Source organism: Haliotis rufescens, unplaced genomic scaffold (assembly GCF_023055435.1).
Source record: "Haliotis rufescens isolate VD_foot unplaced genomic scaffold, xgHalRufe1.0.p SCAF_5, whole genome shotgun sequence".
Taxonomy (NCBI): Eukaryota; Metazoa; Mollusca; class Gastropoda; order Lepetellida; family Haliotidae; genus Haliotis; species Haliotis rufescens.
In genome coordinates, this window is record NW_025964223.1 from 46,415,934 (window position 1) to 46,488,022 (window position 72,089).

The 72,089-nt window shown below is 40.5% G+C and overlaps 1 protein-coding gene across 1 annotated transcript; it reads right to left on the reverse strand.

Annotated features, from left to right (window-relative positions):
* Nucleotides 1–18,780: 18,780 nt before the first annotated feature.
* Nucleotides 18,781–37,412, reverse strand: LOC124137191 (insulin-like growth factor I-A). Its single transcript, XM_046503391.2, has 4 exons — nt 37,302–37,412; nt 22,883–23,039; nt 21,914–22,062; nt 18,781–20,471 (listed from the first exon to the last, which is right to left on the reverse strand). The coding sequence occupies exons 1-4, from the start codon at nt 37,407–37,409 to the stop codon at nt 20,280–20,282; spliced, it is 606 nt and encodes a 201-aa protein (XP_046359347.2). The 5' UTR covers nt 37,410–37,412; the 3' UTR covers nt 18,781–20,279.
* Nucleotides 37,413–72,089: the final 34,677 nt, after the last annotated feature.

Here is a 72,089-nt window from a genome sequence, read left to right on the forward strand (position 1 = left end):
CTCTATGAAAAGTCCATTGTACGACCGTATCATAAGACTGTGTTTAAAAATAACTATGACATAGTAATGATACCTGGAGTTCGCGAAAAAGTGAGTGCATCCTGCCCCACCATAGGCACCTGTCACAAACACATGCATACCTAAAGCAAGTACACCTATCAAACATGGGAACATATAGTACAAGTCGAATAAGGGAATATCACTGGACATACTTTTGGTTACAGATGCATCAAATTCGGAAATGTCCACATATCCACCACAAAACTTTCTGACAGCTTTACTAAGGACTAGAATGTTGCAACCCTGATCAACAACTTTTGAGCAACACACACAGTTTTTTTAAACCGACGTAGAGAGATTATTGTTGACTGTAACACAACCATTATGAATTGTAGACACTGTGTGCTCGAGCTGCTGCAATACTTGACATGAAGGGAAAGTTGAAGTCATCCCTATTGTCATACAGTCTTGTGGATAGTTTTTTGTCACTCTGAATCTTTATGCATGGATCTAAGTATGAAACCGATGAGGCGGTCTTACAGGATTCTATATATTTTAGTTGGTAGATCAGCGGAGGGCTTTATGACCATTATTAAACAATATCAGATCATCTCATATACCTGAAGCTTTTTCTTGGCCAAATAACCTTGTTTGATTTTGCCAAGATCCTACTGATGTCCATGATGATACAGATCATTAAGAAGATCACAAAGTCAAGCATTTCACATAATGTTTCCTCAGTAAACTTCAGACGACCTCTACTTTCATTTTGACAAATATTCCTAAATGTTGAATCGAAGGTTGAGATGTAACTACATCTATGGTCACCACGTTTATGAAGTTTTTTCTTGCGATTGTCACTTGGCATAGTGGCGTACAAAGCTGAAAAATCACATTCTTTCTCAGAATTGAACTTGGTTCTTTTCTGAATTGCAAAAGTTCGACTTTTAGAGAATCCACTAGTGTCCATCTCATTAAAATCATATCGTTTACTCTTTGCATCAAGAACCCATAGAATGGGACCACCCAGTCTAAATGAAGGATATGCCGGTTCTTGAGCAAAACAGATGTCATATACAACTCATATAAGGTTGCCTTTTACGCCCATTAGAATTTCTTTCGTGGGTTATTTGAGTCTGGGTATTCACCGACGTTGATGTTGCATATTTCTAAACCAAATTGGCTTCATTTCGTTACCTCATCGATTCGGAATATTCGTTGTGTACAAATGAAAACTCACACAGAATACACATGTTCCTTCGATTGAATTCCCTTGTCGGTGTAGATGCCATATCGCTCAAAAACAACAGCGTGAATAACGTATCCCAACACTACATGGCTAAGAGACGTATGGTAATGGAGTAAAATATCTTACTTTAAGTATATTGATTTGTAAAGAATACTTTCTGTGTAAATAATATAAGTCAATCCTCGAATGTAGAATGCCCTGACCCTGCATCTCACTTTGTACGGGTGTTTATTGAGCTATATATATATATATATATATATATATATATATACATGTGTGTGTGAGTGCGTGTGCGTGTGCGTGTGTATGTGCGTGTGCGCGCGCGCGTGTGTGTGTGTGCATGTGTGCGTGCGTGCGTGCGTGCGTGCGAGCGTGCGTGTGTGTAACTGAAGCGCACGTACACTTTTGTAACTATTCTTCTGGCCGGGAGGCACGGATCTCTTTTCCAAGCAGACGTATCTTACTCCGCCGAAATCGTACCATGGGTCAAATGGCTAAAAGTACTGCAAAAGCTTGTCTAAATGTCTAATGTACTTTAATTGGAATTAACCGCAGCGATTCCGATAACGTTAGCAATGTAAGTACGTGACACTGTGTGGGCTACGGATAATATGGGTTGGGAGATGGTCATGGCAACAGGTAATGCGGGTACAGAAAAGTGTGTGTGTGTGTGTGTGTGTGTGTGTGTGTGTGTGTGTGTGTGTGTGTGTGTGTGTGTGTGTGTGTGTGTGTGTGTGTGTGTGTGTGTGTGTGTGTGTGTGTGTGTGTGTGTGTGTGTGTGTGTGTGTGTGTGTGTGCGTGCGTGCGTCTGCGTGTGCTTGTGTGTGTCGGGAGGGGTGAGCGAGACTTGCTCTTTAGATTTTAAATAATTTATTCATTCGACGTTTGGAAACAAAATACATATTTAATCACTGTTATACCAAGGGATGAGATTAGCAAAACACAACAATTAATGTCCTGAAAAACATTTGGGATTAAAATTTGCAACATGTTTATTGACATTGTTTGAGTTTATTCATAATGCTATCTGTATCTCTAATAACAGTTCCTCGCTATGGCAATAAATATTTTACGGACGTATTGTACAGAAACGAGTGCAGCTATCTACAGCACAACATCGGTCGAAGCGTCTTGAAAAGATCTAATATCTTGACAACGTTTACTATACGATATCTCAAATTATTAACTTTCAGTGACATCATCCTATTGTTCTTAAGGTTTCTTAAAATAGTGGAAAGCCCACGAAGAAAGCTCACAGTGTCAATGCCCAAGGCATTTTCTCAGATAATGCCCCTGAGTTTCTAACTTAACCGAAGAGTGATACATCACCAAAGATAAACAAACATCGTTTTAATATGCATTATAATATTGACCTTTGAAAAGTTTCCTCACGATCCGTTTACATGAAATTTCTAAGACGTGAATCCAACATGCAAGCTCGCATATCATGTATCAGGATTGTAACCCACTGTTTTCCCACTGCAAAACCTGGGCAGGTGATGAAAAGGTGTTCAATCTTACATGTCAGTTGTCTTTCTCTCGCCCGCTGTCACCCAATTCGTTTTACACCGTGACTTGTGTATTGTTTCATTTAAATGTATTCCAGTAGGGTGTGTTTCTCATTCATGCTGGTATGTCTTGCATTTAGACATAAGTAAGTTAAACATTTTTTTCGGTTAAGGTAGAATATGTAGAACCGCAAGCGAAGGAACCTCTTTTCCTGAGCTTACGATGTTACCTGTTCAACCCAAACCGAGGGCGAGTGTTTTAGCTATAAATTAAGGAATTTCAAAATGAGTGTGATTTGAGTTTAAGGCCGATGTGAACAGTTTTGCAGTTATATCACGGCATGGTCATGTCGTAGGCATTTACCACGTTGGTGAAAGACGTGACCACGGGTGCTGAGCTTACAAACCAAAACTGACAAGAGGATAAAGTCATCGATATCCCCCGCTATGCTAAATACTATGTCGTGAATAAATATATTTAACTTGTTGCCATGGAAACTAGAACCATGTTTCTTCAAAACACTCCCATACCTTTAAAAGGCACCAATTCACCACTAGATCAAGTTAGTTGAAGAAATATTGTACGGTGTTCAAGATCTGCTGCGGAAACGAGCACTACCGCAATTTTTAGTCTGTCAAAGTTGTTGCCATGGAAATTCGAACAATATTTTCGTGAAAACTCCGAAACAATCAGAAGGCACCAGTTGACCACCAGACCTATCTATGTGAAACGTTTGGGGAAGAAATATTGTTAGCATGTTTTTCAAGATCTGCTCTGGAATCGACATCTGGTACGGTGTCCATTTTAATACTCCACGCAAAACCTGTAGAGGGGATAATAATCAGGAGAAATCTAGGATTGGAATCAGAGATCATATGATTCTGCACGGCTACAAAACGCAACTCTGCACAGGGATTTGCATAACCTCAGACGATTGACCCACGCGTCATGTAGAAGTGCCTTTTCTATAATTGCTTGATTATTGAGTATTATCATATGATTCTACACGGCTACAAAACGCAGCTCTGCACAGGGATTTGCATAACCTCAGACGATTGACCCACGCGTCATTTAGAAGTGCCTTTTCTATAATTGCTTAATTATTGAGCATTATCATATTATTCTACTCGCGTACGGCTCCAAAACGCAACTCTGCATAGCGAATTGCAACATCCAAGAGGATTGAACCACGCGTTATTTAGAATACCTTTTTCTACTGCATACGTATTGGGTATTGAACTGTAGTAGTACTCGTTGACAAAGTGTAGCATGCTTGTCATATGGTACGTACAGGTTTAATGAGTTGGTTATCTTGACGCTGACTGCATTTTGCCGTATTTCAAAATTCCCTTCTGCTACTTCTGGGGTGAGAGATTTGACACATTATGTGTAGTGGTGGTGGTATATTGCCAAAACAAACAAAAATGATATCGGTAAACGCGACAATGTTTTAAACGGATATGGGTGCCATTCACTGAGGCGATAATGTATTATGACGGCACTTTGACATTTGTTTGATTAGTGTGTGCGTGAGTTGTGTGTATCGCCGCTTTGAACAGTATATCCGGTATACATCATAGATTTTATGTGGGAGGAAATCCCGACGTGGTATAGAATGTGAACAGCTACTGATTTAGTGAAAGCCGCTGATATGTATACTGATATGTATGTTGCTGATCACATTTTGAATCGTAATTAGTACGAATCCGGCTTTCAAACTTTGGCACCCCTAGCTTTTAGTGACGTGATTCTGTACGGTGAATTGCGCCTAGGAGTGAGTGAGTGAGTGAGTGAGTTGGGCTTATCGCCGCTTTTAACAGTATTCCAGTGATATCACGGCGTGTTAGCCTTATGTGGGAAGAAAGCGCGAAGTGATGCAGGTCTCGGACGTTTACAAGTTCAGTGGAACCCACGAGCACGGGTATGGTGCTGAAAAACCTAGAAACATAATCGGGGCGAACCGGGATTCGAACCCACAATCATAGGTTTCTGGCATGCCCAAGGGACGCAACTCTGCACAGCCCGTGCCCCTTGCGCCTTGGAAGGCTGGGCCACTTCAACCTTGTGTTAAAAAATCATAGCGTCCTTTAGACGTAGAAGAACAATATGAAGGTTCGAATCCCACATACGCCCTGATTATGTTTCCAGGTTAATCACCACCCTTGCCTCGGGGTTTCACCATAGTTTATTAAATTACTTCGGACCTATTTCCATATTAAGCTGTTCAAAGCGTGGTTTTAATTATTAGAATTTTAACTGCCCCATTCAACCGAGCTTACCACATTTCTGGCAAACAGCGTTGACTAGATTTAACCTGAGTGAACCAGTGTTAACCAAGGATACCTTAAGGCAGTACCCAAAAGAGAATGCATAAAATGTACCATTTTTATTTCATGCAAGTAAAACGACCGGAAGGTTCCAAGTAACGGGTAGAACATCAAACAGAGATGCCGAATCACAATCAAAGTTGCATTATTGATCCTGAAGTATCTATAATCAATAATCGAAAGATAAAAGGCATATCGCAATATTCCAGCTATATGATGGCGGTCGGTTAATAATCGAGTCTGGACCATGTAATCTAGTGATTGATATCATGAGCAATGATCCACGCAATTGGGATACAATGACATGCATGAACCAAGTCAGCGAGCCTGACCACCCGAGCCAATTAGTCGCCTTACCCTGGACCCAAAACACCGGACCTTTCTCTCTGCACTTTAAACTCGCACCCTAGGCAACAAAATATTATGATTATGATATATGACTTCAATGCAAAGAAAAGTGTATTCTCAGCAGTTTCATGATTGACGTACCAGTGTCCTTACATGTTTCCAAGCTTCGTATTACATTGTTAACCTGCCTGCGGGTATCATTGAGTTTTCCGCTGATTATGAAACATATTTATCGGCTTTCATAACGTCAGTTTCGTGAGATCACAAAAATCCTATCTATTTCAACTGTTCACGTAACAGTCATATAGTTGATTTGTGATGGTTTTTACTGTTTCAGCAGACACAATATTTCCATATATATTTTCTGGGGTAAGTTTTGTTTAACTTAATATACGTTATTAAACTTTAGATGTCATTAAACAGTGAATCAGGTGACACGTTGACTGCAAAACATGAACAGTTTGCTGTTAGGATTATCCGCTGAAACAGGGATCCCATGAGTCGTAAAAGGCAAAATGGCGGGTAAATTATATGCATCTGTTAGGCCAAAGAACCTGCATATACTTTTAAATTGCCATGGAATGAGATCTTGAATGAATGGATCACTGAAAATTAGTGATGACACCAAGTGTTCGCAAAAAGGGTAAACATGTCCTGCCTACCGGTAGCATCCACCACTCACATAAGCTCCTGTTTGTCGCTGGACGCCACACGGCAGTTCATCGGGATGTAAACAACCCAGAAACCACAAATGTGGCCGCAATTACCAGGACGGCCTGTACCCTTCCCATGATACCCGTTTTGGTACATCGCTGTAACCACAGCATTACTCTTGTCCCACATCTAATGGTGCACTTGTCGATTTCATGTATATTGTAAAACATACATATGTATATCTTCTTAATATCACATCTGTGCAGAGTAAAATATATACATAAATACTATTGGGAAAGGCCATCTGAATAAAAACTAGTTAGCCTGCTACAAACAAGTTGTAAAACACAACTGTTTTACATTTCTAAATATATTAAATCTTGCTTATAGTAAATATGAAATCGTGTCCTACCTCCATTGTCAATATATATATTTTTGTTGTATCTGTTAGATGAGGGGCTGAAGCCCAAGTCTTTTTCATGAATAAAATATCTGTTCTGTTCTGGTGATAAGCTACTCCACTCTTAAAAGTTGGGCAACTATGTTTAAGGCTTGGGGAACAAGCGTTGGTGATGACCCTAGGTAAGGATGTTACTCAGCTTCCATAAATGAAGATTCAATGAAGGAGTTAGAAAAACTTATACTGTTAGACAGACGTGTTATCATTGCTGAACATATGGAAGACACAGGTCCTAGCCATGGATACATTGACACTATTATTCATGAATGTTCACAGATGAACAAGATATCTGCCAAAGTTTCTAAATTCTGATCCTCAGCAAAAAAGAACTGACATTGCAAGTGAAAATTTAGAGCTTATCGAGGAGGATCTCGTCAAATTAAAAATTAGATTAGTAACAGGTGATGAAACATGGCTCTACCACTATGATCCCGAGTCAAAACGTTAATGGCAGCATTCACTTCTCCGGCACCAATGACATTCAAGTATGCGGATGTGGGATGTGATCCTTGTTGATTATTTAGAAAGTTAACAGACGATTACCGGTCCCTACAATGCTGATTTGCTTCATCGCCTGAGAGATCATATTAAAGAAAAGCAGCGAGGAATGCAGACTGCTGGTGTTCTTCCCCTTCATGGCAATGCCTCTTCTCACACCTCTCGACTTGCAAATTGAAAGGCTGCTGTGCGACTATGTGGGTTCGAAGAGGTTCCTCACCCTCCATACTCGCCAGACCTGGCACCAAGTGATTTCCACCTGTTTCGTAAACTAAAAGAACACCTTCCTGGAAAGTGCTGTGACGACAACGATGACCTCAAGTCTGCTATGGATGGGTTTTTCAGGGTGGCTTCAGAAAACTTCTTCCTGATTTGAATTGAAACACTTTCCTGTCGATATGAGAAGTGTATGCAAAAGCAGGAGATTATGTTGAAATATAAAATTAAAAACACTTTCACAATTGTTGGTTTTCTTTGTTAGGCTTAGAACCTTTTGACCAACCCTCTTAAACACACCTGACAGTATCTTGAACCCACATTTTAATTTATGTACATTTGGGTGATTTAAAATATTGTCGTACAACATGTGTCTCCCGCGTAACATGATAGAATGATGTGAAATTAGCTAGTAAATGTTTGTTTTTTTATGATCCATAAGACTCCAGACAAAATATTTACAATTTTGCTTTACATTATGTTATCAATAACGATGTTCACATTAAAATAATTAGTTAACACAGAAGAAATATAAATTTCCTGCTTCAGGGCTCTTTAAGTCCTATGCACCCAGTGAGTATAACAACAAACGATCGATAAAATATATACACGCATAGGGCCCTATGAAATGGAACAGCATTATGCCGCGCACTGTAAAGATCACTCACGACGGAGCTTGGGACACCTGCATTACGATCTTCTACACAGAGCAGCACGCTGGGGAAACTCGTGCAGATTGAATGCAAAATGATTCTGGATATTTTGCCAATATTTTTCACAAAGAACGTTTGGAAGGTTTGAGAAAGTAGGGATGCGTCTTAAGTGAAAGAACATTCGAGTACATTAATGCGGGTCTCAGCGATTTCCATTCACGAACCGACAGTTATTAACAAAAGTCAGTTTGACTCTGAAAATGTAAGGAATATAATTCGATGTTAATGTAAGAGAACGTTGTCCTGAAATATCGAATTGTAGAAATGGATACATTTAATTTGAAATACAACTCCACCTAATAACCTTCAAGGTGTATTATACATCACGAAATATCAAGTTTCGTAAAATTTGAATGAGAGGTGTTTCAGTTTCATTATTTGCTAACATTGGCTTCACGTGTACGCAAAATTGCGTGATATCATCATTGTAAACAGTCATCATCATCATCATCGCCATCATCATCATTATCATCTTGTACAATTGCCAGTAAATCTTTTGAATGATAGGCCGAAACCAGTAGTCAGTGACGTACGTTTTCTGTTTGTTGTTTAACACCGCACTCACCATTATTGCAGCTATATGTCTGAACCTGGCATTCCAGGGACTGACATGCCTGACCATCCGATCCCGTTAGTCGCCTTTTACGACAAGCATAGTCCCCTCTTTCAGCATTGCTGAAGACCAATGTAGTCCAAAGTCCAAGGGTAAAGATATATGTATATCTGGTCACGTTATGTGTGTTTTGTTTGTTTGTTGTTTAATGCGACACTCAGCCATTTCAATCTGGATGATGGTGGTCTCTAGATAATAGTATTGGACCAACAATCCAGTGAGTAACGTCATGAGCATCGATCAACGCAATTAGGATACGATGACATGCATCAACCAAGTTTAGCCTGACCACCCGACCCCGTTAGTTTCCTCTTGCAAGTGAAGATGGTTGGGGACCAATATTCATACCCGGAACCGGGGGCACGGGTGGCCCAGTCGTCTAAGGCGCCGCGATTCGCTGTGCAGAGTTGTGTCCCTTGGGCACTCCAGAAACCTATGATTGTTGGTTCGAATCCCGGTTAGCCCCGATTATGTTTCTAGGTTTGTCAGCACCATACCCGTGCTCGTGGGTTTCACCGAAGTGGTAAACGTCTGAGACCTGCATCACTTCAGGCTTTCCTCCAACATTAAGCTGACACGCCGCGATATAACTGGAATATTGTTAAAAGCGGCGTTAAACCCAACTCACTCACTCACTCCTACCCGGAACCTCCACGGGGGACTTTATCCGTGATTGAGTGAGATATGAAAATATGGACTAAAGTGATAATCGTCCAGAGTGGCGTTAAACCAACAGCGTGTACATATCATACTCTTCGTCTTCCCCCGAAAATAAATACAAAATTAATATAAAAGAACATAATACACGCTTCAACATTCGGCTATAAATGATCATGGGTGGGTAAGTTAACGTACGATAGGTAGTTCAACAGAGCATAGTGTGTAGGCACACATGGATTGTAAATTATACACTCCAGATTTTGCTGATAAATATATACTCTTCAAAAAAAGAAACTTGACATAGATGTTAAACCCCTTTTTGCCAAATATCTAAAATAATTACATTAAATGAGAACCAAATAAGTCAAACAGAAAGATGATGTGTCTATAATTCGCGAAAACACATGCAAAGCACATAAACGTAGCGTTTGGGGATAAATTTACATCTTCATCCAAACGCAACCGCCTGTAAAAAAACGTGCAGCACAGGATCCTGCATTTCGGCATGCAGGCCCCCCTGCTGAATGGGTATAAAAATCCACATTAACGGCTGTGCATACAGTCCTTATAACGGCAGACGTCGGGGTGAACGTTACGCCCCCAACTGTGTGCAGCAGGTTGTCCCATTTGGCGGCGGGAGTGTCATGGTATGGGCCGGACTTCATCACGGTGGTAGGACGCCTCTCGTGCATGTGGCAGGTGCATTGACAGGTGTGCGTTACAGAGACTTGATCCTACAGCCTTACGTTTTTCCTCACGTTAACGCTCATGGCGGACAGTTCCAGCAGGACAACGCTCCACCTCATATTGCACGTGTTTGTCAGGACTTCTTACAGCACAACAACATCCAGACATTACCTTGGCCAGCCCGGTCACCAGATTTGTCCCTGATTGAGCATCTGTGGGACGAGTTGGATCGACGCGTTCGCAGAAGGAATCCACCGCCCCAAACACTTCCGGCGCTTCTTGATGCACTTCAGCATGAATGGCAGCACATCCAACAGCGTGTTATTGACAACTTGATTGCATCTATGGGTCGTCAGTGTCAAGCGGTGATTGATGCACGTGGTGGGCACAACCGATACTGACATTTTCTGCACCCCTGTGACATTAACTGTATCGTGTACGTGTGTCTGTCTAGGTGACACGATTAATGTTTTGAACATTGTGTACATTGATCTTCAAACAGTGTTTCAATTATGGTTTCTGTGTCCTATTTTGAAACAATCGCATAATATTACATTTTGAAAGTCAATGTCAAGTTTCTTTTTTTGAAGAGTATAGTTGCCTCTTAGAATGCTTGGTATTTGAGTTGCCAACTCCTTTATCGCTCAGTCAAGACTCTCCACGTCATCTACAACGCACTTTGAACATGTGTAGAATTACCAACCTAGGAAAGAATCATATTTTCAATAAAGGTGGAACGATTGCAGCAAGAGTCTGAATAACTGGCTCTAATAACGCAAAAGTCTATGACCATCGGCAACTAGAATTTCTATCCTGTGGCGTTAGAGGTGGGCACGTGTAGGCGTACATGTAACTAGAACACTCATGCTGAAATCCACCTCCCAATGCCCTACAGCTACGATACAGTTGTTTCTTTCATTGACAAAAATATCTGATTTTTTTTCACTTCTTTCGTTTTGTTCAATGATAAATATAGTCAAGGGTTTAACATCGGAATTGGAAGAAAAGTGTCTGGAGACATTTATACCTTTGGTGATTTATAAGGGCTTCAAAGCAATGCCTTCGAACACACAGCGACTAAACGTTACTTCATTTTAGCCTTTTGGCATCATTGTACCATCGGGTCTTCTTGGCCCCGTTCCATTAAGCGATTTTAGCGTTAAGTCCATCATAACTCCCATACTTTAACACTGACTAACGACAGCCATACTGCTCAGATTGCTTTGTGGAACTGGTCCCTGGACGTTAGTTGGATACACAGCAGCAACGTACAACGGACGCGGGATTGAACGAATAATATGACTGTTTAAGTTTCTTTTGCTAGTTTGTTTATTTGTCTGTCTGTTTGTTCAGCGCCGCTTTCGGCAATAGTCGAGCTGTATAACGGCTACCTGAAAATTGTTCTGGACCCCGATTTAACCAGTGATTGATATTATGAGGTACGTCTCACGTCGAAGGGGTAATAACCGTCTGCAATCTTGGGCTGAACGTACAGGAGCTCTGAATGATGCACAAATGGGTTCCGGAAACGTAGATCAACTATGGATCATATTCACTCAGACTGTTCTTTCACTGAAACTAGAAAACTGATTAAACAATACTTCTTTTCTGCTTTTATTGACTTTCATAAAGAGTATGTGAAAGTTATGTAAGTGTGCATATACCTCGATCCTACCGCTCTGCCTTCTCCAAATTTAGATCAGCTACTGCTCCTCCAAAGTTGGAAACAGGCAGATAAACGAATAGGATTGTGAATGAAAGAGTGTGTTTTCAGTGTAATGAATGTATTGCTGGATTGCCCCGTGAACGATGATTTGCGTGAAAGTTTATACGAAAAGGTCAGTTTTAGCTATCCCAACTTCCCAGAGTTAAGTAATACTGATAGACTTATCTTATTTTATAAAGATTATGTAGTTTTACAGCCCAAACCTGCTTTTTATTATCCAACAAAGAAAACATATTGCATATGGTCAGTGATCGGTGCTATATTTTGTATACTCCTTCTGCACTTAATATATTTATGTTGTATATACTGTGATATATTATAAGTCTCTCGTAACCCTTAACGGGTGGCTCAGTTGTATGTACTGTTATATGTATCTTTGTAAATATTTTTGTTTTTCTGTCTGTCTGTTAATCTGCCTGTCGAATCTGACCACACGATCCTTTAAAAAACCTCGTACGACAAGCACGGGTTGCTGGGGACCACTTCTAACCTTGACTCCCCATGTGTGCAGATAAAAAGGACTAATTGTTTGTTTAAGAAAGTCAAAATATTTAACTCTTTTGAAAGCTCATATATTGCCCGAATAATGATCGCCCGAATGGTATGAATTAACTCTTCACCTTTTGCATTAAACTTTGGTTGAACTTGATATCAAGGTTAGACATTGACACACGAACTGCTCTCGGAGACATCTCCGCAGATGTCTCAGACGACGATGTACGGCTTCGTATACGGCTTCACGTATGCTACAGTGCATGTTCTCCTCCTGAACTCGCTAAGAACGGGTATCGATCTTGTATCCAATCTAATCGCTACAGACGAAAGTGTTTGCGATTAAATGTATTGAAAACATATTTCCATTGAAATGCAGTAACACTAAACATAATGATCGGACAATTATATTAAATAGTTGAAAACAAATTTCATTAGGAATATGACACTTGAAGCATAATAAATGATATGCAAGGTATATGTAGATGACATTTGAAAACCACATGTGTCCTCAACTAATATATGGTATTGTGGAAACAATACCCGTACATTATATTTGACAGTGTAACATCTAATGTTTCTTTTTAAACGTGACGTGCAGACGGTTCTAATGCACAATATGCGCATAGTAAAACATGTTTTTTTATATGGATATGGAATTTTGCAAGCATTTTTTTACATACACAGTAGGACTAAATCGGCAATCCGATCTCCCGAACGATAAGAAGCGGTTTGGTAGCACTGTGGGTAAAGTGTTCGTCACGACCGAAGACCCGGGTTCGATTCCCTAATTGTGTACAATGTGTGACGCTAATTCATGGCAATCATCCCCGTGGTATTTCTGGAACGCTGGTACAATCGGCAAAGAAACGTTCATAAGACTTATTTACGAGTCTGTACGAAAGAAAGGACGACATGCCCATGTTTCACTATACCTGGGGGGCGGTCGGGTAGCCTAGTTGTTAAAGCGTTCGCTCGTCACGCCAAAGACCCGACTTCGATTCCCGACACGGGTACAATGTGTGAAGCCCATTTCTGATGTCCCCCGCCGTGATATTTCTGGAATATTGCTAAAGGCAGCGTAAAACCATACTCACTCACTCACACACTCACACACTCACTCACTCACTCACTCACTCACTCACTCATCGACTCACTCACTCACTCACTCACTCACTCACCGACCCACTCACTCACTCACTCACTCACTCACCGACCCACTCACTCACTCACTCACTCACTCATCGACCCACTCACTCACTCACTCACTCACCGACCCACTCACTCACTCACTCACTCACTCACTCACTTTCTCACTCACTCACTCACTCACTCACTCACTCACTCACTCACTCACTCACTCACCGACCCACTCACTCACTCACTCACTCACTCACTCACTCACTCACTCACTCATCGACCCACTCACTCACTCACTCACTCACCGACCCACTCACTCACTCACTCACTCACTCACTCACTTTCTCACTCACTCACTCACTCACTCACTTTCTCACTCACTCACTCACTCACTCACTCACTCACTCACTCACCGACCCACTCACTCACTCACCGACCCACTCACTCACTCACTCACTCACTCTACCTGGACTGCCAGCATGTCACGATCACATCACTCAACGGGTAGAGGTTTATAGCTATAACTCGAAAGAGGCGACCGGGTGGTCAAAGTTCGCTGACTTTGTTGGTGTACGTCATCGTATCCAATTTGAGTAGATCAGTCTCAGGATTATCTGATCTAGACTATTTTATGTACAGACCGTCGTCATATTGCGTTAAGCAAACACAACATGGTTGGAACGTGATATTTGATGACAAAAGGCGACATTTCCGAGATAAACTGAGCATGTTTACGAATCAGAGACCGAAACAGCTGTGTGACGTCACAATGATGCCTCCCGTCAATTCATACGTTATCGTTGAGCGTGTCGAGGATAACGTTACTGCGGAAATTTTCAATTATTTGACCGATAAATTAAGCATGTCTCCCGAGCCATACTCGAGCAAGAAGGCAACCACTTTGTTTCTACCTGTGTGACGTCAGTGCACCTGTAATTCTAAGTAGCGTTCACAATCTAATTGTGGACCATTGTAGTTGAGCGAGGCGGGGATTTAATGTCACTTTGAACAGTGTTTGAATAATATCATAGTGTGTCAGAATTGACAGAACCCACGACTTCCTGATCACCAGTTCTATGTTTAACTCCCATGTACACAACGGGACACGTATACCAATGTTGCAGTGACGTTTCAAGTCAATTTATATGATGACTTTTCAATAAATATATTTTGAACCAGGAAATAATTTAACTTCAACGTCATCAAAATGGTGTAATACTTTGACACGTATTGTGCCATGCCATATCTTTTGACACAAGCTGTGATATCCCTGAATATTACTAATAACGGCGTAAAACCATACGCACGAACTCACCCAGTCATCAGAACCACCGCTTGATGTATGGAAATGACAAATGAACCTTTCCCTCGTGTACCTGTTCAGATATTTGTTTAACGCAGGTGAACTCCTCGATTGTCCTTTATATTGGTGTATGGGATGTGTTTGCGAGAGGCAGTGTTTCCAATATTTATTGCAGTGTTAACGTGTTATTCGAGATAAAGGTGGCGTTATATTTGCAGGTTCAAATTGTTGCAGTGTTATTGGATGAAGGAGAATCAGCTATTGAAGATCAGACACTCGCTGTGTAGCATTTCGTCCTTTCGTCAGTAATTACTTGTAGTTGAATCCAAGTATTCCAGGGGGCACGGGGGGCCCAGTCGTCTAAGGCGCCGAAGTGATGTCCGCAAATGTCGACTACGCCAAGGTATAGTGTGTGAAGTTTTTCCGCGTATGTCGACAACGCCAAGGTATAATGGGGGAAGTGATGTTCGCATATGTCGACCGCAGCAAGGCTTAATGTGTGAGATGATTTCCGCATGTGTCGACCACACCGTAATATATTACGTGAAGTCCGCATATGTCGACCACACCCAGGTGTAATGTGGGAAGTGATGTCCGCATATGACGACCACACCAAGATGTAATGTGAGAAGTGATGTCCGCATATGTCGACCATACCCAGGTGTAATGTGGGAAGTGATGTTCGCATATGTCGACCACACCCAGGTGTAATGTGAGAAGTGATGTCAGCATATGTCGTCCACACCAAGGTATAATATGGGAAGTTATGTCCGCATGTCTCGTCCACACCCATGTGTAATGTGAGAAGTGATGTCAGCATATGTCGTCCACACCCAGGTGTAATGTGTGAAGTGATGTCAGCATATGTCGACCACACCCAGTTGTATTTTGTGAAGTGATGTCCGCATATGTCGTCAACACCCAGGTGTAATGTGAGAAGTGATGTCAGCATATGTCGTCCACACCCATGTGTAATGTGAGAAGTGATGTCCGCATGTGTCGACCATACCCAGGTGTAACATGAGAAGTGATGTCATCATATGTCGTCCACACCCAGGTGTAATGTGTGAAGTGATGTCAGCATTTGTCGACCACACCCAGTTATATTTTGTGAAGTGATGTCCGCATATGTCGTCCACACCCAGGTGTAATGTGAGAAGTGATGTCAGCATATGTCGTCCACACCCATGTGTAATGTGAGAAGTGATGTCAGCATGTGTCGACCACACCAAGGTATAAGGTGGGAAGTGATGTCCGCATGTGTCGACCACACCAAGGTATAAGGTGGGAAGTGATGTCCGCATGTGTCGTCCACACCAAGGCATAATGAGTGAATTCATGTCCGCATATGTCGACAACACCAGGGTATAATGTGTGCATTGATGTCCGCATATGTTGACCACAACAAGACTGCATGTGTGAAGTGATGTCCGCATATGTCGTCCACACCAAGGTATAATGGGGGAAGTGATGTCCGCATGTGTCGTCCACACCAAGGCATAATGAGTGAATTCATGTCCGCATATGTCGACCACACCAAGGTATAATGTGTGCATTGATGTCCGCATATGTTGACCACAACAAGACTGCATGTGTGAAGTGATGTCCGCATATGTCGTCCACACCAAGGTATAATGTGTGCATTGATGTCCGCATGTGTCGTCCACACCAAGGCATAATGAGTGAATTCATGTCCGCATATGTCGACCACACCAAGGTATAATGTGTGCATTGATGTCCGCATATGTTGACCACAACAAGACTGCATGTGTGAAGTGATGTCCGCATATGTCGTCCACACCAAGGTATAATGTGGGAAGTGATGTCCGCATGTGTCGTCCACACCAAGGCATAATGAGTGAATTCATGTCCGCATATGTCGACCACACCAAGGTATAATGTGTGCATTGATGTCCGCATGTGTTGACCACAACAAGACTGCATGTGTGAAGTGTTGTCCGCATATGTCGTCCACACCAAGGTATAATGTGTGCATTGATGTCCGCATATGTCGACCACAACAAGGTTGCATGTGTGAAGTGATGTACTCCACACCGAGGCTTAATGTGTGAAGTGATGTCCGCATATGTCATACACACCAAGGTATAATGTGTGAAGTGATGTCAGCATTTGTCGAACATGCATGGACAGATTTATTATTATTATGCGATATATTCTACTATTCGAGTCCAAAGTATCGTTCGTTGTTTTATGTAACGTTGAACCAGCAGGGGGATTGTTAAGTGGCCATATCTTCAGGATTCCAATATCACGCGACGTTTGAACCACGGACATTCTCCAAATCTGACAAGGATGTCATCTGTGGAATGAACGGGTACCCCTACTGCATACGCACTCGTGGCGAAATGGTTGGACCCGGATTGCAAATGAAGCCTCAGTTGTATGTTACACCATAAATAAATTTACCTATCTATATAAGAAAGTCAGACATTTTGTGAGCTACTAGTGACAAGGAAACTAATTCCAAGCCCCAATCAGTAGTTAAATGTTATTGTTGTCCATGCGAATAGCGAATTGATCTCCAAAGTCCTTTGGATTCCATCCCATCCGGAATGGGCCATTTTAGCTTTGGACATAGTCAAAACCAGTTTATCGATCACAAGGTGACGTCATGCATGACTTTCACCGTTTCTCAAAATGCATTAACTTCTATTTTATACAAAAGAAACTCGATGTGGTATAAGCAAGCTCCCAAACACTGCTCCGCGATCCACCTCTCACCAAGACAACTTATATTAGTGTTCCTAATGTCCAGTCATGACACTCACACAAAGCATTTTTACAACATTTATTAGACTAGAATATAACTCGAGATGAAACATTTTAAGAAAATAAAGTACGATTCTACGATTCTCCTGTTCCGTTATGATCACATGTGACAATCGTTTCCTAGTATATATGTCCTAGCAAAAAGAATGCACATCACAAGATATTCAATATAGCAGCGTCAACCAATTTCTGCTACCAACTATACACGTCAGTGAACAGTGTCAGCTCTTTGAGTAGAAGAAAAGGTTCTAGCACGCCAAACAGGAGTAAGAAGCGTTCTGTATGGAATGTCAAACATGAGCGAGAAACATATTGCGTATTGTACATTTACATTAAGCATGAGAAAGAGACATCCTGATTGACACGTCCGGCATGGGTAAGTTATTATCCGAATACGTAGCATGAGAAAGAATGATCTTTTCTTGCACATGAAACATAAGTATGATATATATTTTATTATGACTCTAATACAAGTATATTATATTCTTAAAGGGCAAGTTCACACGGAAATGAACCTATTTTTCTTGAACTTTTTCCACATTAAAAGTGTAAACCTAGAAGTGTCATAGACAAAAATATAAAAATATCACAATTAATTAACATATTTTTCGCATTAAAACGATTTATATTTTTCACATTTACCAAGTGTTCTATTTCCACAACAAAAACACCATGGCTAATGCCCCTTGCAATATGACGTCATTGGTGCCAATTGATAAACATTATGACGTCATCATGCTTTGTTAGAGCCGCTTCACGTGGTGTAGGTACATGTGTGTGATTCTAGCGTCTCAGATGCCAGCCAGCAGAGTGTTATGCAGAGTCACCACTGCGCCGGAATGTGTCGTAGGCCATGTTGTACCGCAAACTGGTACTTGATATCTTTTGCGTTGAGAATAGACAGGGACCCAGTTGAATTGGCACCAATTACGTCATAATCTAAGGGGGATAACTCAGGCCTGTTTAGCTCGAAAAACGAAGGCCTCATAACGGCATATCATTTTCACACTATTGTGAGCTTCCTACTTTCACTGTGAAAAAAATGAGTGTATATTTTCAAACACAGATACTAATTCATTCTAAAATTTCGTTTTGTTTAGAAAAAGATAGAAAGTGTTTTTTGCGTGTACAATCTAACATGAAATCGACAGCTGTGGATATGAAACACGCACGGCAATATCTTCTTGATATTTTGCAAAGACCATCCCTTGCCCGGAGGCTGATTGTGTTTCTAAAGTATTAAATTAAATATTAAATATATAATAATTGCATTATTCATGATACTACATGACGCACAGCAGAGGGATCTCGGATCACAGGAATCACGTTTCCATTATCGATTAAAACGAAAACAAACTAACCACATGCAAAAAAGTTGCTTGCAAAACCAACACAAAAATTAAAATCAGATTTATTCTATATCGGTGCAACAACAACACTTTGCCATCAGTACATGTTAACCCATATATTGTCTTTACAGTTAATCATGTCGCACATCAGGTCGTTCCTCGTGTTCTAGAAACTATTGACGTAAATTAAAAGATTAAATGTAGCACAAAGTTTGTTTAATAAATATTTAAAGCGAATTTAACATTCTGCATTCGCATCATGACCGACACGAGTTTAATGCAGGGTTCTGATTCGTATTGTATTGAATCGTGAAATTCCTTTAAAATGAGAATTATTGCAACACTTAGAGAAATAAAGGAATTTACTTTCATTTCATCTACTTTGTGTGCATGTGTACGAAACGTTTAGCGACACATTCACAAAGCCATGCTTGAAATCAAAGCGAAAACGTCTTGATTTCGTTCATCATCACTTTTGCTCAACCATCTCAATCAACGTCAAGAAAAGTGTAACTCAGTTGGTAGCAATAACTATTTTACAAATTGACCATAATTATTCCTATTCGTAGATTTAGAAGTATTTTATTATGATTAACTTTTATGAGCGACGTATACGTATTGAGATAAAATAATGGACGTGTGTCAAATATACAGCTATTGTTTCAGTACAGCTTGTATAGATCTCGCAGGCCATAATAATTTCAGTATGATTAGATTAAGTGGATATAGCCAGGTCAAGCAATTGATTTTTCTGCAGTAATGGATGAAACTCTATTCCTAAGATATGGTAAGGTTTTTTTGGTCAGGTAAACTACAAATGATTTAAAACGGAATTCCGAATGTATAATCATGCATTGCACCAGCACGCGAAGAACATAATCTGACACATTCGTCACCACTCGGCCTGAAGTGTGAGACGAGTGGTCGCAAAGTCACTATGACATCCCGGCGGAAGATCGGGGTAAAGCATGGCGAAAGCATATCACTGCAGGGTACGCTTTAAAAGCATATTACCTATATGCACAATACAAAAGCGGGAATTTGGAAACCTGATGCGGTAATCGAAAGAGAACAACATGGTATCATTGCATTGAAAAGGAAAATGTTTATACGTTAACAATGTGTATGTAATGATATACGAAGCAATATCAATCTATCTTGGATTTGCAACATGCTAACATTGATTCTCATGACAGCATACATTGCATGTAAGCTTTCCATGATGTATTGTGCCGTATAAACAACATATTACCAGCATATTATAGCCCGATCGGTCACACTGATCACGTAAGGTTCCCCATAATGTCTTACATGCATCTCGTCAATACTTACATCATGAACATGACTAATATTCAGTGATCATTCTGAATGGACGACAGTTGGTCATCGTTAATAATATATGTAGTCATCGTGACGATCATGTAAAGTTTGTCTTTCTTAAGTCACATCCATCCCTTTATAAGTGTCGCGCCGTGAAAGAGAATGGTATCATGTTCCTGCGTAAGAAACAGGTATGCTCCAGCATCCACGACGCCTCAGAGGAGTCTATATTAAAGGGCTTCTGGTTGGCCTCGGGCCCACGTGTAGGTAGAAAAACGAGTTGAATTTTCTAGGATTAGAGGCGAGCTCAGAGGAAAGCGTTGATGGGGTCCCAGGTGTTGGCGGGGAGGGGGGTAGTGTGGTAGTGACCTGGTCAGCAGGCTGGGTCACATGTGCAAATTGTTGACGTAAACGTGTCTGAAAAAGAAGAAGGATGATATAATGCTGGTTGTTAAGACACCATTATCTAAAAAATACTGCAATGTATGATATATCTTGCATAATTACATTCATGGTCATATTACATGGATCAACAATTGCATAAGCATGTAACCACGGTGAGCGAGCCTGGATGGGTATGCAAGAAACCTATGATTATGGGTTTGAATCCCAGTTCAATCCGATCATGTTTCTAGGAATGTCATCACCATAACCGTTCTCGTGAGTGAGTGAGTATGGTGTTACGCCGTTTTAGCAATATTCCAGCAATATCACGGCGGGGGACACCAGAAATAGGCTTCAAACATTGTACCAGGGTCTTCGGCGAACGCTTTAACCACAAGGCTACCCCACCGCATCCGTTCTCGTGGGTTTGACAAAAGTGGTAAACTTCTGATGCCGTTATCGCTTCGAGCTTTCCTCCACTTTAAGCTGACACGTGTTTCAATGAAGATAGAATGATAGTGACATTCGTCACGTTCAACTTCATTCTCTTGTTGGTAACGTCTTTTTCAAGGATAGAGTATATATCTTAAAGTTTGTACTTTCGTCAGCAATGCTGAGCGCAGAATGGACAATGACTTTGGTTATATGTTACGTTTGTTGGTAGCCAATTGAGAAGAATATAGTCATGCCATATTTACATGGGACTGCTAATGCTGATGTGTTTTCAACTTCATTTGTCAATATTCTACACGATTTGATGATTGATACTCATTTGGGCTTGAAGTGAGTGAGTTTGGTTTAACGCCGCTTTTAACAGTATTCCAGTTATATCGCGGCGTGTCAGCTTAATGTGGGAGGAAAGCCCGAAGTGATGCAGGTCTCAGACGTTTACCACCCCGGTGCAACCCACCAGCACGGGTATGGTGCTGACAAACCTAGAAACATAATCGAGGCGAACCGGGATTCGAACCCACAATCATAGGCTTCTGGCGTGCCCAAGGGACGCAACTCTGCACAGCGAATCGCGGCGCCTTAGACGACTGGGCCACCCGTGCCCCCCATTTGGGCTTGTAGTGAGTATAGTTTTAGGCGCTTTTAGCACTGTTCGTGCAACATCACAGCGGGAACACCAGAATTGGGCTTCACAAATTGTGGGGAATCGAACCCGGGCATTCGGCGTGACGAGCGAGCGTTTTAACCACTAAACAACCCCACCGTCCCTTTGGATTGAAGGGTGAACCAGTTTGGTATAACGCCGCTTTGAGCAGTATTTAAACTTGATCACATGGTGCCCATTGATGTGGGAGGAAAATCCGAAGTGATGCAGGGCTCTTTTACTTCTTTGGTCAAAAACATCAACCTGACAACCCGGAATTCTTAATCTGGGACTTAACCCCACGTATGAATAGACGACTAGGGCACCCTTTGGCCCTTTTCACTTGAGTAAGACAAATGTATGTTAAAGGACAACATACCAGTCTGCTACTACTGGCCGGCTGAGCGCAATATCTCTCTAGCATCTCGACACTGCACACGTTGACACAGCACTCCTCCACAACTCCGCGTTGAGTGACAGACCTTCTACCTCTAATGCCGCCGTCACGTTTCGTCAGGAGCGGCACACCTGAAGAGAAAAGACACGGAACCTTGAAACATGTAGGTAGATTGTTTTATGTGGATTTAAGGAACATTTCAGCTAGTACTGATACTATTCTGTTCAAATTTCAAATCAGTCGAAGTACAATCTACGGCGTAACGTTGGAACGTCCTTACCATATGGTACAATATTGTCTCAAAATTGAATAGTATATCCTAATAGTATAATAACACCCCATTTGTACACATCATTAGAAGGGTATAGCCATGTGGATAAAAAGGATAAGACGAACGAATATGGGTCCGTTGGTGATGGTAAAACTAGATGTTTGGTTGTTGTTTAACGCCGCAAAAATAAAGCCAAATGACGGCGGTCTGTAAATAATCGAGTCTGGACCAGACAATCCAGTGATTGACACCATGAGCATCGTTCCATACAATTGGTATACGATGACATGCATCAACAAAGTCAGCGAGCCTGACTACCCGATCCCGTTAGTCGCCTCTCACGACAAACATAGTCCCGTTTTACGGCAAGCATCGGTTGCTGAAGACCTATCTACCCCGTTATAATTAGATGAAATATAACATATTCAACCTATGAATCATAAGATACCGGTGAGGCTAATCGGGGCTTTTGTTGTATTCAAGGTTATTGCATTTATATAGCAACGTTCAGGCATATGTGTGTGTGGCTGCTTGTACTTGTACGGACTAATGCCGGATTAATAGTGTTTGCCCACAGAAATAACATGCCGATCCAATACACAGTGCGATTTACGGAACACAATTTCCCCAAAACCCTTGCCTCTATGGGTCATGTATGAGAACGGTACAATGTAAACTACCTGATCTTTTGCTGACGTCCCAATGGAAGCCCCGGCCCATACAAACAAGGTCAAGAGCGTCGGCCAGTTGTTTGCCACAGAGTCTTCCTGTAGCCTGGGCGCTGACGCTGGTGGCGGTCAGAATCGCCAGCATCACAGACAGTAATCTCAACCACATCTGAAAAATAACGTAATCAGCATTAGAAACAAAATAATATAAGCATTGTCAAAGGTTCTGAGAATGCACACTTGGCAATGTTTGTCCATAAGAAATGGTAAGTTTAACGTCTAGACAAACACTATTGTAGGACCTTCAGGGCTGGGAATTTAACGTCAGTGAGGACGGGATTTAGAAGGGCATTTCGTATACTGTAAACTACGTTTACAACCAACACGCTTATCACGAACTGACGGATACAACAAACTGGTCTTTTTGGTCCAGGCCATTTGCTGTATGTACGTTGCATATATGCTTATAACGAACAACGAACTAAAATGAGCGGTACCTTTGAGTTCGTTATAACCGTAGTCACAAATAACAATAGATACAGAATTAAACCCTGTTCCACAGTTGGAACAATGTAGGTGCACACCAATCTTCCGATCAGTTGTTGTTTTAGTTAACATGTCAAGAAAGTTACAGTATTATTATATCAAACGATCGTCCCACGTAAAAAAAGAATAGGGGCTTCAGCAACCCATTCTTGCCGTAAAAGTTGATTATGCTTGTCGTAAGAGGCGACTAATCGAGTGGTCAGGCTCGCTGACTTAGTTGATGCAAATGCGTAGATCGATGATCATGATATCAGTCACTGGATTATCTGGTCCAGATTCGATTATTTACAGACCGATTGAAAATTGATGAGTGCAGCATTAAAAAAAAATCATATTCATTGAAATAATTTGGTCGCTTTTTTTCGTTGGTTTCCTCACACATTTCCATAACTCGCTGAGACAGCTCTCAGCTGTGTTTGGTTACTGAAGCAATAATCTGACTAATTTTTCATTTGCAACGTTTGAAATCAGAAACACATTTATGCAACAATATGTACTATGGACATGCGCCTTAAAACAGAATTAAAACAGAATCTGAGGAGCAAAAGAAATTACATTTCGCAGTTGATTTTATAATATGTTTGATTTTCAATTGACAATATCTCAAGTTAGCGCTATTATATCCAAAAACTGAACTGTACTAGCGCTTTGTCATCACTCAAAGAATACTTCTACATGGTTTTATTTTTTATATACTTTGATTTCAAACCAAAACTTTTTTCAAGATCGTATAATACACAACTGCTGATAGATATCTCAGACATTGGTATCATTGAAAATCATCAATTTGCTTTTTTTCGGCTCGCATTTACATTTCAAACATGGTAGGGGTCATATCGATGAAAATTCATTTCTTGCCCCAGTTTTCGTTGAACCAGTGACCGTTTACACAAATTTATCCAGCGACACATTACTTTTTACAAACTCTTTCGTGGATGAATAAAAATACAAGGCATTCTTTCTTTTGCCCCTCATTTTATCAAATCATAGGCAACCATTCAGACTTAAACCGTTTCACGAAATTGACGTGGGAGTACAGTATAGTATACAGTATACAGTATTATTCTAACGTACGGAACCTACCTTCAGTGTTCCTGGAGTCGGGGAAAGCATTCAATTTGTCATTCTCACAGAGCGATTATCTTTATATTTCATTTAACACCTGCATATGTCAAGCTAGAAGTTCGTGAACCCTAGTATGATTATATTCCCCTTAAGATGGTATCCAATTACTTAATGTCGGAAATAGTGACAAAATTGACAAGCGCTGTGGTAAACGAAGGTCAGTGTCACCTGTGTCTCACTGTCAGCTGATGGCTAAGAAACATCAAGGCTCTATGTGTTCTGTAAATGTGCAGAGAGGATCAACTTTAGTTACTACTTCTAGGGGCTAGGTTCCGTCATACGACATATTTCGAGTTTATCATGTATCGTGCATCGCGTATGGGAGAGAACATGATTCGTGCATATACGATAATAAACATATACAAGTGCCATGGGTAACAGTGAAACCATTGCGTAGAGTAACGATTTACATACCTCATACAGATCCAAGCAGGTCATTTACCTTGTGAACGTTAACAAAATCTGCCCCAATATGACATATCTTTTTGGTCACTGATCACCATAGCAACTAGACGTATTCTCACTTGCGTGTGGTAAATCAACGTACGCTGTATGCTTACAAGGACGCAGGTGTCAATAGGTGTTTTAGATGCTTATACGTTTCTGTGCTAATCAACGTCACCTGTGCGAGTACAAAGTCAAAATACAGCAGGAGGTTCTTCTTTTTTTTTCAAAAACAGTGTGTGCTAGTTAGTGGTGGTACTATTGCTAGAATTCCAAGTAAACTAAACTGCATTAATATTTATCTGAAAATAACACCCACCCAGATCATTATTACTTAAGAACGAAGGATAGGTGTATTGAGATGCATCAGTACAAATGGGTGTATCAGGGTGAAGATTATATCAGAATATACAGGTGCATCAGTATAGAGAGGTGTATCAGTGTAGAGCGGCTTATAAAGACAGAGAGGTGTATCAGTATAGAAAGGTTCTATCAGTAGAGACTGGTATATCAGTAGAGCCAGGTGTATCTTTATAGAGAGATGTATCCGTATAGAGAGATGTATCTGTATAGAGAGGTACATCCGTATAGAGAGGTGTATCTGTATAGAGAGGTATATCCGTATAGAGAGGTGTATCTGTATAGAGAGGTTATCAGTATACAAAGATGTATCAGTATTGAGAGGTGCATCTGTATAGAGAGGTGTATCTGTATAGAGAGGTGTATCAGTATAGAGATGTATCACTATAGAGAGGTGTATCTGTATAGAGGGTGTATCACTATGGAGAGGTGTATCTGTATAGGGAGGTGTATCTGCATAGAGAGGTGTATCTTTATAGAGATGTATATCAGTATAGGCAGCTGAAGCAGTATAGAAAGAGGTGTGTCAGTATCGAGAGGTGTATCTGTATAGAGAGGTATATCAGTATAGACAGCTGAAGCAGTATAGAAAGAGGTGTGTCAGTATCGAGAGGTGTATAACTATAGAGAGGTGTTTCTGTATAGAGGGTGTATCACTATGGAGAGGTGTATCTCTATAGGGAGGTGTATCTGCATTGAGAGGTGTATCTGTATAGAGAGGTATATCAGTATAGACAGCTGAAGCAGTATAGAAAGAGGTGTGTCAGTATCGAGAGGTGTATCACTATAGAGAGGTGTATCTATATAGAGGGTGTATCACTATGGAGAGGTGTATCTGTATAGGGAGGTGTATCTGCATAGAGAGGTGTATCTTTATAGAGATTATATCAGTACAGGCAGCTGAAGCAGTATAGAAAGAGGTGTGTCAGTATCGAGAGGTGTGTCTGTATAGAGAGGTATATCAGTATAGACAGCTGAAGCAGTGTAGAAAGAGGTGTGTCAGTATCGAGAGGTGTGTATGTATAGAGAGGTATATCAGTATAGACAGCTGAAGCAGTACAGAGAGAGGTGTGTCGGTGTCGAGAGGTTTCAGGCATGGAGAGGTGAATCAGTAAATAATGATGTATCAGTATAAAAGAGGGATGTATCACTGTGGAAAGATGCTAATATAGAGAGGGATGTTCCGGTATAGAGAGAAGTGCATGCACCTCAGTTGAGTTAGATTGATATCAGTTAATAGAGAGAGGTGTATCTGTGTAAAATGAATGTTCTAACAACCAAATGATTGACTTTTTAGGCGAAGAATGTAATGAATAAGTCCCAGGTTATTTCATTAGGTCTAAACTTGTTCATGCCCGACAAATAGGCACCATGAACACATGCACATAGGACCGAGACGAACTATTTCAGGAAATCAATTTATAATATTTTCAAGAACTGTATCAACGTGATACATGATGGACGGCTTCGTAGATGGGGTTGATGTGCAAACTGGCAATGCTTGTCAGACATGAGGATTAAACACGCCTATGGAGTAGACATACTCTTATCACTGACGTAGCACAAAAAACAAACACCATCTATATAAACTGCCGGGCAAAACGTATGTTTTCACTTAAATATTGGCTCAAAAAGTTCAGCCGTTATCAAGACGTCTTGACTGAAAACAGTTAACGATACACTGCAAACTTAAGGTCCAAAATACATCACTATCGAATAACCATTTCTTGTTTGTTTCATTCTTAAACACCATCGGGGCGGTCGGGTAGCCTTGTGGTTAAAGCGTTCGCCCGTCACGCCGAAGACCCGGGTTCGAATCTAGACATGGGTACAATGTGTCAAGCCCATTTCTGGTGTCCCCCGCTTTGATATTGCTGGGATATTGCTAAAATAGGCGTAAAACCAAATTCACTCACTCACTCACTTAACCATCATCAAACATGGGTGTATATTTTCTTTTACCAGGCAGTTTACAATAATGCGACAAATTCAAGAGCTTATACTTCAAAATCACTGTAAGGTGGCTAGGTTACAAGAGAATGTCAAAATTCTGAATCATCAAATTAACACGAGTCTGAATACAATTTGCACGACTACGGTCTATATGTCATTTGGAATTGCAATTACAAGTCGTGTCTGAATGCGTTGGTCACAGCAGGTGAAAGACAGATCTCGCTGACGGTATGCTATTCTCTACCGCCCAGGACCATACCACCTGCGTCAATCTCACTGAACAAATAATAAGTGACGCATCAAGGTGAAAATATAATTTGAATAAAAGAATATTTTTTCTTTAAAAATGCTTGCATCTGTAGACATAGGATCGCGCATATTTTACAAGTCTTAGGATTTATTGTACGTTTTAAAACCTATATATTTGCATCACTAAAACTATGTCAACTACATCCATATCTCAAGTCAACGATTAAGAAGATCACACAAGTTTGCAAGCGTTGCTTTCATTTCCTATTGGAGTGTCTACTGAATGGTGTTCTTCGGCAACCCATGCATGTCGTATTAGGCAACTCTCGGGATCGGGTGGTCATCGTATCCCAATTTTGTAGATCGATGCTCAAGATTTCAATCACTGGATTGTCTGGTCCAGACTCGACTAGTTACAGACCGCCATCATATAGCTGGCATATTGCTAAGTACAGTAGAACACGGATGTAGCGAACAAACGGATACAACGAACTGTTAATACAGTTTCGGAAAACAAAATTATGACTAAAGGGATAAAAGTAATCCTCAAACAGTGAAGTGTAAAATAAAAGCTTCTAATTACGCAGATTCATTTATGCCAGCAACAACGCAACTTTGGAATATGTTACCAGAAAACCTAACGGGGGCAGAAACCGTTGCTCAAATTAAGAACTTGCTTCACGTAAAGGGAGATAATGGTATAAATGGATTTAAATTATGGAAGCAGATTATGCCAAATCATTCATAGTCGCCTCAGGTTGGTTGGCTTGTTGTTTAACGCCGCGCTCCGCAATATTCCAGCTATATGACGGCGGTCTGTAAATAATCGAGTCTGGACCAGACAATCCAGTGATTGATATCATGAGCATCGATCCACGCAATTGGGATCGATGACATGCATCAACCAAGTCAGCGAGCCTGACCACCCGATCCCGTTAGTGGCCTTTTACGACAAGCATAGTCACCTTTTACGGCAAGCATGGGTTGCTGAAGACCTTTTCTACCCCGGAATCTTCACGGGTCCAGTCGCCTCAGACTTGGCTGCAGCGATCTTAACGCAGATCAGTATAATAGATATATCTTTGATACAAAAACTTGTTCTTGTGGATATCATACCGAAGGTACACTTTTTTGTGTGTGTACAAATAAATATGCTTTTCGAAATGAAATGTATTTTTACCAACATGGTTATTCTTTACAAACAGTGCTATGCGGAAATTCGTATTTGAGTAAGGAAGAGCAAATTCTAATATTAGATTCTATTCAACACTTTATATTAAAAACTGGAAGATTTTCAATTAAATGATTGTTTAAAATAAACTGCAAATAGATGTATTATATATACACACATCTAGCTTGGCATGTACAATTTATTTGTTACATCTAACCTTCATTTATGTATTTATTGTAATATGTCCTATGTGTAATGGAGCAGTATTAACATACGCGCTTTGCTTGTTTATCGTCCATTTTTACACGTTTGTGAAAATAAATATGTTTAAACCAACTGTTAAACAATCCCGGTTTATCTCCCATGTAATATCATATAAAATTTACGTATATAACGAACTCTCTACAGCGAACTAACGGGTACAGCGAATTGATATCTGATCACCGACAAGCGCATCTACCACTAACTAGTGACGTGTATAGCAAACTGAGAAATCTCACTCAGTGTCAAGTGTCACTAACAATTGGCTGTACGCAATCAGCGGCGAATCAACACAATCGCGGCGAATCAACACAATCAGCGGTGACGGATCAAACTTGTTAAACTTAAATGAATGTTATGAAATGTTATCAATTGCATGCTATGAAGTGATCACTGCTTATATAAGTCAATGCTGCAATTAGGTATTGTGTTTTGTTGTATCCAAGAAAACGTATATAACGAACAAGGGATGTAACGAACTGATTATTCTGGTCCATTGTAGTTCGTTATATCCATGTTCTACTGTACGTCGTTAAACAACAAAGTTAGTATTAAGCAAATCTGATAAACTATCAGTTATCCTAGAAACTCCACGGCCTTTGAAAATGGTTCGAGTTAACCAAACGTCCGTATATATATATATATATATATATATATATATATATATATATATATATATACAAAAATGAGGTAAATGTTCACTCGGTGTACATGTAATATATAATAAAATAATAAAGTACACGTTAGTCCATCATCTTCTTTATATCATCAAACTTTATATCATCAAACTTGTTAAACTGAAATGAATGTTATAACATGTTGATGATGAACTAACGTGGACTTTATTATTTTATTGTATATATATATATAAGACAAAGCCTAGTTTTGACGCTTACATGAAGTTCAAATGTACACTTATCGCCACCATAAGCCGGTAACCGGTTGCTGTACATGTGCCGTCCTGGACATATTGTTCGTTTCGTGTTTAACGCCCCGAACTCAACAATATTTCAGCTTCATGACGACGGCCTGCAAATAATCGAGTATGGACCAGACAGCCCAAAAAATCATATGTACACTGATCCACACCGTCGGGGTATGATGACACGCCAACAACCAGGCTACCGAATCTGACCGCCCAATACATTAAATATCCTTTTACGACAGCAGTGGTTGCTGGGGGCCTATTCGAGGTCGGAATCCGCACGGTTTTCACAACCTTGATTGTAACATTAGAAAATTAACCCTCGATCACAGAACTGACTGTGTAGCACATCGTTCAGGTTAATATTACTGGTGACCCGGTGAAGATTCCGGGGTAGAATAGGTCTTCAGCAACCCATGCTTGCCGTAAAAGGTGACTATGCTTGTCGTAAAAGGCGACAAACGGGATCGGGTGGTCAGGCTCGCTGACTTGGTTGATGCATGTCATCGATCCCAATTACGTTGATCGATGCTCATGGTGTCAATCACTGGATTGTCTGGTCCAGACTCGATTATTTACAGACCGCCGTCATATAGCTGGAATATTGCTGAGTGCGGCGTTAAACAACAAACCAACCAACCAACCTAATATTACTGATACCTCAATCCGCCTAAGTATCAGATCACTGTAAAACATACGCCTCCATTCGCCCCCACATCTACACCACGCCTGGACAAATTAATTCATTATTTGTTGAAGTGAAACGACGTTTGATTATTTCTTTCGAGAAATGACAACCAGTAAATGAAATGTGTTTTGTTTCAAAAACGGAATTAATCAACCGAGCATCTGATATGTTCCCACTCCTACGCAACAAATAAACATATTTGTGCTGCTTCGTAAGTACACGAATGACATCTGCAATAGCACAGTGGACCACCGAGACGTGAAAGGTCGAGGCAGTGAAGACACAACGAATAACGCTACATCTGGCTGTGTAATTTTAGCAGAAGCAGCGACAGCAATTGGGAGGCAACATGACAGAAATATATAGGAACTTCGTGGACTCATGTCAGTTTATGAATGAAGGCATGACACACATGCTTGTTTCCTGTTTCAGATAACTTCATATTTAATCTTTGCAACCACCACGGGTCAAGTAAACAACCAATGCTTACATGTACGTCTCTAATTTGAATGTGTGGATTTCGTGGGAGTGTCTGCACATTTAAAATGAATGAATAGATAGTGTTTTACGCCGCATCATCAACGTTACAGCTATTCACGCGGAGAATCAGTTGATACAAATTCCAGCACGTGCATATAAAGAATAATGATAAAAGGATGAATTCACACTTAGAAATATACGACCCGTGAAGATCCGGGGTAGAATAAGTCTTCAGCAACCCATGCTTGCCGTAAAAGGCGACTATGCTTGTCGTAAGAGGCGACTAACGGGATCGGGTGGTCAGGCTCGCTGACTTGGTTGATGCATGTCATCGTATCCCAATTGCGTGGATCGATGCTCATGATGTCATTCAAGCGTAATGGATTGACGTGTTACATCATGAACTATTTGACATGCTCGTATCATCCTCTAATTATGACCTGGACATGAAAGACTTTCACCGAAAAACAGCATTTACTGCAATCCACTGCATTGAGTAAAAGGCTTTAGACTTCGACCTCATGTCAAAGCAAGCCAAGCCATGTAAAGTCCAGTGGGTAACGCCAGCCGATCAGTGAGTGAGTTAGGGAGTTTGGTTTAACGCCGCTTTTGACAGTATTCCAGTTATATCACGGCGTGTCAGCTTAATGTGGGAGGAAAGCCCGACGTGATGCAGGTCTCAGACATTTACCACTTCGGTTAAACCCACGAGCACGGGTATGGTGCTGACAAACCTAGAAACATAATCGGGGCGAACCGGGATTCGAACCCACAATCATAGGTTTCTGGCGTGCCCAAGAGACGTAACTATGCACAGCGAATCGCGGCGCCTTAGACGACTGGGCCACCCATGCTCCCGCCAATCGATCAAGATGCTATTGCAGTATTGTTTGTTTTGTTTGTGTGTTGTCAATATTAACATATTCCAGCTATATGACGGCCGTAAATAATCGAGTCAAACCAGAGAAAGTTCCCAACAGCAGACAAGCATATATTAAAGGGGAGCTATATATGGTGTATTCCCCACGGGAATGTTGCAATATTTTGTATGTTTAAAATTAATATCACTTTTGTTAGTAAATAGTGTATATATCATACACTCCGCCATCAGTATGATCCTAAATATTTTGTCCATCTTACAGTCGTCAAATGTAATATGCCAATGACGTCATTTAATGTTATTGTTTGACATTTTGCAGTATTTTATCATGCTATGCATACCAGGAAATTGATTGTTGGATGTCTTCGGTGGACTAGTCATGGCCTGTTCGCATACATATGTACAACAAAGAACAATGTAACACAAATGTTTGCTATGTCAATAAAAGCGACAAAACCCTTTCAGTGACCATAAGAAATCTTTGATAAAAGCAGTCCATTGACTCCGACTATATCATAAGCATGTGTTTATGACTCAATATCACACCAACACGCATTATACAGTCTCCCCTAATTACACAATCGGGAGCCATCTAATGGAATTATTTCTGAATATATATTTGACAAATTGAATGAGCGCTCTTCGCAGACGGAAGGTTTGAAACGAACACTCCATCAATTTTGCAAAGTCCCCGACAGCCTTTCTTCTATTGACGAAGGAGTAGGACAAAGCACACAGACTAACTGCATGGACTGTCATCTGTCCTCTACTAATTAGCGAAGCGTTGACAAATGTGACATCAATACAATGAGCTCTTGCACTGTCAGCAGGAGAAGTGGAAGCATGGACTTTTGAGGACGAGAACCTTCAATATAGAACGCTCATACAGGTATGCCGGTGCGTCATAAACTCCACAGTTTCCGGCAGGTAAAACCTCAATAAGGACCCTAATAATACACAAAGGAATGCTGACATTGAGATGGTCAATACATGTAACATAACAAGACTATAAACGCGCCTATAATATGCATGGTTATGAAGTATGGTGAATGCATATCTTACTGTTAAACAAGTATATATAGGTGGCTACTGAGGACATTGTAACTGTATTGATAGTATTCTACAATTAAGGACTATACTGAACACGATTTCAAGATCAGGAAATATCTTCATATGGAAATAAAAAATTATGTGCTCGGCCTTCACTTGCATAATATCCCCAAAATATATAATGATAGAAGCGAATTAGGGTACAATGAAACATTTAGGGAAATAAGCTTTACTGTCAGTACATTTGAAAAAGAGCGCATACAAATTCAAAACATGTCCGAATCAAATGCAAAGATGTGTTTGTGTGCATTTTTTCCAATGCGTATTTGGTAGACAAGGCTGGAAACCCATGATAGCATATTTTACCGTGTCGAAAACTGAGTGTTCCCTTATATATTTCCATCAGTATGGCCCGAACCATTTTAGCTCGGTATATATTAGGATACTACAAGCACTATAGTGTACTGATGAACCATCCACCAAAGCAGATTCCGTGACTTTATTGGAAACATTCATAGGTTGAGTGAGGTGAGGTGAGGTGAAATTGGGTTTAACGTCGCGTCCAAGATTATTGCACTTATATAGCGACGTGCATGCACGCGCGTATGTGTGTGCCTGCTTGTACTAGTCCGGACTGATGCTGATTTATAGTGCTAGCCCACTGAGATACCATGCCGCAGTTTAAGATGAATATCCCCACTCAGACACAGTATACTGACTTCGAGCCGACCAGTCCTTGTTTTAGCCCCTTAATGCCGAGCGCCAGACAGGGTAACAACAAGTGCCATCTTTTAACGTGTTTTAGTATGACGCGGCCAATAGGTTGAGTAGATTGTTATGGAAATACTATATGGTAGTATAAAAAGAGGTATGTACACATGTGTTAACATATTAAACCCAAATATTTACTTATTAATTAGAGTGTGTGAGTATGGGTTTTACGCCGCTTTTAGCAATATTCCAGCAATATAACGGCGGGGGACACCAAAATGGGCTTCACACATTGTACCCATGTGAATCGAACCCGGGTCTTCGGCGTGACGAGCGAACGCTTTAACCACTAAGCTACCACGCCCCCATTAATCAGAGGTGACCACACGACGATATTCATTATGCTACACAGATATCTATTAAAGCAATAGCCTGGTGGGGAATCGATTTCATCGACATGGTATTCGTATCGATGTATTGCCTTTGGTCATTGAAACACTGCACTACAGTAATAGATCATTACGTTCCCATAGACAAGCATCAGCCCAACTAATGTATTTTATACGAATAAAGTAGAAATATGTCTGAACGAAGGCACCGGCAAATTACTTATATTTCTCCTTTTGTCTTGCCTATACTATATATTCTTATAAAAATGGGCTCATGTATTAATGTGAATTTATCGCGAACTCAAACGACGTAATAATTATGACGATGTAGACTTTATTGTTTTACAAACTGACACTGACATATTCTTAATATAAGCCAAACCACTTTTCAAGTCAGGATTAATGACGTTTTAATGCGTACTGAGATAACAAAATATTAGAGACGCCTGAAAGTTCTAAACTTCTCTACGCCTTTATTGAGAATCAGCATAACCAGATATTTCAACATCACTTTTCAAAGTGCAAAATTCAAATAACAGACCATGAAATATATAATTCATTATATTAAAACACTATCACTCTTTAGAAAGCAGCCCATTTCTGGTGCCCCCGCCGTGTTATTGCTGGAATATTGCTAAAAGCGGTATAAGACAATACTCACTTTCGAAAGCGGTCGGCCTTCACCTCAATTACACATTTAAGTATTTTAATGAGGCCCAACATTTAATCTTGTTTGGTTTAGGGATCCGACGACGTTTAAAACCGAACATTCAGAAACAAATCAAATAAAAATGTCAAGGGTTTTTAATTTATACCACCGACGGTAAAGATCGTTCTGACAATAATAATGTCTTTGTCAGATTTTAGATTTATACTCATAAGGAACCAAACCAGGCCAAGATTGTAATTCACTTTAATCACCTAGAAATCCAAATCAAACTGTAAGATGATTAAAACAAACCATGCATAATGCATTTTATTTTATTGTTCGACCTTCCAAATGTTTCACTACGTAAATCCGAAAGCTAAAATACAACGTCTTTCCTAAAAAGAGCACAATTTTAATAATTAGAACGCGCTCTCGACAAATCTAAACCTGGTGATTTTGCATCCAGTGAGCTTCTCGTTCAATGACGTATATGTAGGCTGGAACTTTTAACAGAAAGATATATATCATTAGTAAATGAAAATCGCTCCTATTTTCGCTTCATGAACGTCTCCCGTACCTGATAGAGAGCCTGGGGTCTGTCGGCTATTGAATTACAACTCCGTGTTTACGTGCAAGGAAGAAGGGTTCCACAGAACGGAAGATATGATGTATTTCCAAGATATAAAAAGCTTAAATCTCTTAGTTATATTTTTTAGTCAAGGCCAAATGACGCCTCCAGACTCTTGCTTCCATTTGCACAAGCTTCATCCCTGTTCAAACAACGAGAAACATGTATTTGTTTAGGTTTGCTTTGTACATTTTGTTTTGAAACATGAGTCTACATTACTTCAGCTTTGTCAGTACTCAGATGACGATAGGAAATGGATCGAAAAGGGACTACCGTCACCTTTGGTCATATCACAGCAGAGGTTCCGTGAAGGAAAGAAAAATATATAACTTGGACTCCAGACTCGATCAATTGTTCGAGACGATGTTATTTTGTTGTGCTCCTAACATCCTTATCGTAACTATGGCCCAAAAGACGGATACTTGTGATCCATGACTTTGGGTGAAAGAGGTTGTATTAACACGGATCTCGCTACTCCGGCATAATGAGTACACTCTGAACTCTATAATTCTAATCACCTGAGCTAAACGGTAGTATGTAAGTTACTGATTACTGCCCGTCCACGGTGTGTTTGTTTGTTTGTTGTTTAACGCCGCACTCAGCAGTATTCCTGCTATATGACGGCGGTCTGTAAATAATCGTGTCTGGACAGACTATCCAGTGACTGACATCATGAGCATCTATCCAAGCAATGTGGATATGATGGCATGCATTAACCAAGTCAGCGATTCCGTTAATCACCTCTTACGACAAGTATGGGTTGCTGAAGACAAATTCTACCCCGGATCTTCACGGGTCCCATGGTGTGAATAGTCGTACAACTACAGACGTGTGTTCCGATGAAATAGTGAGTTGTATGACAATTGAAGACAAGTAAATTCGACAAATCTATCTCGCATCACTCTTCTAACTCACTGAGTCACTCACTCACTCGCATCGGACAATAGAAACTACAGTTTCCACGGCCATACGCATCACAAGAATAACTACTTCTGAAACAACATGTATATCAACGGGGGATACCTTAGCGAGCGAGTGAGTGAGTGAGTTTGGTTTCGCCTTGGCCGCTTTCAACAATACAATTTAATTATATAACGGTGTATCAGCCAAGAGTGGGTCAAAAAGTAAGCGATGCAAGTCCTAGCTATTCACCACTTTTAAGAAACCAACCAACCACATTTGTTTTTAGCTGGCAGACAAAGGATTATAAGATGGGAACATCTGGGAAAGAAACCACCATCGTCGGATTCTGGTACGATTGATTATATAAGGGATGCTATTTGCTACATCATTTTCCGACTCCCGTGTAACCCTTCTCAAATTCACCCGACAATAAGAAAGGGGCGGTTGCATTGTCGCCAAGTCTAAGGCACCAAGACACGAGCGTACTACTATTGTCACAGACGCTAATTAGACAGCATTACATCATACCTTTTCATTATAAACCATCACCATGGAAACTAATGTAGCTCGCGCTAGCCGTTGCCCGCAGCTAAAGAAATACACCAGTAAAGGGTATATCATAGCGTGAGGCTTGGAAAACGTTCTGAAGAGAAGGCAAGATATTGTACAAATGGCACCGCCACCACTTCATACATAATATGGTATCATCACAACAAAAACCTTTTGTTGTGTGTCTTACGTAAATTTCTTCACTTACGTAAAATAAAACTTTAAAAACAATTGGTTGCTTCTTTACCCTTTTCATCCCACAAACCATCAAAGTCACTATTTCCCCAACAACTATTTCGATTTGAAGACAATTTCATAAACAGAAACGTTTTTAATGGAATTTGTGACAGCCCAGTCGCAGGTGAAGTCTAAAGATTTCTAAAACCAAAGTAAAAACCGTATGGCTCTTGTAATGTTTTAACTACGGACAATCAACAAGGCAAAGAAACACTTGGTGCCAAGTTTCTTACCGGTGGTAGATCCGCCCTGTTCTTCTTGTGGTGCCGGTATGATGTATGCATGCTGTTTCCGCTCTCTACTACCTCGGTCACCGGGCCTGTGGTGCTACCTACCACCATCGCCCTGCTCCCTCATTTATGAAGGTAGTCTTCATTCACACCCACGTCTTGCAGATCACACTACACGGCCACAGGGCGCGTTTCGATTAAAAGCCAACACATTGGCTTGTTTGGTGTCATGTATACATGTATAGGTAAAAACTGGGCTTCGAGAGAAATTGTCAGATATAATATTACGAGATCGTCTTTTTGATAATTGGAGACTTATTAACGGCACATGAGCACATTCGTAGGTTCGTGATCATCACGAACCATCCCTCTCATGTTCGTAAAAGAAGAACGCCATCCCTGCAAATATGAAGACAGGATAGTGCATTATGAAAATGAGTCGGCAATTGCGACGTAGACGGGAATTAGAATGTCTTGGAATGTTCTAAGCACCGGAATCCGATACCGACAGAAATTGATTGAGTTAATATGATGAAGTTAGGCAATTCAAAGACCGATTCTAATACTAATCAAGTGTATGTGATTGGCATATTAGGGTTATAACCTTTTCAATAAATCCTTCAGATAAGCTTTATGCTATTGTGTGCAGTTTATCGACACTTAACCCCTTCGTTTGAGTTGAATAAAGCTTTTAACTGTACACTGTAAAACTCAAGTTATCTGTCTAGATTCAACAGGTCATCAATACTTGCCCCTGTGTCTTCTGCTCTCCGAAAATATTCCTTACTGTCAACTTGTAACTGCGATTGTGTGAGTGGTTGAATGATTGATAAGTCGAAAAGCTGTATGACAGCGATAGTCGGAGTGATTAAATGATTCAATCTGTTTGAAAACTTCATGACAGCGGGTGTATGAGCGAATGCGGGATGATGGGGCAATACCCGATGTGTATGCAATTTGAAAAGGTAGAAAACATGTTGACACTAGTGATAAACACTTTTAGGGGATCTCTCAATACCCATTGGATATGCAACTAAATGTCATTTCTGTTCCCTCATCTAACGGCTGCACATCTATATGTTGAACTGAGAATCGCAAAAGAAATGCGAGCGATATAACAGATACACTCATCTTATCTTATTCATCCACACGGATGTACTATTCCCCGAAAGATGATCTGAGAAACGAAGGATGGATGAACAGTGCTGAGCCAAACGATGATGGACTCTCCTTGATTGTTCATCATTTTCCCAAAGAAATGCCAGGTCTGTGGCAGATACACATCTTTTTTGTTTATCTACACGGATGTACTATTACCCGAAAGATTTATCTGAGAAACAAGGGATGGATGAACAGTGCTGAGCCAAACGATGGTGGACTCTCATTGATTGTTCATCATTTTCCCAAAGAAATGCCAGCTCTGTGGCAGATACACATCTTTTTTATTTATCTACACGGATGTACTATTCCCCGAAAGATGATCTGAGAAACGAGGGGTGGATGAACAGCGCTGAGCCAAACGATGATGGACTCTCCTTGATTGTTCATCATTTTCCCAAAGAAATGCCAGCTCTGTGGCAGATACACATCTTTTTTATTTATCTACACGGATGTACTATTCCCCGAAAGATTTATCTGAGAAACGAGGGGTGGATGAACAGTGCTGAGCCAAGCTATGATGGACTCTCCTTGATTGTTCATCATTTTCCCAAAGAAATGCCAGCTCTGTGGCAGATACACATCTTTTTTATTTATCTACACGGATGTACTATTCCCCGAAAGATTTATCTGAGAAACGAGGGGTGGATGAACAGTGCTGAGCCAAGCTATGATGGACTCTCCTTGATTGTTCATCATTTTCCCAAAGGAAATGTCAGCTATATGGCAGATACACATCTTTTTTATTTATCTACACGGATGTACTATTCCCCGAAGGATTTATCTGAGACACGAGGGGTGGATGAACAGTGCTGAGCTAAGCTTTGATGGACTCTCCTTGATTGTTCATCATTTTCCCAAAGGAAATGCCAGCTATATGGCAGATACACATCTTATAAAAATTATTATTTTATTTATCTACACGGATGTACTATTCCCCGAAAGATTTATCTGAGAAACGAGAGATGGATAAGCAGTGCTGAGCCACATTATGATGGACTGCGTTGATTGTTCATCATTTCTCAACATAACTTCATCCGCAGAAGTGGATGAAGTTATGTTGAGAAATGATGAACAGGTGTAAAGCAGAAATGACGTCATCGTCATTTGAATAATGTTGCCAGACAGTTCTTACTCCACGTTTGGGAAGAGGTGGAAATCTGACGGTGCTTGCTGATGGAACAGACAATGCCTTTTTCGAAGGAGGAGACGTTAAATGTTACCTCTCCTTTGACTGATGTTTAGTCTGTCTCTCTGATAGAGGTGAACCAAAAAATTGATCCATGGTCACAAATCGCTGAACAAATTCAGTCGGGTCTGTTCCAATCTCATTAAAATCAGATCTTCGTTCTCGCTATCGCTAAACAAAGATCTGAGGACATCCCATTACGGGTCACGTCAGAAAGACCTTTCATCCGACCAATCAAAGCGTCGCTTACCAGATCATGAAAGTGACAGTCGGAATCTGTTTTCTGAGCATGCAACCCCGAAAACGTTAATACGGGGTATTCCGAACTACAGTTACGGCCTGTACGACTGATTCCGTCAAAATTATCGTCTGTTTCTCGCTTCCGTGGGATAAACATTTGAACGGAGGAAGCGTTGCACAGTACGTGGGAAGCACTGCCATACAATCGCAACCATATATTAGACATTCATGAATGTTCGTTTGTTCAGTTTTCAATATTTTAATCGAGAACTGTGTCAACATATTTTTCAAGCGTAGTCTGAAATAGAAGTCACCAAGTTGAAACGACTGCCGTAAAGCTCGAGAAGGCTGCTTTCTAATTGGCTGATGTCGACTTCTTGTTAGTCGTTTCAGTGGTCGGTCAAAGTTAGCGAAAGGTCGTTCTGACGTGACCCGTAATTGGATGTCTTCAGATCTTTGTTTAGCGGCAGCGAGAACTTAGATCCGATTTAAATGTGATTGGGAGAGATGTCTAATATCTCAGTCGTCTGAGGCGCCACAATGGCTGTGCAGAATGTAGTCCCTTGGACACGCAAAAAAGATCTATGATTGTGGGTTCGAAACCCGGTTCGCCCTGACTATCGTTCTAGTGTTGTCAGCACCATACCCATGCTCGTGTGTTTCACCACAATAAGGACCTGCATCACTTCGGGCTTCCCTCCCACATTACGATGACACGCCGTCATATAACTGGAATACTGTTCAAAGCGGCGTTGAACCCAAATCACTCACTCACTCCTCTCTGAATGAAGGGCGGTTTGGGTAGCCCACTGGTTAAAGTGTTCACGTTATTGTCGACTTCATATCCGCCTCAGGATGACGTATGAAGACACTAGATGACCGCACAGCAGTCATTTTCATCAACATACATTAGGATCACCTCGTAGTCACTTTGATGTATATGGTTCAAATGCAGCCTGTAAACATGGGTGGTATTGTACTTAATACATGCAAACTGTTAAGGGTGCCCGATGCATTTTTCGTAATTAGGCTCACAACTGCCACCACTCGTATATTTACATGTAGGCACTACTGCCCCGATGATACATCAAATATCTACCTACATGTACATGCAGCCACTGCACTCCCAATACACTGAAAAATGCCAGCTCCTAGCTAGATCTCTGTTCTATATCTTCGTAACATATAATTTCTTGAGCTGTGTCGCCTGTGGTCAATAAGCACACTGCAAAAGGACACACTCAGAATAAATGAGAATATGATATTCAAAACAACGTCAAGGCCGACACAGTGCATATGACTGTCAATATCTCTAACGTTATCTACTCATTCAAAAAAGTATGGGAACACCCACATGTTTAACTATTTTACATTCACGTAGGTATATGTCTTGAAATAAGCACACGGGGGCGGGGTGGGCAAGCGGTCAAAAGCGCCAGACTAGCAAGCGCCAGGTGCTGAGATCGCATCCCTCTTGTGACCGGGTTGTTATTCAGCCTTGGGACCAACAATGTTTACAGGGTCAATACAGTGTTGTCACCACCCCTAGTGTACAGTACACACACCCTGTGCACTCAAAAGAACCCACTCGTCCGATGGTAGATGACCAGACGGTGGAAACACGAATACGTACAGACACCCGAAACACAAGTGTCAAAACTTCTGGTGTCACCCTGGGCAAGTGACTTTGTTCAAATGTGCCTTTGTCAGTCAGCAGGGAATAAATGAGGGGGATATGTGAGGTGGATGTAAAATCCTTCTAGCGCCGAAAGGCAGCTTGGGTTGTAAACTCCCTTGGCGTTGAGAATGATAACTGGCATGCGAACGGATCCACGGGTCGGGAAACAATTAAACCGCATTTGAGCAGATGCTGATACCTGGATACCTGCGGTATATAAATGTATAATACAATAATAAAATAATTGAATACTGTATGTAACCAATGCCTTATATTACAATCCGATACGAGTTTTGACTGCCAATATTTTTGGTTGTGTTTGTGAGACTGGTCCGAAGATCAGTTGTTGGTTGAAATTTGACAAAATGTCAAAGTCTGGTGTCAGGATAAGGAGGACACCAATTCTCATGCTTGCCATGATGTCTGTGGATGTGCTGCACACGAGGGCATGAAGGTTGACACTGCTGAATCTTGTCATGCATTGATTTAACCACCATGGCACCAAGACGACCATTGTCCAATTGGGACAGAGGAAGGTCCGTCGCATGTCTGCAAGATATGATAGCCATCAGAGGAGTTGCCAGATTTTGGTTATTCAGGCAGACCAAGCTCAACCAGCAGAGGGGAGGACCATTAATATGTTTTCCTGACAGCTTTAGGCCAAATATGTACAACAGCAGGAGCATTGCGACTTCAACTGAGAGCAGTCACGCATACGAATGTGAGTGCAGGAACTGCCTCACGGGTGCTGGTATCAAATCCAGGCGTCCAGTTTTAACACCACCTCTACTGATACGTCACAGAGCTGCACGTCTTGCATGGTGTCAAGATCATCTCTCCTGGAAGGGGCAACGGTGGTCGCAAATTTGTTCACAGGCGAGTCTCTTTCTGCCTACAGTTCAGTGATGATCGTGTGAGAGTGTTTCGCCACAGAGAAGAAAGGTTTCAAGATGCCACAACCAGGGACCGATATCAATGTGGCTGAGTGAAGGTAAGGGGAGTCTTCAGTGCGGATCACAGATCCCACTATATCATGTCAATGAAAACCTAACTGGTATTCGCTATAGGGACGAGATTCTTCGGCCACTTGTTCTCCCTGCTTTGACTGCCATTACACCTGGTGCCACTTTCCAGGATGATCATGCTCGGCCTCAGAGGGCATCTGTGGTTACTGACTTCATCAACCGAAATGGCATCACCAGAATGCAGTGGCCTGCCTATTCCCCAGGGCCCACTTGCACAAAGCGATCTTAGCGCTAAGATGATCGTAACTACCATACTTTAACATAGGCTTACAATAGTTGTAGCGCTAAGATCGCTTTGTGCAAGTGGGCCCTGATCTGACACCGACCGAACACCTGTCTTGCCAAATATGAACGATTTGCAATTAATATGTTTAATCTGTAATTGTAATCATTTAAAAGGAATAACACTCTCCAGTTGCTAGATGGAAACCGCAGAGATTTTACAAGTCAATCTAAAAGCAGGAAAAGACTTTACAAAATAATAATGTTGCTTTATTACGACCTTGCCATTGGGTAAACAGGTAACACAACAAACCTATTTCGAAATTTAACACTTGGATTGAATTTCATTGGTTTATAGGCAAATTTTTACCTTTCTGGAACGAATTTTCATTCGTTTCCTTCAACTTCATATGATTAAACAATGTGCGAATATGGTTGTGATACCAACTGACGTATCAAACTCGCACATTTCCTTAAAAGTTATGTTTAAAAAATGTCACCATGACGACTGATTTACGGCTTGGAAACCACCATGTGATAAAGACCAAAATAACCTTCCTTGCCCAAATATAACTGGCGGATGCAACTTTTAGAGCAGTACATGCTTACCTTTTGTTGATAACACCTGGTGTCATCACTGATTTTCAGTGGTCTATTTATACAATGGCCATTTACGCTAAATAGAATATTGATTCGGTGCAATCTGAGTCAGGCCCGACTCATCAGTTGGGTCGTAACATCTTACCAAGGGCCGCGACAGTAAAATGAAGTACTTAAGACCATATGAACGTCACAAATATCTGTTTCATCGATGTCACAGAAATATATATCCCCCAAAAGAGAATTAAAGGCAATAGTATTGAGACATAAACTTGCGACAGGCTTTGTTTTGCCAAATGTCTCTATATTCTGTGTTGGGCGGTCCGGTAGCCTAGTGGTTAAAGCGTTCGTTCGTCACGCCGAAGACCCAGGTTTGATTCCCGACATGGGTACAATGTGTGAAGCCCATTTCTGGTGTCCCCCCGCCGTGATATTGCTGGAATATTGCTAAAATCGGCGTAAAACCATACTCACTCACTCTATATTCTGTTTCCCAGGAACGTTATTGTATACATTCCGCTTTGTCTCCACTTATCACTGAAATCGTCATGACATCTTCCGAAGAATCTGGCCTCTCCACAGCTGCAACTCCTCTGAAGGTATCAGAAAGTAGATGGCACATTCATCACCACAGCCCACCAGAATGAACCCACAGAGCTCAACAAACATCTCAACGCCCAGCACCTATTGGAGTCAAATAAGTGTATGCCAAGTCTAATCTTGTTAACCTTTTGTGATGTATTGTCAGTCACGGTCAACATGATGTACATGTCAATCTTTATCCTGGTGTATTCGAAAGTCGGACGTCTCCTTTGATTCACAAAATCAACTGTAAACATCGAGTAAAACGAAAAACATTTATATTTTTAAAAGTCGTGGTCTTGTATCGTCTCGAAATAAAGAAGTCGTATCATTTTCAAAGATAGCGAGGTTAAGACGGTAAACAAATATACATTCTGTGTGTGTGTTGTGTGTACCTGTACGCTAAATGTAAATAAGATCACTTTTGACTAAGCAGTTAGGGCACAATGTTCCTCTGTTTACAGGTGTGTCGCCCCGTGAAGATCATGGTTAGGGTAGGTCTTCAGTAGCCCATGCTTGTCTTAAGAAGCGACTAACGGGATCGGGTGGTCAGGCTTGCTGACTTGGTTGAAAGTGATATTGTCAAAGTGTGATTCCGTCCCCTGAAGGTTACACACAATAGTCGTGGTTGTTTTGAAAAAAAGCTTTCGTCAAGGTCTACACCATACCAAAGATATGAACTTCTGCCTGTTGATGTGACTTCAAATTTATTTCAAGGCATTGCAATCCTTTCAAATTCAATACAGTTGATTCATTGGTTTATAACATTTTTTAGGGCATGTGAGGCCAAGTCATCTTAGGTGCCGCAATTCCTTCCGCCAGCAACCTGTGTCAGAGGGTCAGACAAAGATATTGTCCCTAATAATGTTACTAATAATAGTCAGCAACATTATCGCGCTAATGGTTAACGTTTAATTAATAATAAAAGCGACAGACCGTTTCCATATTCATAAGAAATCTCGACTGTACGAGTCCGAACATATCATGAGCATGTGTGTATGGATCACTGTCGCTGAATCACTATGAATATCTGCATCACTTTAGGCTTTCCTCTCGCAATATATACTGAACCAAATTAAAAACTTCACAATCCTAAAATTTTAACAATTTGACCAGTTATCATTGTGGGCCCTTATTGTGTATTTAAACAGTAATGGCCACGTATTGTCTTCAGATAACACCCGTTTTTGTGCAGGTGAATCGATCAAAATCATGTGCGTAGCACAAAAGTGGCAAAAGTTGGTTTTCACGTGCAACTGGTCACGTGGCCATAATACCGCACGTGTTTTCAGCCATACTTAAGCAGTCATTAACAAAAAAAGGAAAAACACAAGAAAACAAAAGTCTTTACGGCCATTTGTCATGCCACGCCTTTCAAATGTGCAACTTGAACGTGCCATCGGCATGTTGCAGACGGGAACGTCCGTAGCTGAAGTCGCAAGGAAGATGGGTTGTAGTCGACGGACTGTTTATGATTTACAGACGCGTCTACAGCAAACGGGTACCACCGCTGATCGCCCTCGGCCAGGTCGACCACGTGTGACGTGACATGCAGAGGATCGTCAGATTGTCCTACGTCACCTCCGTAACCGATTTTTGACGGCTACACCAACCAGAAATGAACTGTTTAGGGGTAGACTGAGTGCGCAAACCCGTCTGAGAACTGCTCACCTTCAAGCACGACGGCCATACTGCGGGCCGATTCTGACTCAATTACACAGACGTCAACGTCAATTGTGGGCACAGCGACACTTACGATTGACTCAGAGGAATTGGAATCAAGTCGTCTTCAGTGATGAATCCCGATTTAATCTTCGATTTGCTGATGGTAGGGCGAGGGTGTGGAGGCGCCGTCATGAACGTTACGTCCAGTGTTGTGTATAGGAAGTTGACAGATTTCGAGGCGGGGTGTGGGGTGCTTTCTGTGGCAATGCACGTTCCAGGCTTCTTGTCATCCGTGGCAACCTCAACGCTGCTGCTTACTGCGACCAGGTACTGGCACCAGAACTTCTACCTTTTTTGGCAGCACATGGACCCGGTTTGATCTTCGAACACAACAATGCCAGACCCCACACAGCGATTTTGACAAAGAATTTCCTTCAGAATGCGGGAGTCAACGTCATGGACTGGCCGTCAAGGTCTCCCGACCTCAATCCAATCGAACACGTCTGGGATGCTCTTGGCAGAAGTCTGCGCACTCTCCAGAACCAACCACAGAATTTGCAAGATCTTGGCACCATTTTGTAGCAACAATGGCGTCGTCTTCCCAATCATGTGTTCACAAGCATCACAAGGCCCATGCGGAGGCGTTGTGTTGCAGTTGTCAACGCACATGGTGGCCATACACGCTACTGAACTTGTGTGGCATCAGATTCTCGTGCTTTGGACTTATGATTTAAACTGTTGATGTTATTACCGAATACCGTAGGTGCTTGGAACAAATTATGGTTACCACCGTTAATTAAAATCCTTCTTTGGACATTAATGATTAAAAATTACCTTCTCTGATACATTTGGTCCGTTGTATATCATATATGGGATTACTTTTAAAAATGTGAAGTTTTTAATTTGACTCAGTATATAAGATTTATAGCCCTAGCAGAATTAATATTGGAAAGTGGCATATTTTAAGATTCTTCTTAGCAACATTTTGGAAAATAGATATGTTCTGCTTGGAATGTCATTCAATTCAGCTTGTGGGGATGGCAAGTATTTCTGAGTAATTGAAGAGACATAAGTCTGGATACTCTCTCGAGTAGGTTCTACACCCACTGCCACTCTACAAGAGCTTGAAACGACGCACATTGTTCACTCTTGATTTGCTTGACGGAAGACAGTGAGCAATTATATATATTTTGTCATGTCAATGCACCAACAAAAGATTCTTTTAACCACGATCTTGGAACACATAATACGTACAATCCACATATAGGTATAGATATAATCTGAGGTTACTTATTCAAAATATTTCCAAACTTTGTATCCTTTATATACTTTAGTTTACCTGGAAGTAAAATAATAATATGTACATGCATTTAGCTGGATCAAGAGCAATATTTGGTTCCAAATTCGGAATTTTCCAGCCTACTCACCATGACTATTAAATCCCTTCTTATTTAATGTATGTGTTTCCTTTTCTGATATCATCCCTAAAACTATCTTTTAAAATAAGCTGATCGTCTATAAGGCGACTCTATTGCCACACATCAAAAAGGTTTTGCTTGAACCAGTTCAAATGATTTGACGAATAATTCTTTTATCTTGAAATTAATTCCATATACGCCAATTTAGAGTTGCGTTTTCAGAAATAACGTTCAAGAAGTATTATATAAAGATCAGATATAGATTTGAATTTCTTAGCTTTTTTCAGTATCTCGAATTGAATGACGAGTGCGGGTAATAGTGTATTGCAAAATGTTTTGAATTGGCTGTTGGGTTTATTTGACATATTTGAGACTGAGGTATATATGCATGCATTCGTAATTGGAGTTTCTGACGAATGGTCGCTTCCGTTACTTCGCCTAATATGTTTTGAATATAATGAAGAAGACGTGACTTTTCCAACGCAATACGCTTGTTAGTTTTTCAGTAAGGTTTATGAATCAATACAAATTACTGCACATCTGTTACAATGACACTACACATTAGAATGGTAGAACAATATTCAATGGATGTATAGAATGTGAGAGCTCCACTTATATAGTGCTTCCAGCACTTTCAACACAGTGTTAGACCAGTCCAGTGTCACTGGAACGTCACAGAATATTCCACATGTTTCTATAACGCTAGACATAAATCCATGCTATTCTTGAAGTTTACAGATAATGTAGAGATCATAAAAGTATAATAACTTCCTCACTACTGCTTACATTAAATAGTACAACATTCCTGACAACTATTCATCGTCCAAATACAATACATTACACCGTCATATAACACTGTAGAAAAATGTAATATATTAATCAATCAGTTTATTCAGTACGTAAAAGGCCACAGGCCTACAGTACAATGCGTATTTACATGTAGGTGACGTGGTTGTTAACTAACAATTCTGTTTCTATGTGTCACAGTGTGATAAACATATGTTGACAGGTTACATAACATAGTATCATCAGATGAAGTTAAAAGATCTACAAACTTATAGACATTCTGGTGTACAGAGTAGAAAGATGGCAAATATTTATCACGTAAATGTTTGTAAGCTTGACATGCCAGGAGAAAGTGAAACTCATCTTCAATTGATCTTGTGTTACACAATGTGCATATTCTGTCTCTTCTATCAGTGTGCTCATATCTACCAGTCTCTATATACAGGTTGTGAGAGGAACATCTAAGTCGTGCTAGTGAAATTCTAATTTTTTAAAACTCAAGTTTACAGAGGTACGCCTCAATTCCAATATTACTTTTCATGATTCTATAATATAAAAATTTATTTGATTTGGACATTAATTCTAACCATTTCTGCAAATACATATCTTTTAGTCTCTGGATGAAGGACATTAAAAACAGCGGTTCTGATTCTACACACTGATTATACCACACACAATTAAAACCCGTAATAAATAATAATTCTTTAACGTTTGTTACCCAATTTTGTTTTCCAGTACTGTCTTAGAGTGTTAACATATCATAGCACTTCCTAGGGTTTCTATCATTAGTCATGTTTATCAAGCGAAGTCAGTATTTAATAACTTTTAAGTAGGATTGAATATACAGCGGATATCGTCCCGTTTCTCAATATACCATTATGCTGGACGTACTATTTTTTACTCCTAAATATATCTTGCAAACAAACAAATGTACTTTTTCAATTTGATCATGAATTTTTTATACTCCAGATTTCGGCACCATTGTGTAGTATTGGAATTATCTTTGTATCAGAATTTTTAAAATATGATCTAACTGAGATGTCTCTTAGAAATGGAGACTGTCTAAATATACCAGTCCAAACCTTTTTAGCTTGTATAGCAGCTTGATTGACGTGAAAATGCCATGAAAGTTGATTTGTGAAATAAACACCAAGATAATAATAGGAAGATGTGGTTTCCAAAATTTCTCCATTTTGAAACCATTTTTCAGTTGATGCTAGTTTCCCCCCATTTTTAAAGACAATAACTTTTGTTTTTTCCCTATTTACAACTAAGTTTGATTCTTTACAGAATGTTTCAAGTTCATTAATTTGCCTTTAAACCAATCACTGTCCTGGAGAAATGTATGACATCATCTGCGAACAGCAACAGAAATAATTCCGTAAGATCTGGATGTAACTAGTCCCCATGGACCCTAGCATGGTGATCTCTCTTAAGTGGCTGGCGATCAATAGCTTATTTTTATCTTGTATTGTTTCGTATGATGTTATATTTTTATTGCTATCTACTAGTTTTAAATAAAATCTGTGATAAATCTAGTTATTTTACTGTCAATCGTTGACAGGTTTTTTATTCAGTCTAAATATAGGTATTATAAATGTACTTCACGATATGGCTGAAATACTGCCGATGAGACGTTAACTATTAACTCACTCACTCTGGATGTAACTGTATACCGTGGGAGCAATTTCTTGTATTTGAGTAGCTAATTCATTGATGAAAAACAAAATAGAGACGGACTCATTATACAGCCTTGACTAACACCTAAATCAATAGTTTAACTGTCTGACAGTTCGTTATTATTTCTAATGCAGGCTTTGACATTGGTGTATATACTTCTCAAAAGATTACTCATTTTCAAGTTAATTCCGTGCGATTCTAACAGTGTTCATAGTTTTGTTCTATCTACTCTGTCAAACACCTTTGAAAAATCAACGAAAAGTGCATACAATTTTCCACCTCTTTTACTTAAATGTAATATACCATATGAGCTGTCAAATGAAAACAAAATCTTATCTCAAATAACGCAACCATTAATTTATATTTTGTAAGCATCAGTACTATAATTGTTTCACCAGAGCACGTGGTATACGTTACCTTTCTAATAATGTCACACATAAGTCTAGTATGTAACATGTAGCTGAGGCAGAATTCTACAAAAGTTAAGCAAATTATCAACTTCAGGCTTGACTCTAAAACCCGAAGGCATGTCCATTCCTCTATTGTACTGGATTCCAAAGCTCATTATAAAAATCCGTCACATGGTCCCTTGAATATTTCACTAAATCCCGATCTCAAAAATTAGGTATGATTCTTATTACAATCAAGGAAAGACTTTACGTTCACAGAAAGCATTTGAGACAAATGGCATTAATACAATGTTGATTCCCCCAAACTCAAGGATGTGCTAGAACTTGCAATCTACTAAACTATCTTCAAAGTTTTCGGACAATTTGTTCAAAATGAAATAAAATGTCAACTGAAATTTACTGAGAAAACAATGTGTTTTGATTTTCTTTGATTTTTGACAAATTGACCTCAACCTCTGAGGACTATAGTCTGTGTTCAACACGTTTAGTAACAAATGCCCTATGGATCAAGGAATTAAGTTTTCCCTTTAGTGTGTCCAGAGAGTTTTTCCTTGGTCTTTTCTGAGATTGCACAAATTTAAACAAGTCTTTGGAATTTTTTTAGAATCCACGTGGTGTTAATACCGCTTGTCTCAAATACGTTCCTTGAATACATAGTAAGTCCTTTCTCGATTGCATTAAGGATTATGGTTAATCTTTGAGACAGGGATTTGGTGGTACATTTGCTGGAACAAGAAAATATTTCTCTTTATATGGAGTTTTATAGAGCTTTGGGATCGAGTACAAAATAGGAATGAAAATATGTTTCCGGGTTTGGGGAAGAAGACCATCTTAAGATTCAGGGATAATGAAGATCTGATTTCGTTCGATAATGACAGTAACCATGTCCCTTCCACTTATCTAGCCACCTGAGCTAGGAATGATAGATACCAGTGAAACCTCCTCATCTGATTCATGTTTCGATGTATGCATAAAGGTTCAGAGTGACAAAAATTATCGCAAAACAGTATGACAAGAGGGATGAATTCAACTTTCCGACAGTCACCTTACCCTTCATGTCGATCAATATTGCAGCAGCTCCCGCCTACGCGTCTTCAGTTCACAACTTTTGACATACATTGGAACATGAGCGCTCTTTCAACGAAGATTTCAAAACGTCAACTCTTACTTAAAAGTTGTGTCGTCAGTGTTACAGCAATCAACGCCGCAGCGTTAAACAACAAACACACTCCCATGTCCTCCATTGATACCGCTGCGCTGAAAAGGCTGATTCTGGAACCCATGTGTTCATGTCACGATGGGGTGAAGTCAGGAGGGGGATACAGTTCTTTCTTGGGGTCGATGCCTGCTCATACGTATGTCTTACTTTGGTCGAGGTTACGTCCTCCACTTGCCGCCCTGTGTTGATGTCTCAGAGCTAATGTGGAGTTAGACTTACCACATGAGCACCAACAGTGAAACTACTTTTCTTGATGAGGCATGTGTCATCTACATAACTGGCGGGGGTACGGGTGGCCCAGTTGTCTAAGGCGCCGCGATTCGCTGTGCAGAGTTGCGTCCCTCGGCACGCCAGAAACCTATGATTGTGGGTTCGAATTCCGGTTCGCCCCGATTGTGTTTCTAGGTTTGTCAGCACAAATATGCCTATTACAGCAGCTATTTAAAGTATTAAGCATATAGTTGTTATATTATTTTAAGGCATATGAACAACACGAAATGGCATGGAACTTTCTTTTTTAAAGCTGTCTTGCAATGGGCATATGTTTTTTCCCAAAGTGGTGATTAGATGTAATTAGAACTGAACTGCATTTGATAGTTGGGGTCAGTATAGGGGATGAGTAAAGAGGAATATTGGTTGCTGTCATCTGATTTGGTAAACTCAAAGCGGTTCATGGTACAAGGTGGGAAGGTTTTGGCCAGGAGAAGGTGGGGATAGGGCTGCTTCTGTTCGTGCAGGTATCGCCTTTCAAGTTATTCTCTGGAAACACCGCAACGTAGAGATGGATAACTCCCAGAGTAAGTGAGTTACAATTTAACGGCAGCCTTTCAGCCATAAAGTGACGAAGGACACTTCCTAGAGCTCTGCATCATCCGACGACTGACTCACGACAGGGGAGTATTCGGGTTCATTGTCCTTTTATGTGAGCGCCCCTTTACTGTTACAGATAATACAATTATTTGATCAATCAAATCTACTTTAAAGAGAGATTTCTGTTGGATATGAAAAGGGTTTTGTATCTTAACATTGTTATTATCATCACGTGTAATATTCATTGTAAATTGGTACCTTGTCATTGGTATAATATTCTATGTATTTCAATGTACGCTCAAGATCCACTGTTTTATTATTTGTCAAAGCAAAACGTTGAGAAAGAATTTAATGACGTTTCAAACCTTCAAATATAATAGTACTATTCGTGAAGCCTTCTATGATAGAACTCTATCAACACTAGTCACGATGTCTATGAAATAAGTTGGACAGTACATGATTTAAATACACCCATGCACTAAGACTCTTTAAGTAAATAATAAATTATATACATTCTTTCATATAGCTATATCCATGGCACTGCAGAGTTACTATAGCAACATGAAGTAATCGGGTGTTGTTATATCATTCCTTTTGAGTAGTATGTAACAGCTAGCTGAATCGACAGTGACTTCAAATCAGTTGTACATGTAACAGTAGAACAATACTCTAAGCAGTCTCTGATTTCAAAAGGGGCGGTCCGGTAGCCTAGTGGTTAAAGCGTTCGCTCGTCACGCCGAAGACCCGGTTTCGATTCCCGACATGCGTACAATTTGTGAAGCCCATTTCTGGTGTCCCCCGCCGTGATATTGCTGAAATATTGCTAAAAGCGGCGTTAAACCATACTCACTCACTCACTGATTTCAAAATGTTTATTTCGAATTTCACAACTGAGGTGTATTTTATTTCCTTTCTCTTGTGCGTTCCAAATTTTTAAAACGGTTCCGGGAATAAGCTATAAATTGTTTCCGGATCGCTGATAGTGAAAGGTCATGCAGTGTAGACATCAGCTCACGCCATTCAACCCACATGACGAAATAGGTCCGTGTATAATAGAATATTTCTTAAAGAAATATGTTTGTCCTACTGATTTAACATTACTCGTCTCATAATTCACGTTTTTCTCTCTAACTCGTTAAAGCGCGCTCATTTCATAATCACTATTCGTGATAAATAATTATTAGCCATGGGATTATAAACAACCGAGTTCGTAAAAATCGTATGTATTCTAGGGCAAATATCACATGCGCCGCGGTGTATTGTTTGCGTCACCCGGACGGCGTTTTTGACGTCATTCGAGTGTTATTGTAATTTAGATCGACACGTGACAAGACTGTTCACTAACTGAAATGTTGACTTTAATGAAGTGAAAATACCCCAGCAACTTCCAGTCACTTTGTAACCTGCGACTGAGGCTTCACAAACACGATTGGCGGAACATGTGACGTCAAAGATCTAACAATATGTGCGGTAACTGATGTCTTTGTACGAGTGTCGTACGTGTACAGTGGCAACAACGGTAGTATCCTCAAGCATGTTGTGACGTCTTAGAAGCCAAAACACCTTGAAATTCATTTCGATACCATCAATCGATAGACAGAGGAGGCAGGTATACATGATGTTCTATCGCTTTCAGCAAATTACGTGACTGAGAAATTAGATGGTATTCGGGATTCAGGGGTTAGCAATCAGACTGAAAAAATATTAGATGGTATTTGGGATTCAGGGAGAGCAATCAGACTGAGAAATTAGATGGTATTCGGGATTCAGGGAGAGCAATCAGACTGAGAAATGAGATGGTATTCGGGATTCAGGGATGAGGAATCAGACTGAAATATTAGATGATATTCGGGATTCAGGTATCAGTAAACAGACTGAGCAATTCGATCGTATTCGGGATTCAGAAGTGAGCAATCACACTGAAACATTAAATGGTTTACGGGATTCACTGGTGAACAATGAGATTGAAAAATTACATGGTATTAAGGATTCACAAGTGAGCAATCATACTGAAATATTACACGATTTACGGGATTGAGGGGTGAGCAATAAGAGTGAAACATTAGATGCTATTCGGGATTCAGGGGACTGCAATCAGACGGAGAAATTAGATGGTATTAGATTTTCAGGGGTTAGCAATCAGGCTGAGAAATAAGATGGTATTCGGAATTCAGGGAGAGCAATCAGACTGGAAAATTAGATGGTATTTGGGATTCAGGGTGTGCAATCAGACTGAAAAATTAAATGGTATTTGGGATTCAGGGAGAGCAATCGGTCTGAGAATGTAGATGGTTTAAGGGATTCAGGAGATAATAATCAGACTGAGAAATGAGTTGTTGTACGGGATTCAGGGAGAGAAGTCAGACTGAGAAATTAGATGGTATCCGGTATTGAGGGGTTGGGAATCAGACTGAGAAAATAGATGGTTTACGGGATGAAGGGGTGAACAATCAGATTAAAAAGATAGATGGTAATCGGGATTGTGGGGTGGGGAATCAGACTGAGAAATAAGATGGTATTCGGGATTCAGGGGACAGCAATCAGACTGAGAAAATAGTAAGTTTACGGGATTCGGGGGTGAGCAATGAGACTGAGAAATTAGATGGTATTCGGGATTCAGGGAGAGCAATCAGTCTGAGAAGTTACATGGTATTCGGGATTCAGGGAGAGCAATCAGACTGATAAAATAGATGGCATTCGGGATTCAGGGAGAGCAATCAGACTGATAAAATAGATGGTATTCGGGATTCAGGGAGAGCAATCAGAATGAAAAATTAGATGGTATTCGGGAATCAGGGTGTGCAATCAGACTGAAAAATTAGATGGTATCCCGGATTCAGGGTGAGCAACCAGACTGAGAAATTAGATGGTATTCGGGGTTCAGGGGACAGCAATCAGACTGAGAAATTAGATGCTATTCGGGATTCAGGGACAGCAATCAGACTGATAAAATTGATGGTATTCGGGATTCAGGGTGAGCAATGAGACTGAGAAATTAGATGGTATTAAGGATTCAGGGGTGAGCAATCTGACATAAAATTAGATGGTATTCGGGATTCAGGGAGAGCAATCAGACTGAGAAATTAGATGGTATTCCGGATTCAGGGGTGAGCAATCAGACTGAGAAATAAGATAGTATTCGGGATTCAGGGGTTAGCAATCAGACTGAAAATTAGATAGTATTTCGGATTCAAGGAGTGCAATCAGACTGACAAATCAGATAGTATTCGGGATTCAGGGAGTGCAATCAGACTGAGAAATTAGATGGTATTTGGGATTGAGGGGAGAGCAATCAGACTGAAAAGTTAGATAGTGTCCGAAATTCAGGGAGAGAAATCAGATTGAAAAATTAGATGGTATTCGGGATTCAGGGAGAGCAATCAGACTGAGCAATTAGATGGTATTCGGGATTCAGGGTGAGCAATCGGACTGAGAAATTAGATGGTATTCGGGATTCAGGGAGAGCAATCAGATTGAGCAATTAGATGATATTCCGGATTCAGGGTGAGCAATCAGACTGAAAAATTAGGTGGTATTCGGGATTCAAGGAAAGCATCAGACTGAAAAAATTAAACGCTGTACGGGATTCAGGGGTGAGCAATAAGACTGAAAAATTAGATGCTATTCCGGATTCTAGGTGAGCAATCAGACTGAGAAATTAGATGGTTTGTGGGATTCAGGTGTGAATAATCAGACTGAGAAATTAGATGGTTTACGGGATTCAGAGAGAGCAGTCAGACTGAGAAATGACATGGTATTCGAGATTGAGGGGTGGGGAATCAGACTGAGAAGATAGATGGTTTACGGGATGAAGGGATGAACAATCAGATTGGAAAAATAGATGGTATTCGGGATTCAGGGGTGAGCAATCAGACTGAAAAATAAAATGGTTTACGGGATTCAGGTTGAGCAATCAGGCTGAGAAATTAGATGGTTTGCGGGATTCAGTGGGACGCATGAACAAATTGTTCTGATCAATAACTGGATCAAATAATTCTGCTGACGTAGGCGCACAAAATCTTGTGTGTCAGTTTGTACAAGAAAGCAATTAGAAAGTCTTGTTTTTTACCTTCATGGCTGCCGCCGGAAGGGTGTCACAGTCAAACTGTGAAATTAGATGGTACACGAGATTCAGGTGTGAACAATCAGATATGCCATATGACTCGTGTTATATGACACATGAACTTACAACATGATCAACAACTGGATCAAATAATCCTGCTGACGTAGGCGCACAAACTCTCGTGCTCACTTACTCGGTTCATAACTTGGCCTTCTTTATACCTCATGTAAAACTTTACTACTGATATAACACGATTCACAGAACCCCTGAATCCAAAGATTCCTCCGCATACGGAATTTGAAACCAAATTAATATAGGCTTAAAAGGTCAGTTTGTACTAGAAAGCAATTAGAAAGTCTTTTTTTTTACATTCACGGCTGCCTGAAGGGTGTCGTGTCAGACGAGGGTTGTGATAACTTAACTGTCTATAGGTGAGCCGAGTGCGTTCGTAATATTGGCTCGTATCGAGTATGTGTACCATGAAGGCTGCACCGCCGATCTAGAATAGAGTGACCATGATCCTTACGACTGTTATTGTCGACCTTTGCTTCCAAGATGGCTTTCGTCACCACTCGTCCCTTTCCGTAACCTGCAAGAAGACTCGTCCCCCTATCGATGAATGTTATGTGCGAAAATACGACAACCCAATCAGAATGCGCGTATGATTTCAAGTTGTTCTTCAAAGAATCCCTTTGAAATATTTTTTTATTTTACATATTTCTTGCATCTAAAAATATACCCAAGACACAGTTGAATTTGTTCAATCATACTGTATAATTCCGCATGTCCAGATGTGCTTTACATTGCATCTGAAATATATATAATATATGGGGAGATATATGTGAACCATTACGCAACGAGTTGACAACTGTTTTAGGTATGCCCGTTTGCGCTAAGACGGAACCCGGTCGTTAAATGGCCATGAGAGGGGCACGAGTCGCTATTCCGCTTGTCCCGGAATAACACGAGTTGGTCACGAATGCCAAGATGGGGATCGGGTGTCTCCATTGAATTCTCCCTGTAGCATGTGGGTATCAACACTGGCACATACTGCCACATACAGCTGATGTAGGAATATTCCAAACGGGGGACTCACGGCTGATCATGGGGTCACATTTAGGCGTCCCAAAACACTGTGCAGAGATGTGTCTCTCATAGTCGTGCGAGTATCTGCTTATCATGGATTCGAATGCCAAATCCATGATGATGATCTTAAAAGGTACTTGCCCAAGAGAGTAACTTGACTCACAAATATGAAGATGTACTTGACCTAAACTAGAAAATAATGGTTATTCACGGATTGCTAGAAACAGAGGTACAAAATATCACCCCCTAGCCAATAAGTGTAGCTCAGTAACACCAGGGTTAATTACAAGTAATTACAATCTAGCGAAACTAAGTTTCGACCTGACCCTCTAATAACAAAGCTTCCCGTCAGTCAGTCAGTTTCGTAGCTTTAGCGGACCCGTGAAGATCGGGATTAGAATAGGTCTTCAGCAACCCATGCTTGCCGTAAAAGGCGACTGTGCTTGTCGTAAGAGGCGACTCACGGGATCGGGTGGTCAGGCTCGCTGACTTGGTTGATGCATGTAATCGATCTCAATTCTCATGATATCATTCACCGGATTGTCTGGTCAAGACTCGATTATTTACAGACCGCCGGAATACAGCTGGAATATTGCTGTGTACGACGTAAAACAACAAACAAACAGACTTAGTTTTAACGTTAAGACCCCTTCCAGCATAGCTCATTTCAGGGTCGAGGTCGCTCCATCCAAGAAGAATTTGGATGACGTGATGGGGGTAGATTTTGTAAGGAAGCGAACCCCCAAAATATAAAGAGTGTAATGGGGTGGGGTGGTTGGCTGTGGGCTTGGTGTGTTGGGGATGGGAGCTGGCTGGAGGTTGGTTTATTTTAAGTAAAAAGCGTTTCACAGCCTAGTGTTTCATGTGGTTTTGCGTTGGAATTTATTTGATGGCTTTCTTAATTAAAAATATTTTTGGTAAATGTGTGGGTGGGGATGATTTGCCCATGGAAGAATTTTGGATAGTGGGTAAATGATAATTTGGGAATTTCTGGGTTTAGAAATTTGAAATGGCGGCCTGGGAGGGGTCAGTGCGTTTAGTATATATGTGTTAGGGAGTTGGTTGGATGTATGTGGCGCTTCTAGGGTCGCCTATAACTCCCAATATACCTGCACTATTCTAGTACTATTCTTTATACCCAGACTTATTCTTTTTCATATGCCTAATAGCTACATTTAGTTCCTCTAATGGTACTGGAGAATTTAAACCATCATGACGCTCACTTGACACATTTTCTATTAATACTTCTCCACGTTCGCATTTTATAAAGTTTATATCTGAATGTATAGCCTGACGAAAGTCCCACAAGGTCTGGCAACGAATACCTCCACAATCATCCTGACTTTCAAAGGCAAACTTTCTGCAATATATTTTTTGAATCAATCTCTTGCAAAGTGCACAAAACACTAAATTGTACCACATTCCACCTTTTTGGACATGTACAATCAAATTGTAAAAAATCTGGACAGGTGTTCTACAATAGCACTGAGTGCGATCAACAACCCTACTGTATAAACTGTGATCAGTATGATCCTATCGCCTTTTCAAACTCCTTTCAAGTCCGCCCAAACCAAATGCTATCAATTAAAATACACCTAACAGCATCTGATCTCACTGCCCCCGCAAGACACTGCTATGCAAGAGATTGACAAAAATAATTTGATTGTAGATTTTTTAGTAGACTGGTAATGTGCGGCTGAATTAGAGTTTGTTTGATTCGTTTACGTGAGCTTGGAGGTCGTTGGCAGATTCCGCGGGGTCGGTATGGATGACCCTTTGCTTTCAGACAGCCAACGAGAAGACTTCCACGACAGATTGATGCCATCTATTGATGTTTTTTTCTCATTGAGGTCATATTGCAGGTTAAAGTTTATTTATTGTCTGTCGCAGTTGTTTATAAATTTGAATATCAGATTAGCTTGTTTTAGTTTAAGCCCAAATCTGTTTTTGTGTACAGTGATCCAAGTATTAGATGTTGATTGTTTTTTGTTTTTTTATTTGGGTTGGGTAGAACACTGCCGATTTTGTTTCATGGATTGCGCTAAGATCTTCCAAGGATTGTAGAAGTGGGCCTTTAGTAAACACTGTTTACCCCAAATGGCTGTGACTGGGATATTTAGTAGAGTAGACTGAGAGCTGGGTATAGCCATGGAGATGGTGGATGATGTTGGAGGGGATTTTCAAAGTGTGTGGGATAGGGTAAGTGGGGTTACTTAAATCAAGTGGGGGGTACTGGGAACTAGTGGAGACGTTTGTCTTTCTGATTATCGAGGGTTGAAGTTAAGATTGATGCTTTGGGTGTGGACGGCGGGCAGTCATTTCGGTGTTGATGACGTTCGAGTGATAAGGTCCGGTTTGACGCCATATTGGAAGTCCAAGAGGACGGCCTGCTCTAGCTGGGTCTCAGCTGAGGCCGCCGGGTGCTAGCGAATCTCATGCCACGAGTCAGGGGAGACGGAGCGATAGAGGATTCTTACAAAGATGTTAACTGTTTCTTGATCGAGGGGTAAGATCGCAATAGGATCCGTTGGGGATCCAATATCGGGGGCGATTGTGCGCTAGCTGTTGGTAACCATGAATCGTTCGAATCTGGCAAGCGACCCGTAGATATCGCCAAGGGTTTTAAAACATACGCGGGGACGTCGGAGAAAGCAGCCTCCTCTTGTTAGCCGGGAATACGATAAAACCGCGAATGCAAACCGAATTGTGCTTCTTGAAATGGGGAAAACCCGAACATAAGCTATCCAGTGGTACCATTAAACATTTACAACCAAATATGTACAATCTGTAAGGTGGCAAAAATGACCATAAATACATGAGACAGACAACATGTTGCTAATACTTCATATCGAATTCCTGGACTCGATTGTTTGGCGACCTGTGAAGATGCGCGTTATAATTGGTCTTCCGCAACGCATGCTTGTCGTGAGAGGCGACAGACGGGATCGGGTGATCAGGCTCGCTGACGTGGTTGATGCATGTCATCGTAGTCGGGAACACAGGGAACAACAAACAAACAAAACATCGGAAATCTGGCCGCCGTGATAAAGCTTCAATGAGCCCTGTATGTACGACAAGTGACATATCAGAACAAGCCTTAGGGTTAAGATGATCTCAAACGACGCGAGTAACAAATACAAAACACAAGGGGGACGATGAGCATGTACATAGGCGTGTACAAATACGATAAAATGCCGGTCTGTCCAATTCCGAGACGTCCTGTCTTGATAGAACACAATGACGCCATGCACATTCTGGCACAGGCGTGGGAAGTAACCCACGTAATGCCTCGTAAGTTCATGTCTTTTGTCAAATATGTTGCAAATAAGGTATTTTGTGAAACTTTCGAAACTATCGAGAAGCTCGGAACAACTGTCTTCATCAACATGTGCACTAGACAACCATGTAATCAATATAGTTTTACAAGTTGAAGCTGCCTGTGCAAGCGTACTATATATACTGTAATTCATGAGAAACAAATCCATTAAATTATATGAAATCGTCTCTCTAATATGAGACCGCATCCGTGGTCTAATGGTAGAGCGTCCGCCCGCGTCATACCAAAAGACGTTAAAAGATGGTACTTGTTGTTACCCTGCCTGGCGCATGGCATTAAGGGGCTAAAACAAGGACTAGTCGGCTCGGAGTCAGTATAATGTGTCTGAGTGGGGTATTCATGTTAAACTGCGGCATGGTATCTCAGTGTGCTAGCACTTTAAATCGGCATCAGTCCGGACTAGTACAAGCATCCACACACGTGCATGCACGTCGCTATATAAGTGCAATAATCTTGGACGCGACGTTAAACACCTCTCTAATATGAAAACTATGTTCCAATGCTTTGAGAGACTCGATTAAGGTGAAACATGGAGCTACATCACGCTTAGCATCTTCCCTAGGCAAGGGTGTCCACTAGCCCATATCAAAGTCTAAAACTAGGCTATGATATGGGCTAGTGGACACCTTTGCCTAGGGAAGATGGTAAGCGTGATGTAGACTTTGATGTAGGAAAGAGGACACTCTTGCCTCGGGAAGATGCATATCTACATTTGCATACAATGTTGGTCCGTACCGAGTCTCCAGTTTGTTGGCATGGTCTGTAATTTCTCGAGTATTAACCCGACAAACCGGTGATTGATATTTTAAACAACATCCCGCCATCGGGGTACGCAAGCAGCCCTGTCACCGAGCCAAACCACCCGGTCCACGAAGCCGCTCTGTACGACCGATTCTATCCTGGAATCAAAATGGCGGAAATACGATAGGTAGTTCTTGTTATTGTGATTATTGACAAACAGATATTCGTTTTTAAAGTTAATCATCATTCGACATTTGAGAGCTTATTTAAGTCTGAGACGTAAGGTCCGATAATAGTTTATTTTTATTATTGTTTCAATTGTACCAGTCTTGTAAAATGTCAGTATGCTAAGTATTACCCATAAGAGTAGAAAGATCGAATGTAAATACTTTTTCGATTATTCCCCATTCACCTTTAAGAGTTGCTCAATGCCGAGTGGTCAGTTGAAGCGATATGACGTCGCAATGCTTCCTTGTTGAGAACAACACAATGCGACAATGCATTTATTGTTCATTAAGTTTATATATTGATAAGATAACGACACTACATTGACTTAAGCAGGGTTTACTCTTAAATTGAGATTATGAGTATTACAGCGAATCATGTTTCGCCCTGACCCTGTTAATCTGGAAATCTCTATTACAGGCTTATATTGTTTGGTCCGTCCGTGTTATATAAAAAGGTATTGAAACAATGTGTATTGTTAAACAAGTATATTCAACCACAGAGTCAATAGCAATAATATTGTCAATATACCCAATGACACAAACACGTTGCTAGTGCACACACTCACAAGAATAAATGATGGTGAATATGAATTACTGTCTGTCCGGAAGGGTACAAGCAATAAAGTTTTTCATAAATCGGTGTATTGTTTCATGTTTTTCACTGGACACGGAATAACCTAAAATATCGGATTTACGGGTGATCTGTTCCTCGTGAATGAACGTTCCTCGTCTAAGGACCACCGTTACTTACACAAATTATTCATTCGTGATAGATCATCCCTAAGTCCTCGCATTTCGTGGGTAATCATATAACCAGCTCTCATGTTTGAATGTAGTGACATAATGACGTCCACTAAAATGAAGTTCGAACGTCAGTCAGGAAAGCTTACACCTGTCCATGTCTAGTGCTACTGGATCCTCTTGTGGATGGAGTGGGCTGTACACATTGGTATTGGTTATACGTTAGATACCTGAGTGATACAGACACGCGGTGAGAGGTTTTACAGTTTCAGCAACATATGAGATATCACCGCGTGCATTCGACGCCATGTGACATTTTCTGTTTTGACACTGAAAGGCCCTAATCCACCTTTGTGGAATTACATCTTTGGACTGTGTTGTCACCTGAAAATATTTTGTTTGTAATCTCGATTTGTCATTTCATCTCTAGTTTCGTGATGTATACGAGCAAACCACAAATTGGGATCAGAATTGATAATTCTAAATATACAACGTCAATGTCAGAGAATGACCTGTCTCGATTATCCTACGAAACAGATTCAATGAGGCGTAAAAGGCAACTAGTGGTGAAAATGATGTGAACGGATCATTGAAGTCGATGATGACACCAGGTGTTCGCGAAAAGAAGCATTCCGTCGGAACTACGACGTTACGCATTCTGAAGAGAAGTGTCGCATTAAAGACGCTAAAGATAACGAGATGTGTCACTGTAGACGCCAGTCTAGATATAAAGGGGAGTGTTTGTGTCACCTTGCGAGGCTGGCTGGTATCACAGCCTTTTTTCATTCGTCTTCTCTTACGACTCGAACAGAACACTACGTAACGCAAAATACTAAGCACAATACACCAAACACAATATACCAAACACAATATACCAAACACAACATACCAAACGTAAAATAGCAAACCTAATAAACCAAACGCAACGTATCAAGGCAATATGCCTAACAATATAAACCAAACTAGGTATACCAAAAGCAAAAAAACAATATGCTCCACACAATATACTTTACACCAAATATCCAACATCATGTCCATACAATATGACGTACAACATGAACCACTTACCGCTTACCCTACAACATAAATATCGCAATATATACCCTTCAACATAAATATCGCAATATATACCCTACAACATTAATATCGCAATATATACCCTATAACATAAATATCGAAATATATACCCTACAACATTAATATCGCAATATAAACCTTACAACACACATTATGCATTATATAGCAAACAACTTAAACCACGCATTATATACCTTACAACATAAACAACGCATTATATAGCATACAACATAAACAATGCATTATATACCCTACAACACAAACTACGCATTATATACCTTATCCAACTTAAACTACGCATTGTGTAGTATACAACATAAACCATGCATTATATACGCATCAACATAAACCACGCATTATATACCCTACAACATAAACCATCCATTATATACTCTATTTCATAAACCATGCATTATATAAAGCATACAACATAATCTACGCATTATAAAGCATACAACATAAACCATGAATTATATACATACAACATAAACAACGCATTATATACCCTACATCATAAACCACGCAATGTATAATTTCTAACATAAACCACACATTATATACTCTACATCATAAACCATGCATAATATATACCATACATCATAAACCACGCATTATATACCCAACACTATAAACCATGCACCATATACACATCAACATAAACAACGCATTATATACCCTACAACATACACAACGCATTATATACCCTACAACATACACAACGCATTTTATACCCTACAACATACACAACGCATGTTATACCCTACAACATACACAACGCATTTTATACCCTACAACATACACAACGCATTATATACCCTACAACATACACAACGCATTTTATACCCTACAACATAAACCACGCAATATATAATTTACAACAGAAACCATGCATTATATACCTTACAAAATAAAAAATACATGATAAACCAAGCATTAAATACCCTACATCATAAACCATGCATTGTATACCCTACGTCATAAAGGATGCATTATATACCCTACATCATAAACTATGCATTATATACCCTACATCATAAAGTATGCATTATATACCCTACATCACAAAACCATGCATTATATACCCTACATCATAAACTATGCATTATATACCAAACATCATAATTGATGCATGACATATCCAACGTCACAAGCTACACTTCATACCAAACAGTTCGAATCCCGGTTCGCCCCGATTATGTTTCTAGGTTTGTCAGCACCATACCCGTGCTCGTTGGTTTCACCGAAGTGGTAAACGTCTGAGACCTGCATCACTTCGAGCTTTCATCCCACATTAAGCTGACACGCCGTGATATAACTGGAATAATGTTAAAAGCGGCGTTAAACCCAACTCACTCACTCACACATACGAAACACCATGAACCACCATACACCACGCGTTATATACCCTATAATTATGGGTGTAGATTGGGATTCAAAGGAGTGGACTGCTGACTCATATCCTTTCAAAATCACACAGGGCAACAATGAATAAAACAATTCCTTTGTAGAACTAAACACAGGCAAGTTGAAGTTATAATGTACCAGGACGAATACCATTACACCATTACACCCAATAACCCAATAGCCAGCGTCATACCAAACCACTGACAAGTACGTGCGAGTGCTAATCTATCATACATTGTGTATAATTATGTCCCGAATTAATGTTCTCATAAAAAAATTAATACTGATTTATTCAATATGTCTTTCCAGAGGACGCATCTAGCCTTAAGGATTAATGTATATAAAACATATTTCTGCGAACGTCAGCAAATATTATATTGATTTTACTCTCCATATTCTGTACTCTCAGTTCGTGATTTCTAGGGTGACAAGAGTGCAAGATACAATCCAGTACATATACCAGACATTCTCAAGAACGTACATGTGCGACGTATGGAGAATCCTACGTTGCGCACAGTACATTAATTATCGACTGGTATGTGGACTAAGCACAATAGACGCTGACAGCTTGAGCCACGGTCCACCCTCAGTCAGTACCTTGAAGAGCTTAGAGCTTAAAGGGACCAAAATTAACTTTGGCCCTTTTTGCATATCATTGCATAAATAACATCTATGAGTTCTTGTCTACCTGTAGAACAAATATTTTATGTTTTCATTGATGCGTTTTTTAAATATAGCTACTTAACATTCTTTGCTAGATTTTGGCCCTTTTAGCTCTCATTTCCGTGTGTGGTTGAGACTGGTTGTCTGAGAGAGATGTTGACAGTTTGAACACCTTATTATTATGTTTCAACTATTTCAACAAATCATTCAAAAGTACTTCAATAGTATGTGTTTGTACTTTCAGTAGTAGTTTATCAATCTCACATCATGTTAAATCCCATACAAATGCCTGAGGGTCAAAAAGGGCCTAAATACAGATATTGGCCCTTTCCACCCTTACACAAATTAAAAGCGTAAGTTAATTTCCTTTTTTGAATGTATTTTTATAACAACATGTACATCTCTGCTGTCAGAATGCATTAATGTCTTGGAATTTAGCGGTAAAAAAAGTTCATTAACATGCATATGGTATTGGTTTTCATCACTTTTCTCAAAACAGACTCCACATGACATTCGCCCTTATGACTCTAAGTTCTTGTTGACCTTTACGAATCTTTACTGTGAAAATATATAACCGAAGGAAGAAACAGAAAGTGGCATAACACTGAACTTATTTTGTCGATATTTATACTCAACATTGAATATAGGACTAATGCCTTTAGTATGTTTGACATCTTGAGAGGATGTGGGTCCCCTGCATCAAACGTTTGGGATCGGTTGGTCAAGCTCGATGAGTACCTCCGCTTAATTCAGGGGATAAAACAGGGACTGGTCGGCTCGGAGTAGGTATATTGTTGGACTTTTCTTCATTTGAGAAGAGATGAAATTATACGTGTCCCCGGATACAAGTGGGTGGGACATAACAGGACCAGGGTTAACCATAACCGGATCAGGTGGGATAGGTTTCTCAATAAAGGATTGTGTTTTAAATGAATATGTTCTTGATGTTTTAGATAGGAGCATTGAGGTTATTCTATGGATATCCCTCACACACGAAGAACTGAACTTTCAACATAGTAAATGTGTATGCTAACCCCCCACCCCCCCACCCCCACCCCCCCCCCCCCACCCCACCCCCACCCCCCATCCCCCACCCCACCCCCTGAAAACTCAAGCAGACACGTGGGTGTTAATGACCTTTTTGATGCCTTATTGTTTAATATTTATGAATTTCAAAAGCAGGGTAGTGTTTCTGTGTGTGGTGATTTTAATAGTCGCTGTGGCGACATGTGTGATTATATTGAGGGAGTGGATGATATATCAGATAGAGGTGTTGTTGATAATGTGGAGAATAGATATGGTGAACTCTTTATTGATTTCATGATCAAATGCCACATGGGTATGCTTAATGGAAGAAAATGTATAGATAATGACTTTACATCTATTTCATCCATCGGCTGTGCTGTTGTCGACTACTGCATTGTCTCACACGAATGTTTAGATAACTACAGTAATTTCAGTGCGAATCGTGCCTCCGACCTTGCAAGTAAGATATGCGGACAGTCGGGTGTAGGACCTGGATGTGTTCCCGACCATTCCTTGCTTTCCTGGGAGATTAACCTTCCATATAGCGACGAGTCCTGTCAACCATTACACACTGCGGAATATACCAAGTTTGATTTGAAAAATATTCCCGATACTTTCTTGAGCGAACAAGACATTGTGTTAGCGGTCCAAGACACAATTGATAGGATAAAGAGTGCAGGGAATACACGTCAAGCTAATGTCAATGGTGTATACCAGGAATTCTGTTCTCGTGTTATAACGAAGAAGGAACTCGAAGCTGCAGTGCAAAAAGGTTGAAGTATATCAGTGTAATAACAAGAAGTGTAAGCAGAGAATGCCATGGTGGAATGACAATCTTAACGACATGTGTGATATGGACGAACAGTGAAGGGTTACAAAAGAAAATCTTTAACGCTGACTTTGATAATAAACGCAAACAATTCGATCGCTGTGTACAACGCTCAAAACGGGACTATGTGAAGAAAATGCATGGTGAGATTGCTGACATGGTAAGGGATGATAACAGACAGTTCTGGAAGACAATAGGAAAAGTGGGCGTGGGTAATGAACGCAGAAAGACAATCCCTATGGAAGTGATAAAGGATGATGGGACTGTATCCAACTCATTTGATGTGGTAATGGGCAAATGGAAAACCGATTTTAGAAATTTTTATATTAATCTCCCCACAGATATGCAGCTACCTTGATGATACTTTGAATATTCCCAAAACGGAGGAAGAATTATCCCAGCCCTTCTCTAGTATGAAAAATGGGAAAGCAACAGGAAGTGATGAAATACGAATTTAAGTATTACGTAATGGACTTTCACATGGATTCCTTCTGAGCCTTTTTAACAAATGTTTCAGCAGTGGCGTAATTCCTGATTCATGGCGACAAGGCATCATCAACCCAATCCCCAAAGCATCTACAGCAGAACTAGACATGCGAGATCCAATGTCATATAGAGGCATTACTCTGATAAATGTTATGAATAAACTGTTTTGCAATATTCTTAACAATAGACCGACTAAATGGGTTGAACAAAAGGGCATTTTAGTTGAGGAACAAAATGGATTCAGAAAGGGAAGAAGTACAGTTGATCATTTAAACACTGTGACATCGATTGTGGAGCTGCGAAAGAAGAAGAAATTGTCAACATATGCAGCATACATAGACTTTAAAAGGGCGTACGATTCAGTAGACAGATCAGTATTGTGGGAGAAGCTACACCAACGCGGCCTGGGTGGAAACATACTACAGATAGTACGTGAGTTATATACAGACGTCTCAAGTTGTGTGAGGACTGGTTTGAAATGCACTATTTTTCAAGATGTATATTAATGATCTAGCAATCACTTTAAAGGCTCCAGGGAAAGGCGTGACAATAAACGACGAGTTAGTATGTGTTTTACTTTATGCTGACGAGCTTGTATTATGGCGGAGAATGAAACGGATCTCCAAATAATGCAAAGTCATGTTCACAAGTGGTGTGTCGATAACAAGATGTGTATTAACAGTGAAAAGACTGGTATTGTACATCTTCGTAATCTATCGTGCAGCAGAACGAATTGTAGTTTTTACTACGGTGACGGCCCCCTAAGGACAGTCTCACCACACAACTATCTCGGACTTTTAATTGATGAATTCCTGGATTTTAACACGACGGCAAAAGCAGTTTCACAGTCAGCGAGTAGAGCCCTGGGTCTTATCATTGCTAAGAGTAAAGCCCTGGGTGGTCTCCCCTACGATGCGTATACCAAACCATATGATGCAACTGTGCTACCTGTGATTACGTATGGTGCATCAGTTCGGGGAACTCTACAATTACAAAGATTCAAAGAAGATTGGTGAACATGAATGCGGATAGATAGAACAGAAGAATATTCATCTTACTAGACAATTACCAAGTATCATGGTTTAAGATATGGAACTACAGAATTTGCAAGTTCTTTGAAAACCAAGGGTCGAGTAATTCCTACAACGTTGAAACTTTTATATCCAAGATTGTGATCGATAGTGTTATTAATGCATGTGAACTGAAAACATTGGGAGCATGGAGAGGCAACATTCGACAACATGATAGAAGATTGAGAACTTATCGACTTTTCAAACAAGATTACTGCACTGGAACCTTATACTCAAGTTAACATGCCCAAAAACTTCAGGAGTGCATTAAGTAAATTTCGCTGTGGTGTCTCCCCCATACGTATTGAAACGGGACGATATGAAGGACTGTCCATTCAACAACGGTTATGCCCCTTTTGTGATAACTGCATCGAAGATGAGACAGATGTCCTTTTACATTGTGCAGTATATTCAGACCTGCGGTACAAGCTACAGCAGAACGCAACGCTACTATTACCGCAATACGACTCTCTGTCTGATATTGATAAGATATGTGTTTACTGTCATTTACTAGCTTAGTTTTAATTTCGGCCAAAACCTTGTATTTAATTTTAACCCGGCGAAGAGCGTTTTTGTATTCCTGATTTTATTGTGTATTTCTATTTTATTTCAGAGAATGCTGTTTAAAATATATTACGTATAACCTGTTATATTTATGGTCTCTCGCAATTCTTTTAGAATGGCTTGTGTACTTTTATAATAGATGCATATTATTGTATGTATATATTGCTGTACATGAGGTGACACCCTAATAAACTGTTTGTCTGTCGAGGCGGTCGGGTAGCCTAGTGGTTAAAGCGTTCTCTCGTCACGCCGAAGACCCGGGTTCGATTCCCGACATGGGTACGATGTGTGAAGCCCATCTCTGGTGTCCCCTGCCGTGATATTGCTGGAATATTGCTAAAAGCGGCGTAAAACCATACTCACTCACTCACTGTTTGTCTATACTGTGTTAGAGTTTGGTATCCATGTGGCATTATATCTCAGTGGGCTAGCACTATAAAACCGACATTAGTACAAGCACGCACGCACGCACGCACGCACGCACGCACGCACGCACGCACACATCACAAAGTGCAATAATCTTGAATGCTACGTTAAACCTCAATTGACCTCACCTCACCTCTATGACCTTTCTGATTGTATGTCATTACACCCTGATGGTCTAAATTTATGCTCCGGAACCAAAACCAACATTCTTGGAAACTATAATTAATTTTGTCAAATGGCATCGGTTCAGCAAATGATCGTGTGCATACAAAGTTTCACAAAGAAATATTGATCAGTTTATGAAGTATGTTCGTAAAAATGGATCCTTTTGTTCCTCTGTTTCTTTGTTTAACAGACCGCCTCCGTGGTCTAATGGTAGAACGTCCACCCGGAAAGCGGAAGGTCCGGGGTTCGATCCCCAGCCGCGTCATACCAAAAGACGTTAAAAGATTGTACTTGTTGTTACCCTGTCTGGCGCACGGCATTAAGGGGCTAAAACAAGGACTGGTCGGCTCGGGGTCAGTATACTGTGTCTGAGTGGGGTATTCATGTTAAACTGCGGCATGGTATCTCAGTTTCATAGCACTATAATTCGGCATCACTCCGGACTAGTACAAGCAGCCACACACACATACATACACGTGCATGCACGTCGCTATATAAGTGCAATACTCTTGGACGCGACGTTAAACTCCATTTCACCTCACCTTTGTTTAACACCACACTCAACAATATTGCGGTCTGTAAATAATCGAGTCTTGACCAGACCATTCAGTGACTGATATCATGAAGATCGAGCCTCACATATGGGATACGATGACACGCATCAACCAAGTAAGCGAGCCTGACCACCCGATCCCGTTAGTGGCCTCTTACGACAAGCATAGTCGTCTTTTACGGCAAGCATGGATTGCTGAAGACCTATTCAACCCCGGATCTTGTACTGTGTACTACCTCATTAACTTTTACCATAGTTAACATAATACATTGGAATCTGTCTAATACAGACTTGATAGGGTCGAGTTTAGTCTGGAGGTAGTTTTAGACAGAGTTGTATTCCTTACTGTCACCATATAAGCACGGACAGTGCTTATTAGAATTTAAATGTATATGAAGAGTCCGCTTTTGATATCTCTTATGTCATACATTAATTAATTACGTATATGTTTAAAAACTTTGGGTGAAAATGTAATCCATCCCTTTCATCTATTGTTTAGCGAAAATAAAAAGATTGCCTTGTTCTATTGTAAACGCGACAGAAGATAAGTGAGTGAGTGAGTTGGGTTTAACGCCGCTTTTAACAGTATTCCAGTTATATCGCTGCGTGCCAGCTTAATGTGGGAGGAAAGCCCGAAGTGATGCAAGTCTCAGACGTTAACCAATTCGGTGAAACCCACGAGCACGGGTATGGTGCTGACAAACCTAGAAACATAATCGGGACGAACCGGGATTTGAACCCACAATCTTAGGTTTCTTGCGTGCCCAAGAGACGAAACTCTGCACAGCGAATCGCGGCGCCTTAGAAGACTGGGCCACCCGTGCCCACCACAGAAAATATATAGGTGCTCAGACATGTTTGTTGTGGGGTATGTAAAATTTCAGCCTTCTCAGTCATATCCATCTTGAATATATATGAACTCGTACAAGATTTTGATGTATGAATGGTGGAACGATGCTGATTGCGACGTTAAACACCATTCATATCTACAGTAAAGTTAATAACGTAACTGTAAATGTTATTTCAGGGAAGATGCATCAACATCATTTTGGATCAGGGAACATATATATACTGAAAAGCATTGAAAACGCACCACCATGAAAATGGATGTATATTTATCCGGGCTCATGTCATATGAAAATATATAATTGAATGAGTAATATACGACGTTCTGGACGAAGCATGAAGAAGAACAGCTCGTCAAAACACATTCCTATTTTTTTTTTTGTGAGCGACAACGCCAAAACGCAACAAATTGCGTGCGCATCATGAAAAACGTGTTTTGTTTCACGGGAAGCATGCAGAATAGGGCTATAAAAGACAGACTTTTAATAACCACATCACTTGTTGCTGCAGACGTAAAGGGTACTGACACAAGAAATGCCAAGATTAACAGCAGAGGAACGTGAACGTGCCTTGGGCATGCTTCAAGTTGGTACGTCAAGTAGAGTCGTTGCACAACGGTTTCAATGCCATCATTCAACAGTCCACAGGCTACTGAGCAGATACCGACCACCAGAGATCGACCACGTCCGGGTCAACGTCGTGAACCTACGCCACGTCAGGATCGCCATATTGTCAGTCGGCATCTTCGTGGTCGTACACTTCCGGCTTCCACGACTGCAGCAACCGTTCACGGCCGACGGGGTTT

Excerpts from the sequence above, each read along its gene's own strand:
- LOC124137191 (XM_046503391.2), bottom strand. The coding sequence starts at position 37,409 with ATGGTGGTAGGTAGCACCACAGGCCCGGTGACCGAGGTAGTAGAGAGC. Across the intron at positions 23,040-37,301 it reads ACAGGGCGGATCTACCACCG|ATGTGGTTGAGATTACTGTC; the intron begins GTAAGAAACTTG and ends GTTATTTTTCAG. Across the intron at positions 20,472-21,913 it reads CGGCCAGTAGTAGCAGACTG|ACACGTTTACGTCAACAATT; the intron begins GTATGTTGTCCT and ends CTTCTTTTTCAG.